This window comes from Nicotiana tabacum, chromosome 3 (assembly GCF_000715075.1).
Source record: "Nicotiana tabacum cultivar K326 chromosome 3, ASM71507v2, whole genome shotgun sequence".
In the NCBI taxonomy this organism is placed as follows: domain Eukaryota; kingdom Viridiplantae; phylum Streptophyta; class Magnoliopsida; order Solanales; family Solanaceae; genus Nicotiana; species Nicotiana tabacum.
Window position 1 is genome coordinate 168,270,386 of NC_134082.1, and position 70,111 is coordinate 168,340,496.

The 70,111-nt window shown below is 35.9% G+C and overlaps 6 protein-coding genes and 11 non-coding genes across 18 annotated transcripts; 15 read left to right on the forward strand and 2 right to left on the reverse strand.

The window, feature by feature from the left end:
* The first annotated feature begins 5,139 nt into the window (after positions 1 to 5,139).
* LOC107774356 (uncharacterized) lies at positions 5,140 to 11,044 on the forward strand. Of its 2 annotated transcripts, none has more exons than XM_016593851.2 (10): positions 5,140 to 5,469; positions 6,341 to 6,477; positions 6,569 to 6,703; positions 7,089 to 7,199; positions 7,312 to 7,593; positions 8,340 to 8,539; positions 8,857 to 9,136; positions 9,458 to 9,568; positions 10,225 to 10,416; positions 10,633 to 11,044. In XM_016593851.2, exons 1-10 carry the CDS (start codon positions 5,283 to 5,285, stop codon positions 10,975 to 10,977), a joined length of 1,980 nt encoding a protein of 659 aa, XP_016449337.1. In that variant the 5' UTR covers positions 5,140 to 5,282; the 3' UTR covers positions 10,978 to 11,044. The 2 variants fall into 2 exon arrangements, with proteins under 2 accessions (XP_016449337.1, XP_016449339.1); XM_016593853.2 differs by having other exon boundaries at positions 5,163 to 5,469; positions 6,573 to 6,703.
* A 7,672-nt stretch (positions 11,045 to 18,716) lies between these two features.
* On the forward strand, positions 18,717 to 23,200 carry LOC107774355 (large ribosomal subunit protein eL32z). The gene is made up of 4 exons (XM_016593849.2): positions 18,717 to 18,851; positions 18,941 to 19,040; positions 22,593 to 22,774; positions 22,858 to 23,200. Exons 2-4 carry the CDS (start codon positions 18,951 to 18,953, stop codon positions 22,985 to 22,987), a joined length of 402 nt encoding a protein of 133 aa, XP_016449335.1. The 5' UTR covers positions 18,717 to 18,851; positions 18,941 to 18,950; the 3' UTR covers positions 22,988 to 23,200.
* Positions 19,280 to 19,372, forward strand: LOC142179703 (small nucleolar RNA U31b). The gene has a single exon (XR_012708246.1). It is a non-coding gene; the product is annotated as a small nucleolar RNA U31b (small nucleolar RNA).
* LOC142179680 (small nucleolar RNA Z195/SNORD33/SNORD32 family) lies at positions 19,470 to 19,549 on the forward strand. The gene has a single exon (XR_012708224.1). It is a non-coding gene; the product is annotated as a small nucleolar RNA Z195/SNORD33/SNORD32 family (small nucleolar RNA).
* LOC142179705 (small nucleolar RNA U31b) lies at positions 19,893 to 19,983 on the forward strand. Its single transcript, XR_012708248.1, has one exon. It is a non-coding gene; the product is annotated as a small nucleolar RNA U31b (small nucleolar RNA).
* On the forward strand, positions 20,071 to 20,151 carry LOC142179681 (small nucleolar RNA Z195/SNORD33/SNORD32 family). Its single transcript, XR_012708225.1, has one exon. It is a non-coding gene; the product is annotated as a small nucleolar RNA Z195/SNORD33/SNORD32 family (small nucleolar RNA).
* Positions 20,250 to 20,334, forward strand: LOC142179685 (small nucleolar RNA Z196/R39/R59 family). Its single transcript, XR_012708229.1, has one exon. It is a non-coding gene; the product is annotated as a small nucleolar RNA Z196/R39/R59 family (small nucleolar RNA).
* On the forward strand, positions 20,775 to 20,865 carry LOC142179704 (small nucleolar RNA U31b). The gene has a single exon (XR_012708247.1). It is a non-coding gene; the product is annotated as a small nucleolar RNA U31b (small nucleolar RNA).
* Positions 20,954 to 21,034, forward strand: LOC142179682 (small nucleolar RNA Z195/SNORD33/SNORD32 family). Its single transcript, XR_012708226.1, has one exon. It is a non-coding gene; the product is annotated as a small nucleolar RNA Z195/SNORD33/SNORD32 family (small nucleolar RNA).
* On the forward strand, positions 21,133 to 21,215 carry LOC142179686 (small nucleolar RNA Z196/R39/R59 family). Its single transcript, XR_012708230.1, has one exon. It is a non-coding gene; the product is annotated as a small nucleolar RNA Z196/R39/R59 family (small nucleolar RNA).
* Positions 21,661 to 21,751, forward strand: LOC142179706 (small nucleolar RNA U31b). The gene has a single exon (XR_012708249.1). It is a non-coding gene; the product is annotated as a small nucleolar RNA U31b (small nucleolar RNA).
* Positions 21,838 to 21,918, forward strand: LOC142179683 (small nucleolar RNA Z195/SNORD33/SNORD32 family). Its single transcript, XR_012708227.1, has one exon. It is a non-coding gene; the product is annotated as a small nucleolar RNA Z195/SNORD33/SNORD32 family (small nucleolar RNA).
* LOC142179684 (small nucleolar RNA Z196/R39/R59 family) lies at positions 22,019 to 22,103 on the forward strand. The gene has a single exon (XR_012708228.1). It is a non-coding gene; the product is annotated as a small nucleolar RNA Z196/R39/R59 family (small nucleolar RNA).
* Positions 23,201 to 27,799: 4,599 nt separating the features above from the next.
* LOC107774354 (pentatricopeptide repeat-containing protein At5g46460, mitochondrial-like) lies at positions 27,800 to 30,951 on the reverse strand. The gene is made up of 2 exons (XM_016593848.2): positions 28,217 to 30,951; positions 27,800 to 28,096 (listed from the first exon to the last, which is right to left on the reverse strand). The coding sequence occupies exon 1, from the start codon at positions 30,803 to 30,805 to the stop codon at positions 28,700 to 28,702; it is 2,106 nt and encodes a 701-aa protein (XP_016449334.1). The 5' UTR covers positions 30,806 to 30,951; the 3' UTR covers positions 27,800 to 28,096; positions 28,217 to 28,699.
* Positions 30,952 to 31,953: 1,002 nt separating this feature from the next.
* LOC107774353 (membrane protein PM19L-like) lies at positions 31,954 to 33,336 on the forward strand. Its single transcript, XM_016593847.2, has 4 exons — positions 31,954 to 32,202; positions 32,532 to 32,751; positions 32,864 to 32,909; positions 33,028 to 33,336. Exons 1-4 carry the CDS (start codon positions 32,076 to 32,078, stop codon positions 33,112 to 33,114), a joined length of 480 nt encoding a protein of 159 aa, XP_016449333.1. The 5' UTR covers positions 31,954 to 32,075; the 3' UTR covers positions 33,115 to 33,336.
* Positions 33,337 to 33,814: 478 nt separating this feature from the next.
* On the reverse strand, positions 33,815 to 38,283 carry LOC107774351 (uncharacterized). Its single transcript, XM_016593846.2, has 4 exons — positions 37,897 to 38,283; positions 36,478 to 37,424; positions 36,302 to 36,400; positions 33,815 to 34,163 (listed from the first exon to the last, which is right to left on the reverse strand). Exons 1-3 carry the CDS (start codon positions 37,997 to 37,999, stop codon positions 36,308 to 36,310), a joined length of 1,143 nt encoding a protein of 380 aa, XP_016449332.1. The 5' UTR covers positions 38,000 to 38,283; the 3' UTR covers positions 33,815 to 34,163; positions 36,302 to 36,307.
* A 9,432-nt stretch (positions 38,284 to 47,715) lies between these two features.
* On the forward strand, positions 47,716 to 55,710 carry LOC107774350 (SH3 domain-containing protein 3). The gene is made up of 10 exons (XM_016593845.2): positions 47,716 to 47,911; positions 48,579 to 48,701; positions 50,422 to 50,491; positions 50,856 to 51,001; positions 53,524 to 53,625; positions 53,745 to 53,942; positions 54,048 to 54,110; positions 54,191 to 54,295; positions 54,539 to 54,613; positions 55,238 to 55,710. The coding sequence occupies exons 1-10, from the start codon at positions 47,852 to 47,854 to the stop codon at positions 55,355 to 55,357; spliced, it is 1,062 nt and encodes a 353-aa protein (XP_016449331.1). The 5' UTR covers positions 47,716 to 47,851; the 3' UTR covers positions 55,358 to 55,710.
* Positions 55,711 to 70,111: the final 14,401 nt, after the last annotated feature.

The following is a 70,111-nucleotide window of genomic DNA, read 5'->3' on the forward strand; positions in this document are numbered from 1 at the left end:
GTAGTGAAGAACACATAGAATATCAAAAGCATGTGAAGGTCACACAATAGCAGGTGAAGAAAATCCCTTTAGAAAAATTACGGTTTCGAGCATATTTGAGTTTTAGAGAAGATAGAAACCCAGCAATCAGAAGAATCACACAAAGGGAGCAAAAGATTTCGAAATAAAGAACTTCAAATCGAGTCATGCACTTAAACGAACAGTCTCAGACCCAAAACCCTGGGATTTTCAACAATAGGAGAGTTTTAAAAGAGAATAAGCAAACAAATCGAACAAAACTCAGGCAAACAAACATTCGTTTAGTAAACAGTTAAAAGAAATTAGGGGTTTTGACATGCAAACTCAGGTAGAAGAATGATATAAGCAAACATAGCCAAACATGTCAAAGAATCAGAGAAACATTTTGAAATAACTTAACAGAAACCCTAATCGAAAAGATAAGGGGTTTTGAAAGCAGAGTTTTAAAAGAAAATTTGAGAAAAATACTTAGAAATTCAGAGCAAACATAGATCTGAACAGATCTAAAAAGAAATCAAAGGAACCTTAAAGGCTAAGGTTTCAGAAGAACCCCAAGTGGTGAGAAAGGCTTTGAAAACCAACGATCTAAGTAGGAGAGTCAAGAGTCTGACTCAAATAGCCATGGCTAGCAGGAGAAAAAATCGGAGACGACCGGAGAACAGTCATGAACTGCAATCGAACAAGCCTAGACCAAGCTTTTTTGAGATCTAGCCTCGAGACCATAATAACCGAGCACGTAGAAGCTTTGGGAGGTGGATATAGGTCTCCGATGACTTTGGGAACCATAGATTTGGGGAGGTATTAGGGTTGTAGTTGATGGCGGTGGCTAGGGTTTGAAAGGATTATAGAGCGAGTTGAGAGAGAATGGGATTCAGAGGTGGCAGAATTTGGAAATGAGGCTAGGGTTAGGATCGTTTGAATTAAAAAAGGCAAGGATGGTTGTTGGCCGTTGATTTGAATGATCAACGGCCTAGATCAAAACAGGCGAGTGGGCGGGTTATGAAGATGGGTTTGGGTCGGATTAAATCAGAATTGGGTCGGGGGTTCAAATGGTTTCAATTGAGTTCAATTGGGGTCAGAATTGGGCTATAATCAAAATGAAATTGGGCTAACATTTAAATAGCTAATTTTCCTTATTTAATTCATAAAAATGATAATTAATTTTTGGAAATACATTAAAGGTACCAAAATGATTTGTAGCACATAATTAACTATTTAAAAATATCAGACCTAATTTTTATGAATATAAACGTAATTAATCTTAAAAGAGGCTAATGTTGTAATTATATACAATTTAACTTTAAAAATACTAAATGACTTTGTAAAAATATGCAAAAATTATATTACATATATTTTAGCATAAATATGAGAATCCAATAAATGAATCACCAAAATGATAATTTTGGGAATAATTATTGGTTTTTTATGGATAAAATAGGGCAATAAATCGATTTAAAAATCTTTAAAAATTAAGGAAAAATAATAAAATATTTGGACATACTTATATATGAATAGTATTTTGCATATTAAAATATACAGGGAAAAATTGGGTATCAACAGGCATAACTGCTCAAACTCGGCGCGCCACGCATTTCTGAGACTTTGGGGAACATACTCCCTCAAGAACATATCCGAGAACTGAGTCCAAGTAAGTGAGGCTTCCTCAGCCGGGCTATCCAACTCATAAGCACGCCATCACTGATAGGTTGTTCCTCTAAGCTGGAACGCAGTGAAAGAAACCCCACTCAACTCTGCTACACCCATCGTACGGAGGATACGGTGGCACTTTTCAAGAAAATCATGGGCATCCTCTGACGCCAGGCCACTGAAAGTAGTAGGGTGGTATTTCTTGTACCTCTCGAGCCTACGCTCATCCTCAGAAATTGTTGCCCTACCCTCGGGCTAAACTGGGGCTACCGGCTATGCTGGTACAACCTCTAGAATCTGATCGATCTGAACTCGCTGCTCTGGAGTGCGGGCGGCGGGAGTCTAAGCTCATCCCCCGACCTGAGATGTGGTAGGAGTAAGGGGAATCAACCCTGCCTGAGCTAGAGTACCGAACATGCTCAGGAACTGTGCAAGGTTCTCCTGAAGAGTTGGTGCAGTAACAGGCGTCTCAGGTGCCTACGCTCCGACTGGAATTACTGGTGGCTCCTCAGTAGTAGCTCTTGCGGGTACTCTAGCTGCACCACGTGGATGTCCTCGGCCTCTCGTGGCTCTATCAAGGTCGCGGTTGCCTGGTCATCTGATTCGGTTGTACGTGTACTCACCATCTGTGAGAGAATAGAAGACAAAAGTTTAAAATTTCGAAGTCAACAATTTCGCACGACAAGGAATCAAAAGAAGTGAAATTTTCCTAACAGTTCCATAGCCTCCCGAAGATAAGTACAGACGTCTCCGTACCGATTCGCGAGACTCTACTAAACCTGCTTGTGACTCATGACACCTATGAACCTAGAGCTTTGATACCAACTTGTCAGGACAACTCACTAAGGGAGGATTGGGTCGTGATAATCGATGTACCCTACCATTATAGGCTACCACCACTTACTACCCACCACTCATTACCACCATCCTCAACCACAACCACCACCGCTACCAAGCATGAATGTCAATTTTCACTACCTCTAGCCATCATTTACAACTATCACCGCCAACCACCATTACCATAACAATCACTAATCACCGCTATCAACTACCACTATATATCACTTGTCACTTCTTATCGGTCATCACCATTATCAAACACCACCGTTAACTACTATTCAATATTTTAAAAGGCGTTTTCATGACGAACCCTGAGGCGAGGCGCACCAAAAATGCCTCGAGGTGATGGTAGAGGGCAAAAATCACAAGAGGCATACGCCCGGGCATTGATGCACATTTTTGTAGTGAGGCGTAAGCCCAAGAGATTCAAATGAAAATAAAATTTGCTGAATAAGTCCTTAATGTAATACTCAAATTCTCAAAAGTTAGGTTGTAATTACTCAAAAGTAGGAACTGAAATATTAAATTTAAAAGTCAAGATTATTTTTATTGCTAGAAGCTTTAATTTATGGTCTTTTCCAATTTTTTATCTTGTCTTCTAGTCTGTTACTATCTCCAAAAAGCAACGAATAATCATTTTTTTTTTTTGCAAATACAAATAAAATTTCATTCTCCTAAGTTCAAAGTTCAAATTGCATGTTAGTCATTCTTTTTGTTACTCCATGTAAAAAACTTATTATTTTCGACTCAAGTTACTTGTGCTTCTAAGTATTGTATAATGGACTTGTTTGACTAATTTTTATAGGGATGTAGCCCATATATAATTTATTTATAATTTTTTCAATTTTTATGCAATTTTACTTTGTTAAAAGTATTTACTGTAATTATATTATTTTATGAAATATTAAAAATTAAATACTTGTGGGGCTTACGTCTCGTTGAGGCATATGTAAAACGTCTTGCCTTAAGCTCATACCTTTTAAAACATTACTACTACTATCATCCACGATCTTACTCACAATCATCATTAGGAACCAACACCAACTACTACCTAGTCGACACCCACAACCATCACTGTTAGCCATCATCACCACGAACCACCATTAGTACTATTTAATTTGAATTTATACTTATTAATTTTTAAATAAAGAAAACATTTACACATTCAGGCGTAGAGAAAACAAATAGTCTTAATTATTCATTTTTCACATATTTAATACAATATCATAATATTCAGATGTCTATTTAAATTAAGATGTTTTAATCTTAATAGTTAATATACATATTGATATTTAAATGTGTATTCACGTATTAATCTTAATAAAAATAATATTTGCATTTGTTCAATTAACATCTAATAAAGGCAAAATACATAGTTTGCCCCCGGAACTTAGGACCAAATCCTTGTGACACACCTTCTGAGCACGGACAACTTTTTACACATCCAACCTTTTCAAAGTGTGCCTAATACACACCTTTTTTGTCGACATGGCTAGTGCGTGTTTTACCAATAAAATAAAGCACGTGAACAGTAAAAAAAATTATTTTCTTTCTTTATTTTATTTTTTCCATTTTCCTAAACTAATTCACTGGCTATCCTCCGCCAAATCCAACATCCACCTTCCACCGTCGTTTTTCCATAATTTCTCCACCATCCTAACCAACACCCACCTGCCAAGAAACACCATACCTTCACCATTGAAGCCCGTCTCTTTTCTCTCTTTTTTTTTCTTCTCAAAACCCAGTTGTTGGTAGCAGCCATGAAAGCCCTTACCTTCTGCATACAAAATAGAGCAGTTTGAGTTAAACCCAGAAGCTAAGATCTTCAAGCCATACCATTTCTGGATTCCATCTTTGAGTTTAAACAAATATTATGCAGTTTGATGTTCTTGAGTTATAATAAAGACTTGTAATTTCTTCATTTAAAAGTGTTTTGGTAGATCTAATTATGTCAGGTTTTATGTTATGTTCCAATCCCTCGGCTTACTTCTTTTATTTTGTGAGTTTGAGTTGAATTCTCATTCTATGTAAAAAAAAAAATACTTCTAATTAAAGTTTTTAGAAGCGCAAAGACATACTTCAATGGTGTGATTTTTTTTCTATTTCTAAGTGTTTTTCTCTTTAAAATAGATTGTATTTGTTGAATTCTTGTTATTAGCTATTGCTCATGTTTTTAAAGTAAACAAGGGGAGGGATTGGAGCCTTATAGGAGTAAGCCGATGGGAAGGGAGCTCGGAGAAGAGGGTAGACGGTGGAGGAGGAGGAAGCTGATGACGGAGGGGAGGCTTGGGGAAGATTTTTTTTTTTTTTTTTGGGAGGGGGAAGGGGGATAAGGTGATATAATATTTAATTTTATTGGAAAAAGTTTAATCAATTAAGGTTTATTTTAAGTATGTATTTATTTATAGTTGAGTTATGACATGTGTCGCATTTTGACTGATACGTGGATGCAGTCTCCAAACAAAAAATTGGTCAATAAAAAAGTAATGTATCTTATACACACTTTGAAAAGGTTAGGCGTGTAAAAAATTATCCGTTCTCAGAAGGTGTGTCACAGGGATTTGGTCCTAAGTTGCGGGGGCAAAATATATTTTGCCTCTAATAAAACCAACTGGGATGCCCATTTGATAACTTCATAGTGAACCGTGTATTTTAGTACATAAATTTGTACTATCTGCAGAAAGTGTTGTACTAAGATTCTATCTTGCAGATTTTTCTTTCCTTCTTTTCAAAATACACTCTTCTTTGTTCAGTATTATCAGTGGAGGCAAGAAAATATGCAGGGGTGCGCAGCTCTTTCTTGTTCTTCAAACGCTATCTCTTCTGCTCCAGTTGGTCTCTTCTTTACTCAAACACTAACACTTCCCTTTCGAAATCAAAGCATTGGATCTTCTTTTCCTGCTCAATCAAGCTTCAAAATTTTCCATGTTCGCCAAAGCACCCTCCCTCTGCTTCACTGCACTGGTAAATTCTCCTTTTTGGTGAATATGTTGATTAGTTTGAGCTTCCACTCATATTTCTTAGATTTTTTTCTGATTTTTTTCCTAACTGGGTTTCTGCACTGAATTTGCCTGCTTTCTCTGAAGAGTTTTTCCTTAATTCAACCTGCTGTTCTAATTTGTGGTAATGCAACAACAACAATGACATACCCGGTATTATCCCACACTGTGGGGTCTGGGAGGCTAGTGTGTACGCGGACCTTACTCGTGCTCTATAGAAATTTGTGGTAATGAAACATGGTTGTTTATTACAATTGTCCTCTATTGAGGATTATTTTTCTGCAATTGAGCAAAACCTGGAATTTTGTGGTATTGTCTGAACTTTTCGCTTGGCTTATTGACACTGGTTAATCTTTAGTTGTATTGTCTGTAAGTATATTTTGTATATTCTTAAGTATGATATGTTGTTACCCTAACCTTAAGCAGGTGCGAGGCAATATTTAAATTTTGTTAATCCATTACAAGTTTCCTGCTTCAAGTCAATCGCGGTAAGGTCTGCGTACACACTACCCTCCCCAGACCCCAGTAGTGGGATTTTACTGGGTGGTTGTTGTTGTTGTTGTTGTTGTTGTTGTTGTTGTTGTTGTTATTCAGTTATCTAGGAAGGATATCAGCTTATGATAGTGTATGCTGTCTAATTAAATTTTCATTTTCATCATGATAATACCAATTCATCTGAATTTGTTATCGTCTGTGGAGTCGGTGCAATGATTGTCAAGCATCTAAATTGGGCTAGAGTATCAAAGTAGTCCTCATTCATGAGAAAGTTTATGAACAGTTTTTATAAAATCACACAGTTCTCAAGTAAACACCTTTTTATGTCTGTCGCATTTCAGCTACTGAGGAGATCTTGGAGGCTAGCGAAACAGAGGGAAACTTTGTTGAAACTGGGTACATATATAGTGTTCATGGGCTTCAAGGAGAGGTTCGAGTAAAGGCTACTACTGATTTTCCTGAATTGCGATTTTCCGAGGTAAAAACTATCAGAAACTTAATAGTGGGGCTGAATTCTTGTTGTTGGCATGCATTTCTATATCCATTGTGTGAACTCACTATTAATTCAGCCAGGAAGGCGATGGTTGAGGCAGCAAGTCTCAGGGAGAGAGATGGTTCAAGAAATTGAACTAGTGGAGGGAAGAGGTCATCCAGGACAGAAGAGTTGGATACTTAGATTCCATGAAGTCAACACAATTGAGCAGGTGATGTCAGTGTAACGATGTAATAACATTGAGTTTTCATGACCCCCACTCTTTTGTTTTACCTCGTGCACCATGTGCCTTATCTTTTCTTTATGATGAACCAATTCTGAATCATGCATGTTCAAATCACACACTGTCATTTAAAACAAGTGGCAATGTCATGTATACTAAAGGTGAAGAACTTTATATGGCACTATCATAAAATGGACGATGTTTGGCTCATCTTTTGTCAACCAAAGACAATTGTTGCTAGCCTAGTATATGGCAGCTTACTACAATCTCATGCCAGTCTTGTGTATTTTCTGAGGCATATTTTGGAAATGGACTTACTCTTTACCCTTGGGCATAAAAGTTTGATATATCTTGTTTTTCCAATTTTCCTCAGGCTCAAAAACTTGTTGGGTCGACTGTACTGGTGAAGGACGAAGATAGACCAGTCCTGGAAGAAGGTGAATTTTACACCCGCGACCTCGTTGGGATGAGAGTTTTTCTAAAGGTTTGTCTTCCAAGGCATCAATCTGAGTTTCGCCAAAAGTAGATGTTTCTTTAGTTTAATTTCTATTGGAGGTGAGTCACACTTAGAAGGAATTTTCTAATATGTGCTCCAGGAAACTAGAGAACCAGTGGGAACTGTTATTAATGTTTTCAACAGTGGAGCTAGTGATCTCCTACATGTTGAGCTTGACTCAAATATTAGTCTGTCAGATCGAAATGGAAAGCAAAGGCTGGAAGGAGGTGCATCTGGTCCGCTTGTATGGGTTCCTTTTGTTGAAGCAATTGTTCCAACTGTTGATTTGAGTAAAAGGGAAATGTTGATTACACCTCCTAAAGGTCTTCTAGAGTTAAATATCCGTGCTGATGAGAGGTCCAAGAAAGAGAGGCGACAGCTTGTGAGTTGCTTCTTTTTCCCCATTTCACCAGAATTTATTATATTGACACTTGTTGTTACAAGGTTCTGTATTTACGTGCAATTATATCTAATCGCACATCCCATATGTCTCATCCATTTTAGTCATCCTATTTCAATTCTGTATTAAGTTTTTGGCCATCTTGTTAGGCACCACAATTCCGTCTAATCTTACTTCACCTTTTTTCTTCTTATGTACCTAAACTTGCAGTGCATATTTCCTGTCTTATCTCTTCTTATCCTAAAAACCTTACTCAATGGAGTGCTTCTCCATACCTTCAGCTTTCGGTTGACTCATTCGCTAGTTTGATATAAATAACACTTTTTGCACAAAGAGAAGTACAGATGATTGGTGCCACTTGTTAGAAGATAGTACTTGCACCATTTGCTCACATCGTGAATAGTTTTTTGTGCCTCATTGGTGTGAATCAATAAGGAATTTGATTATCAAAAAATAACATGCACCATGATAGGTTCTCTAACATCTAAGGGTCGTTTGGTATGAGGTACATTTACTATCATTAATAGAATTCTTAAATCTGTTATCTGAGCTCAATGACACGGCAATTCTTGATGAGAGTTCACACTTAACTGCTCCAGATTAGTGCTGCTCATTTGAAAAGTGCCTCTAAAGTTGCTTTTCTCTCGGTGCTTATCTTTGATTGTCGCAGGTACTTCTATAGCATTGATCTATCACTTTTGACACTGTTCATATTCTGCAATATTCAGGAATGGAAAGAGAGAAAAAAGTTTCAGAAACGCCTTATAGCAGCCAAGAAGAAATTACATGAAATGGAACAAGATCATATATTTCATGGTTTTAGATACGGCGAGAAAAACCAAAGGAGCTTCCTTGCAGACCAGATAGTTGATGTAAATTCAATGCTGCTTCAGCATGCATTGCAGAATATGAAGATGCCATATAAGAGGTGCAGCTTTTAGTTTATTTCCTATAATTTGGAATTAGATACTTGTTGACCTGCTAAAGTGTACGTCATGCAAGCTTTAGGTAGGCTAACTGATCTTTTACACCGACATCTCATATCCTAAATGTTAAGTACAAATGCAGTGAAGAAAGTAGGTTAGGTCCACTTACCTGATATTGATTTTCATACATAATGCATTGGTCTCATCTCATGATCATACTCATTCTTATTCCTTTTATTTTGGGGGTTTGGGGGGGAGGGGGGGAGGAGAATTACTATAATTTGCCTTGACAAATTCAACAATTGCTTTCTTGCTGCAGATGGAGCTTTCCAGACTTTGTTAATGCTTTAGAAGTTTCAAATACATTAAAAATATCAAAAGAATTCCTTTCAAAAGAAAATGTGGAACATTCCAGCATTTGTTCTAAAGTGCAAGAGCAGGGTCGCGGCCTCATATCTTGCGGCAAGGTTGCCATTGTTTTAGCTTTGGGAGAAATGCTTGGATGGTCTATTCCTGAACCTGTTGGCTCTCATAATAATGAGGACATTGCCTATCTGCATATCAAGGCATTGGTAGATGACAGCCTCAGACTGCTCAAGGTGGTCCTTCCTTCAGTAGTAGACTAGAGTCGGCATATTGTTTTGTAAATTTAATTCACCAGAATGCTCTCTCCCATATGGCCATTCAGGATTGAAGTAGTTGCCAGTGACTCACTTCATTCCCTGCAGCCCATTTGGGGCAAGTAATATTATGCCTTTTCTGCTATGTTTACTTTGTATACATGCAGGTGTAATTCACACGTTAGTTGCATGTCCCTTTTGTTTAGTTTTGGATATTCTCATGATGCAGGGAGATTACTTGTCTTGTTGGAGATAGTTATTTTGAACACATGATTTGATTGATTTCTTTGTCAATTGCAGACGGAGGACCAGCTGTCTGTACCTCTTATATTGGTGTGTCCTGCTGAATCTATTGAATATCTCAAACAGTTGTTCATGGATCATGACTACTTCTCTTTCAACTCCGAGAAGGTAGATGCATGCATCTTTGCTATGTAATTAGTTACATGCCAGATAGAAGCTTGTTCAGAATTATCTTATAAGGAGCTTAAATCACGTTCATCCATCATATCTTTTTTGTGTTAGATTAAATGTTACTAATACACACTTTTATCTTGAGAAAATTGCGGTTAGCACTTTGATTGCCTCACTCAAATTCTGAATATAGAGATGACCCAGTGTATTGTTGTTTACTGAAATTTTCACTCATTCAGTCATGCTTTAAAACATATATAGCAACTCTAAACAATATTGGTGCAGCTATACTTCTTCTAAGTCGTATGTATGACCTGCAGTTGTGAAAAGATCATCGTGTTATGGCCTAATCCTGTTGCATCTCCTGATTCTAGATAATCCCTTACCCTGGGCCAAATAAAGCAAAGACCAAATCATTCTCATTTACTTCCGAGGGAAGTTCTATGACATGATTATAGCCAGTGTTTTAGACTGAGATTAGAGTATTTAACAGCTGTGTAGCTACAGTTTTATTCGCTTTGTTTTTCAATTGTTTGATGTAAACTACATTCATTCTCTTTTGCGGGAAGAAAATTTTATCCTCATTATTGACCTGATAACAAGTCTACCAGCATGCAATTTCTTAGTTTTTACTCCTTTTGTGTCATTCACAGGTTTGGTTCTTGGGAGAAGAGAAACTCCCTGTTGTCACTGCATCACAGGAAGAAGAAAGCAAGCATAAAATTTTGATGAAATCACCTTGGGAGATACTCCAGCAACCAGCTGGATCAGCAGGAATTGTTACTTTGCTCTCATCACAGAACCTACTAGAGCATTTACATGTGATGGGCGTGGAGTATATTCAGGTGAGAGTTCAGATATTGGCTAGTTGTTGACTTGTGCATTTTACTTCTGGCTAAGTGCAATTGGCGTCTTGAATAGCATGTATTAGTGCCTCTTTCTTGTACTTCTAGATCTGTCTTAAATAGTATGTCAACTCTTTCTTCTCCTTGTTCTAATTGGTATTATCAGTGGTATCGTATGGGCTGTGAATCTGTGTAACTAATTGGTGCTTAATACAGGTCTGTTCTGGAAATCAAGAATGCATAAATGGGGAGTTGCTACTTGGTTTTACTAGCTCACGTGAAGCCAATGCGGGGATCCAAGTCTTCCGGGATGCTGGCTACTCGGAAGAATGCTTCAACATGGTATTTTCCATTGATTTTGCAAAGAAGTTGACTAAGAAGATCGACAAACTTCAATTTGAAGCCATTTTAAAGCCAAATCAGTACGTGGAGATGGTAGATAAAGACTGGGTTGATGTCATCCCCTCCTCACCAAACTCATATGAGTTTCATTCTTCAATTTATAGCTGCTTGAACGCTTGTCCTCCTAGTAAAGTTTGTTTTATAGACATTACTGCATGATATCGATATTTGTATACATGTATACGACTCCCAACTTACCTGCAAAAGCATAGAAGATGTTTTAGTAGCACGAGTATGTTGGTTCTTAATATTGCACGCGTGCACCATCAATCATTTGGTATTTAGCATAAGTTTTGACCCAATCCGGATAATATTTTTCATTTGATGTTCTTTGTGATGACATTAGTTTTGCTGGTGGGACTTAGAGCAGTCTTGGGAATGTGAAGAACTGGTTTTACAAATGCTAGCAGAAGAAAAGGCAAGATTATAGTAATAAAAAGGTATAAGTATATATAGGGAACGTTTTGATGGAAGACTGTTATTATTAGAACCAAAGTTGCTACGGTGAGAGGGATATCTTGCAGCATCAATCATTTAGAAGTCCAATAATAAAAAACTTTATTACTAATTTCCTTGAATATTGTACTTAAGCTTCATTTAATATAATGGAAAAATATTCAGATGTAATTCTTTCAGTTGGTTAGTAAAATCCTTTATTTACCAAAAAAAAGAAGGGAAAAAAACATAATGGAGAATTTCATCGTTTGAACCCTTGTAAAGTGGACTAAAAATACAATATCCCACTTAATATTGAATAACATTGAGCGTGAGGTATTATTAACTTGTCGATTTGGTAGTGCAATTAACCGGGTGATTGTCTGACCGACCCGACTAGCTTTTAAGACCAAATGAATTCAAAATAAAAAATAAAAAGTGCATCTAGCAAAAACTTACTCTTGCATGCGTTAAATTTCGTTGAACTTTAAGATCGTTAATCACTAAAAGTTTGAAGGTTTATGCCTTATTACAGTATAAAATTTACGTGCAAATTACATATTAATTGACACAGAATTGAATAAATAGGAATTATACCAAACCATACTAATACAAGACATGTTTTCACAAATATAGTTATCACTAAACAATAGTTACTTAATGTATGTTTTTTCCTTAATTTATTACTTAACTATGGTAATTTAATATTGTTTGATATAAACACCTAGTGCAACTAGTTTTACCCTATAAATTGTATAATCCTTCATTTCTAAAGATTAAATAATCGGAAATGGCCAAAAATATTCTTGTACTATTTGAAATAGCTAAAAAAAATATCCTCCATTTGTTTTTAGTACCAAAACTATCCATGTCGTCTATGTTTTGGACCACAAATGCCCTTAAAACGTTAGCCTTACCACTGAAGCTGACATGACAATCCAACTGGATTAAATTTATTAACGTGGCCGTCCATTTAGGCAGCCCAAACTTGGCAGAGATCCCCTCCCTTTATGCTTTGTTCTTCCTTGTTGAACCATAATTACAAAAAAGAAATCAGAAAACTGAAATACACTAAAAATAGATCTTTATTCTTGTTTGAGTTGCTCTGACTTTGAAACTCCAATTTCGAAATGTGTTAAAGTTTGTTTGAAGTTGTACCTTATGTGTCGAAGATCGAGCTTATTGATTGGGTTTTAGAGTCAACAGATCTGCGGCTCAAATTTTAATTCAAATGGTTGATTATGTGTAGCCATTCTTTGTGTGCCAAAATTTGAAAACAACTTATGATTTGAAACCATCTTGGTGAATTTTTTTTTAGCTGTTGTTGGGTTATTGAAAATAATTGCTCTCAAATTTTAAGAGTTTTAATTGTATGTTACTGTAAATTGCTTTGATATTGCGAGTGAAGCTGAAAATTGAACTGTAACAACTGATTTCTTGGTTTGAACATCTGAGCTAAAATCTGTTGAAATTCTAGAGAGAGAATTTCTGCAAATGTTGAAAATTGTATTCTTTAATCTGATGAATAAAATGTACTATACAAGCTATATAATATTCACATGTGTCTTCCACTAACTATCTAACCACTAACTGCTTTTGTGCACGCGTGTTAAAGAAAGAAGAGAAGAAATACATAATTAATGAAATACAGCTGGCAATCAATGTACTAACGGATGAGATGAAAGAACTTAGATGGAGAATGTTGCATTAGATTATGCCACGTGGAGACCTAAAATAAAGAGCCCAACTCTATATCTCACAACTATTTGCATTGCAACCTAGTCGCCTTCAGCCTGTATCCAAATCTGGAGATGTTACGTCTCCAACACCCCCTCAAGTTGGGAGGGGGAGAAAGAACGCCCAACTTGCCGAGTAAATCCCAATGAAGAGACCCAGATAGGGGTTTAGTGAAGATATCGGTCAACTGTGAGTGAGAGGGCACAAATGACAAAGAGCTAAGGCCGACTTGGATCTGTTGCCTCACGAAATGGCAATCAAGCTCAACATGCTTGGTGCGCTCGTGAAAGATAGGGTTTTTGGCGATATGGATGGCTGTCTGACTATCAGAGTGGAGAGCAACTGGCAACTGGGGCGGAATGGAGAGATCGTCGAGTAAATGAACAAGTCAAGTAAGCTCGGCAACGACACGACACATAGAGCGATACTCAGCCTCCGTGAAAGATAAAGAAACAGAGGGTTGTTTCTTTGATTTCCATGAGACTGGGCACCCACCAAAACTGATGAAGAAATCACTAATGGAATGCCGGGAATCAAGGCAAGAACCCCAGTCAGAATCACAAAAAACAATAAGCTCAAAAGAAGGAGAATCAGACATGAAAAGCCCCAAACCAGGGTCACGAAGAAGGTAGCATAGGCAATGTTTGGCAGTAGCAAGATGAGGAACACGAGGGATAATGAACTCACTCAGATGCTAGACAGCAAAGGACAAATCTGGGCGCGTGTGAGTCAAAAAATTCAACTTGCCCAACAAGCGGCGATACAACATAGATCAGACAAAAGATCACCCTGATCAGCAAGAAGTTTGCACGAGGGATCCAAAGGAGAATTAACTGGAGAGAGACCATAGCAATCAAATTCATAAAGCAGCCTCCATGGTGAATTTGTGTTGGCTCAAAATCAGACCAGAATCAAGGCGAAGCACTTCCATTCCTAAAAAATAAGATAAGCATCCCAAATCCTTAATTTTGAATTCTGAGTCAAAAAAATGCTTAAGCTCATTCAATTCTTGCATGTCATTCCTCGTTAGAAGTATGTCATCGACATAAACGGCCACCAAAGAAATAGAAGAACTAACCTTTTATAAAAAATAGAGCAGTCATTTAGAGAGTGAGTGAATCCTTTAAAATTCAAGGCATATGTCAATCTAGCATACCACTGCCTTGAGGCTTGACGAAGCCCATATAGAGACTTCTTAAGGCGAAAAACCATGTTAGGTGCATGAGGTAATAACCCAGTAGGGAACTTCATATAGACTTCCTCGTGCAAATCACCATGTAGAAAAGCGTTATTAACACCCAATTGATACAATCCCTAATTTTTCTTCACTGCCAATGTTAAGATACACTGTATGGTGGTCAGTTTGACCACAGGAGAGAAAGTCTCCGTGAAATCAATCCCTTCTCTTTGTATATCCCCTCTAATAACCAACCGAGTTTTTAACCTTTTCGGGCTACCATCAAACTTGAGTTTCACCTTGTAAACCTATTTACAAGGTAGTGCCTTCCTACCTTGTGGTAAAGGAACCACTTCTCATGTCTCATTGGTGACTAAAGCAGCAATGTCCTTGGCCATAGCTTCTTGTCAGTCTTGCATGGCTGCCTGGCAATATGAGGAAGGCTCTTGAATGAGGGAAAGAGAAGTGAGTGGCTTTTGGTTAGGAGAAGATAATGCACTAAAATAAAACTGCATAGGAGAAATAAGAGAGAGAAACAAGGAGTGGAAACATCAGTTGAATGAACTGCACAACAAATATAGTCACCTAGGTAAGCAGGTGTTTTGTGATCCCTTAAAGACCTGCACAAAACAATCCCAGTAGGAGGTGGTAATTGTGATAAAGAAAGAAAATAGTCAGTAATAAGAGGAGAAGGAGAAGAGGATTGTAAGGAGGAACTAGAAGGAGAAAGAGTATGAGGGGATTGAATAGAAGAAGTATGAGATGAAGGAGTAAGAAGCATAAGAGAAATAGGAAAGGAATAATTAGAGGGAAAAGGAGAAAATGAAACATAAGAAATAGAAGAATATTCTGTAGGATCTGAATGACCAAATTGGAATGAGATAAGCATAGAGTAATCCGAGGATTAGTCTGTAGGAAAGAGAGGATAATGAAACTTAGTCCGTGAATTAGAAAATGGAAAAATGGATTCATGAAAGATAACATTTCTGGAAGTAAAAATATTTCTAGTTTGGAGGTCTAACAATTTATATCCCTTCTTCCCAAAATGGTATCCAATGAACATACAAGCAGTTGCCCTAGGATCTAATTTCCCTCTATGATATGGTAGAGTAGAGGCAAAATATAGGCACCCAAAATATTTGAGTAAACTGTAATTAGGAGATTTCTGAAATAAATCTCATAGGGTATTTTATAGTGAAGTAATTTAGAGGAAAACCTATTTATGAGAAAGGTGGTTGTTAGTAGACATTCTCCCCAAAAGGCAATAGGGACTTTTGAATGAAAAAGAAGGCTCTACAAGTTTTCAATAAATGTTTGTGCTTTCGTTCAACAATTCCATTTTATTGAGGGGTACCAACACATGATGTTTGGTGTAAAATGCCCTTAGAAGTAAAATAAATGATGACCGCAACACTGCTCCCTAGTTCAAATGCATTGTCAGACCTTATGGTCTTGACTTTGGTATCAAATTGCCTCTCAATCATAGAAAGAAAAGATTGAAGTACTATAAAAGTATTACTCTTAGTACTGAGCAAATATGTCGTCATCAACAATTATAAGAAAATACTTAAACCCATCATGTGTATGTGTTATATAAGGCCCACAAATGTTTATGTGAAGAAGTTCAAATATATGATTGGTAGAAGTGGTGCTATTAGGAAAAGGCAATTTGTATTATCTAGACATAGGGCAGATGGTACAAGAAAAAATATCTATGTGGAATTGGATTGTGTACAACCAAGGATATGTCTCATAGCATAAATAGGTAAATGACCAAGCCTTACATGCCATAAGCTATCACAAGAGACTACATAGCTACTCATGGAATATGAAACATTAGATGTAGTAGAAATATTTACAATGGAAGATGGAATAACTTATTTAGTTTTATTTTCTATGTACAAGAATCAGAAAAGCAATGTGTGAAGTAAAGAAGATATAGTCCTGCTTTGACATCACCAAGAACCAGAGGTCTCCTCAAGGAAAGGCATTGCAAGAAACAAAAAGAATCAGAGAAAGTAAGAATGGATTTAAACTATGTGCATAATCTGTGAACAGACATGAGATTGAATTTAAAATCTAAAACTAGCAGAACAGTGTGTAGAGTCAATTTAAGGTGTAATGTAACTTGTCCTGAATGTGTTACTTTTACTCTTTAAGAATTAGGAAGAATGACATTCATAGGAGTAGGAAGGACTTTCATGTTTCTGAGAATACTGGAGTCAAAAGTTATGTGTTCAGAGGCTCTAGAGTCAATGATCCAAAAATGACTCTTTGTGTTCTTAGGAAAAATAATAGGAGCATGCAGAAATGTACCAACACAATTAGCATGACCTTAGAATTTGTTGTTGCATGTTGCCCAGTTTTAACCTATTGAAGTAGTTCCATCTTTGTGTAAGTTGTTCTTGTTTAATACCAATTGTTGCTTCCGTGTCATTGTTGTGAAACTATCATACACCTTCATATGAGAACACAACATGACCTTGAAGAGAATTTTGTGGCCTTCTTTGCCTGTTATTGTTTTTGAAGTTTTGTTGTTGAGGATAGCCATGAATTTAAAATATTTATGAATACTGTGACCTGGCTTCTTACAATAGTTACAGAATAAACATTTCCTATATACTTGATTATTCCTATAGCCATGTACACCAAAAGAATTTTCACCTTTCATTCCCACTAGAGGAGGCCCCCGACTGACTAGCAAAATTATTAAAGTTTCCATGTGATTGGTTAAATTTCTGTGTTGTGGCAGCAGAAGAACTTGAGTCACTATGATAGTGTCATATAGATTGAATTCTCATTTGTCTCTCCTCTTAAAGAAACAAGTAATAAGCTATATCAATTGTTGGTGAATGTTGCATCATCATAATGTTACCTCTTACCCCAATGTATGTCTCATTTAGTCCCATTAGAAAATGCACTAATTTCTGCCAGCCTTGATTTTGTTGAAGTAAGTAGCAATATTGTTTGAACCTTGAACTGTTTCTAAGAGTTGTTTTTGTAATTCAAAAGAGTGAGCTAAATTCGATTGTCCATACCTTTCCTCCAGTTGTGCCCACAGAATTCTAACTGATTTTGAATGAATTACACTAGGTATGATCTCGCTGGTCAAGGAATTTAGGACCCGAGCAAACACCATATCATTACATCAGATCCAATACTTCAAGTTAGGTGAATCATCATTTGGCCTGCCCAAGCTTCCATTGATGAAACAAAGTTTATTTTTGGCTGATAGTGCAATCAAAATGGATTTTCTCCAAGCATCATATCCAGATCCATCAAATGGAGGTGAAACCAAAGCTAGTCCAGGCAAATCAAAGGCATGGAGATAGTAATGAAGATCATGATCAATTTTTGCTGGTACTGCCATTTTCAGTAGTAAATCAACGGAAAATGAAGGAATAAAACCTAAGTGTCTCAAGGGAAATTGTGAAGGAAACAAAATCAAAACTATGTGAGATCAAAATTTTAGTACTGATCTCACTGTTGTATTGAGATCAAAATTCAGACATAAACCAGATGAGATTGGAATCGAAATTGAGCTGGATCATTCCAAAGCTCTGATACCATATTGAAATTTTAGAAAGATAATTTATGCAAATGTTGAAAATTGTATTCTCCAATCTGATGAATAAAATGTACTATACAAGCTATATAATATTCACATGTGTCTTCCACTAACTACCTAACCACTAACTGCTTTTTGTACACGTGTGTTAACGAAAGAAGGAAGAAAAACATAATTAATGAAGTAGAGCTGACAACCAATGTGCTAAAACTAACAGGTGAGATGAGAGAACTTAGATGGAAAATGTTGCACTGGATTACGTCACATGGAGACCTAAAATGAAGAGCCTCAACTTTGTATCTCACATCCATTTACATTGTAACCTAGCTGCCTTCAACCTGTATCCAAATCTGGAGATGCTATGATGGATAAACATATAAAAGTTTAGATCAAACCAATCATAAATTCACACACAAAAAAATAATGGAGTTTTTTTTATCAAATCATAAACCCAAATTGAGAACTCTTTTGGTATTTTTTAATTTTCTAATTTCTTTTTTTGTGATTATGATTCAACAAGGAAAACAAAGAATAAACTTTTCGCCATGTTAGATTGCTTAGGTGGATGGCCATATAAGCCCAATGGGACTAGACAAGCGAGGGTTGCTCCTGGTTCGAATCACGTTGGAAGGGAAGTGTGGAAACACTATAAATCCTCCTAAATTAGGAGGGATTAAAAAAAACAAAAAAAAAACACCCAGGTGGATTGCTATGTCTGCTTCAATGGCAAGACTAATGTTTTAAGGAGCATTTGTGATCCAAAACATAAGCGGCAAGGATAATTATGATACCAAAAACAAACTGAGTATAAATATAAGCTATTTCGAATAGTTCAAGTACAATTTTGGCCCTTTTTCCTTAAATAATCATTGGACTTAACTGTAGTTTTATGACCAGACACGACACCATATAATCCTTGATTTCTTAAGATAAAAAGACCATATTATCCTTGATCAATCATGTCCGTAAATTTCATAAAGGAACTTTATAACCGTAGATTGATTTTTTGTAACTTCACTCCTGTAAACCCTAGCTAATGCCCGACTGCTTCCTATATAAACCTTACATACTCCTCATCCAAAATACCCAGCGGTTCTGAAGAAACCCTAATTCACAGTGAGCCTCTTTTTTCTCAGTATGTCCATTTCAATGTATTTTTGATATGGGTTTTCAATCTAATGCTTGTTCTTTAACTGTGTATATAGCGAGGTAACAATGGCGGTTCCGCTACTGAAGAAGACGATAATCAAGAAAAGAGTGAAGCAATTTAAGAGGCATCAGAGTGATAGGAGAATCACTGTCAAGGTATTATTTTTTTCATTTTCTATGACCCCATTTATGTTTTAAGCTCTATTTGAGTTTATTTGTTCGCTAAAATTGAAATCTGATGAAAAGAGATTGTATTTTGAGGCTTAATTAAATCTCTACAATTAAATAATCCCTTTTTTAGCTCGATCTGAATCTTATTGTTCGGTAATAGTGAAAAAGACATTTTTTATGTTTATCATAAATTTGTTTAACTTTGTTATTTTGTGGTGGAAAGGGAAAGTGATGATAGTTTATTGTCGCCCCAGTCTTAAGTTGCATCCAAAAATATTGGATTTGCAAGGTGGTGATTGACTTGTTATATCTGATTCTTCCTAATGAGTAATGAATAAGATTAATTTTTTTTATTTGTTTGGGTTAGTTACTTTTTTTGTCTGATGCTTAGCTTGTTTGGGGAAGATATGTGTATTAAGGTGTGATGATGCTTATCCACCTAACTGTAGAGTTCAATGATGAATTCAAAAACATGCACTACCATCTGATCTTATAGCATATCTCATCCTTCTTTTAAGGTTTTGGGTTTCTGTTTACTCTTTGTGCTGTTTTATGATTTGGTTCAAGTATTTAAACTAATCTTGAAATCTCAATATAGAAGATTGGTTTTTTGAGGCGTAATAAAATCTCCCTGTAGGTATTAGTTTGTTACTGTAAAGCTATTTATTTGTTATATTGTAAACAACCCCTATTTAGTTTTAGCTTGATCTGACTCTTATTGTTCAGTAATAGCAAAAAAGACTCATTTTTCTTGTGTGTTGACATTAGGATAAAGCTTGTTTACCTTGTTCCTTGTGGTTATTTTGTTGGTATCTTTTTTTTTTGGTGTCGGAAAGGGAAAATGATGATTGTTATTGTCGCCCCAGTCTTAAGTTGCATCCAAAGTATTGGATTTGCAAGGTGGTGATTGACACATCATATCTGATTCTTCCTAAACAACTATGTTAGTGTCTTACATTTGTTTGGTTTTAGCTTTTTCATTTGATTCTAAGCTTGTTTGTGGAAGATATGCATATTAAGGTGTGATGATGCATATCCACCTAATCTGTAGATTTCAATGATGAATTCTAAAACATGCACTACCATCTGATCTTATAATCATATCTCTCCTTTAATGTTTGCACTTTTTCTTTTTTCATTTTTGTATTGTTTTGTGGTTTGATTTAAGTTTTTAAAGTGTTCCTTAGATGCTGATGCAATCTATGATGAATTATTCCTAAATTTGCTGATTGACTAGTGATTAGTATAAAAATATCACCATCTTTCGGCTGAGATTGCATCTAGAACAATTCTTGCAGTATTTTTTCATTCTTTTTTCAAGTTTTCCTTCAATTTTCTTTTGAATGATTTCTTGCCTATGGTATCTAATGTCCATACTTTACTCTGTTGCTGGATGTTTCGTTTTACGGGCAGAAACTAAACTATAGGACAGGTCTTGCGACACAGTTGGCTTCCTTATCAATAAGCTTTCTGTTACTTTAAGCCTGCTTACATCTCTATAAGTATTATTTTGAGGAGTGAGAAAATCTATGTAGTTATTATTTTGTTACTGTAAAGCTATTTGATTTTCTGTATTTCTGAATAACTCTTTTAGTTTTAGTTTGATCTGACTCTTATTATTCAGTAATAATGAAAAAAACTCATTTTTTGTGTTGACATTAGTATAACCTTGTTCGTTAGGGTTATTTTGTTGGTATCTTTTTTTTTGTGTCGGAAAGGGAAAGTGATGATTGTTATTGTCGCCCCAGTCTTAAGTTGCATCCAAAATATTGGATTTGCAAGGTGGTGATTGACACATCATATCTGATTCTTCCTAAACAATGATGTTAGTATCTTATATTTGTTTGGTTTTAGCTTTATTCATTTGATTCTAAGCTTGTTTGTAGAAGATATGCATATTAAGGTGTGATGATGCTTATCCACCTAATCTGTAGAGTTCAGTGATGAATTCTAAAACATGCACTACCATCTGATCTTATAATCATATCTCTCCTTTAAGGTTTGCAGTTTTTCCTTTTTCATCTTTGTATTGTTTTGTGGTTTGGTTTAAGTTCTTAAAGTGTTCCTTAGACGCTGATGCAGTCAAGGATGAATTATTCCAAAATTGCTGATTCACCAGGATTAGTATAAAAATATCACCATCTTTCGGCTGAGATTGCATCTAGAACAATTCATGCAGTATTTTTTCATTCTTTTTTCAAGTTTTTCATCAATTTTCCTTTGAATGATTTCTTGCCTATGGTATCTAATGTCCAGACTTTACTCTGTTGCTGGATGTTTCGTTTTACGGGCAGAAACTAAACTATAGGACAGGTCTTGCGACACAGTTGGCTTCCTTATCAATAAGCTTTCTGTTACTTTAAGCCTGCTTACATCTCTTTAAGTATTATTTTGAGGCGTAATAAAATCTCTGTAGTTATTATTTTGTTACTGTAAAGCTATTTATTTTGCTGTATTGTGAACGACCCTTTTAGTTTTAGCTTGATCCGACTCTTTTTATTCAGTAATAGTGAAAAAGACTAATTTTCTTACGTGTTTACATTAGTATAAAGCTTGTTTACCTTGTTCGTTAGGGTTATTTTGTTGTTTTTTTGTGTCGGAAAGGGAAAATGATGATTGTTATTGTCGCCCCAGTCTTAATTTGCATCCAAAATATTGGATTTGCAAGATGGTGATTGACACATCACATATGATTCTTCCTAAACAATAGTGTTAGTCTTGTATTTTTTCGGTTTTAGCTTTTTTCATTTCATTATAAGCTTGTTTGTGGAAGATATGCATATTAAGGTGTGATGATGCTTATCCACCTTATCTGTAGAGTTCAATGATGAATTCTAAAACATGCACTACCAACTGATCTTATAATCATATCTCTCCTCTAAGGTTTGCAGTTTTTCCTTTTTCATCTTTATAGTGTTTTGTGGTTTGGTTTAAGTTCTTAAAAAAGTGTTTCTAGATGCTGATGCAGTCAATGATGAATTATTTCCAAAATTCCTGATTGACCAGTGATTAGTATAAAAATATCACCATCTTTCGGCTGAGATTGCATCTGGAACAATTTCTTGTAGTGTTTTTTGTTTTGCTTTTCATGTTTTCCTTCAATTTTCTTTTAAATAATCTCTTGCCTATGGTATCTAATGTCCAGACTTTATTCTGTTGATGGATGTTTCGTTTTACGGGCAGAAACTAAACAACAGAACAGGTCTTGCGACACAGATGGCTTCTTTATCAATAAGCTTCCTGTTACTTTAACCCTGCTTACATCTCTTTCATTAAAAAAGGCATACTCATTTAGTGCTCTATTTTATGAACCCCTTTCATCTTGAGTTATAGTTGACCCTGCAAAATGCAAATGCTAGCTGAAAAAGCTTTTAGGTATATTTTGTTGTATTCAGCACTTTGCTTGACTCAACGAATTTGTCCTAATTTGTTACTTTGCTAGACACTTGAAGTATGCACTTTGTTTCACTTGCTTTAGCTCAAGTCACTTCCGCAGGGTTTCTAATTGAAAATGATTCTTCAATGTAATTTTAACAGACAAATTGGCGCAGACCAAAGGGTATTGACTCCAGAGTCAGGAGAAAGTTCAAGGGATGTGTCTTGATGCCCAACATTGGCTATGGTTCAGACAAGAAGACTCGTCATTATCTTCCTAATGGCTTTAAGAAGTTTGTTGTACACAATGCAAGTGAACTTGATATTTTGTTGATGCACAATAGGTAATGAAAAAGGCAAAAATTGTTTTCTTGCACTTAGTTTACAACGGTGGTCTCAATCTCAACTGTTTGCTCTTTCTTTACAGGACTTACTGTGCAGAGATTGCACATAATGTATCCACCAGGAAGAGGAAGGAGATTGTCGAGCGAGCAGCCCAACTAGATGTTGTAGTAACTAACAAGCTTGCTAGGTTGCGCAGCCAGGAAGATGAATGAGTTCCTGGTTTTAGTTAGTATTGTCAACAGATGTTTGTTGTGAAATCAGATGTTTTTGGAAATGTTGCCAAGTTTTGATGGACCATGTAATTTTGTTAGGCGTTTGTCATACCTTGAGATAATATACAGGGAATTATGTGTTTCCATATCCTTTTTCAAAATGATAAAGCTCCATCGATGGTTACTTGAGTAGTGGCCGGGGTTGTTGATACGTACATACTCCTCGGGGCAATGTTGATGCTGTAGTATCTAACAAGCTTACAGAGTAAAGCAATTTCGATGGTCTTGCTTGGGCTGAATTCATTTTAATGCGCAACTATACCTGTGCATTTTTCACTTGAAGTAGTTTCTGTCATTTGCAGCTTGCATGAATCATGTTCAGCTTACTAGTTAAAGTTGTATTCATTCTCCTTCACCTTTCTGTCCACACTAATGCCTTGTTTTGGTCAAACTTTTTGGCTTCCAAGTATCGGGGTTGATATTTTGAGACTTGCTTTTTCATAGGGTTTTAAGACTATAAAGGTTCGAGAGGCATTTTAGATGTGAGTGTATAAATTGAATATTTAGAATTGTGAAATGGTGATAGTATATTAGACTAGATACATGGACTATACTATCTATTTAAGAAAAGGTTTAGTATGGATGTAAATTGCGACCATGGGAACTTGGATAAACAATATTAGAACCTCTGCATAGTCAATCTACTCAAGTTGAGACAAGCGCAAGAATTATACTTCGCTTGTTTTGAGAGAAACTGAACTAGATCCTCCTCCCCAAAATTCTTACATATTTATTTTACTCTGTAAATAAACTCTTTTATGTTAACTAAAAACACTTGTTCAAAACAAGTACTTTGACTTGTAGCTATTATTCGGTTCCCCCTAAAAATACTTCTTGGTTTCCTCTGTATTCAATACAAATCACTATTTGGATAGGATCATATTTGAGACACTTCAACACCTCCACCTTGAACACTTAACCAATGCTCTAGATGAACTGAAAGAGATCTCTTTTGAAGCTGATTGTGATATTTTTTGAAGAATTATTTACACTTGGAATTCGAAATACTACATTTTTCACTTATTGTGATCTTCTTCGGGCTCTTATTGCCCTTTTCTTTGGTCACCGGATGGAAGAGATTCATTGTTCACTGGACATTCAAGGGATAGTACATAATTACCCCTTGAAAGATTGAAAAATATGACCCCCTTATATTTGTTAGAAGTGTGATAAATAGCACCTTCTGTTACTAGCACTTTCAAATCTCAACTAAAACAGTGAATGTCAAGCGCCAATTATAATTTGACACATGTATTGCCTTTTTAAAACTATATAATTTCCTTTTTATTGCTATTTATTTATTTATTTATTTATTTTATCTTTTCTTTTTCTCTTTTCTTTTTATTATTCTTCTCATCACACCTCCTTCTCCAATTGTTAATTCCTTTCCAGTTTCTTTTTTCACTTTTACATTTCTTTCTTTCTTTTTTTTTCTTCTTCTTCTTCTTTTTTCACTTTCAGTTTTCTTCCATTTCAACACTTTTGTTTCACATTCTTAAAATTTTAGCACGAAGGAGTTGGAAATAATACGTTTTGATCATTTTACGCATAAAATCGACCAGCCCAAAGTTGTCAATTTGTGGACGACTCTGTGTTCCGAATATAAAAACCCAATTTGCACGCTCGAGAAGATGAGTCACTGGAGAAAAGTTTTGCGGCCAAATTCTTTATAATTTTCGATGAAACGTATGAAAAGAATTTGACATGGTAAGATTTAAATGAAAAAAGAAGAAGCTGAAAGCGGTATTCTCCAAATTCAAAGCTTGAAAGCTTCGGCTACGCAACATGCGGAAATAGAAGATCCCAATCGATTGAAGAATGGTGTGGAGATGGTGAAATGGGTATAGAGTTATGGGGGGGGGGGGGGACAAAAAAGAGAGAAAAAGAAAGAAAAGGAAAAAAAATGATATTGTGGGTTCAAATATGATGGATTACAATTAAAAGTTAATTGATGTTGAAGGTTTGGCTATGGGGAAATTGAGGTGAGGCGCTAATAGAAGAAAGAAGAACATCAAAAAAGGAGAAGAAAACAAAAAAGAAAAAGAAAAGAAGGAGAGAATAAAAGAATAAAAAAAAGAAGAAAGAGAAAAATGACAAAATGAAAAATATAATGATATTTTGGCGCTTTCACGCGCAGTCATTCCAGAAATGTGCCACGTCACGGTTACAGCATTCCTTTCTATTGCGCCTAAAATCTCTATTTCCCCTATATTTCAGGTGTTTCTATTTATGGTTCTTAAGAAGGTACATTACAATAAATCTTCTTTTTCTGCAGCATTGCTTCTATGATCTTAGAAGCACTGGCCGCCGTGGCCCAGCTAAAAAGGTGGTATTAGTTATAGTTTGAACAAAGTCACGGGGCATAGGACCTTCGCAAAATATAAGGGTGCATTCGGTAAAAGGAGACAATCCTAGGTGGGTAATTACGTATTATCCCGACATTCAATATGGAGAACTCGGAAGGTGCGGTCATGGATAAATACTTGAGATTGATGGGAAACTGTCACGTCCCAAACTACCCCCTAGACGTGACTGTCACCCAGCTAACACCACCTGCCAGGCGAACCTCTTTCTCTAACGTTTAACCATTTACAAAACCACTGAGAGACAAAAAAAATGCAGGCCTAATAGTATTATTAATAATAAATAGGAAATGATCATCCAAATACCTTAGTCAATTGATAGGAAAACCAACAATCACTCAAATAATAAAACTCTAGCCCAAATCCCACACTAAGACCATGGAGCATCTAACGGAGTAATATGATTTTTTTATTGACGGGTATGCAAACCCCAAAGGAAAAGGAAATAACTAACACGAACTAGGTAAGTCAGAATCGAAAGCCTCCACGAACAATGCGGTGGCTCACCTCAGCAATAGGATCCACTCGAACAAACTCGTCAGTCACTAGCTCTATCTCCCGCAACGGTATCTGCATAAAGATGCAGGTAAGGAGTGAGTTATACGTAAATATAACCTAGTAAGATCCTCGACCCGCCACTTTAAATACCTCTGGAACAAATGTTAAAAAATACAACAACACGAATGATATAGCAAATATAATAATTATACAATAACTCAATATATGTGTATCAAAAGAGTTATTAAGAATTAACCAACAAGAATATCCACTAAGGACTTATCATTATTGCAGTGAAAGAAATTTACCAACAAGCCTACGAGTCCACAACGACACCACAATGCCTCAAATATGTAACAGAGCATACACAATGCTCGGGTGATGTACAAAGGCATACACAATGCCCCAACATCATGGCGCACAGCCGTATCACACTCAACATCATGGCGCGCAGCCGTATCACACTCAACATCATGGCGCACAACCATATCAAACTCAACATCATGGCGCACACAACCGTATCAAACTCAATATCATGGCGCACAGCCAAATCAAACTATAAGACTCAACCTCATGGCGCACAACCGTATCACACTATCAAACAACTTATAAAATAATATTTTTTTCATAAAATAATATATTTGCGGCTAGTCTAAGACCACCGACTCCGCCAAGCGCACGCTTGTCCCAACACATGGACGAGGCAGAGAAAATACTCTTTCAAAACGGGTTTTAGAAAAGCAAGTATCAAAGCTTAAAGTTTCACTTAGCTCACCAACGGGAAGTTCTCCAACTTTGCAACGCCTAGAACACCAACCAAACGGCCTCCAACGGCCTCAATCTATCCAAAACATTGAATAACACGTCCTAATTAATCTAGGTGAATAATTTCCAAAATCTTAGGACGAATCAAAATCAAAGTCAACCCTCAGTCCAATTAATTAAAAGAATTTGTATACAATTAAGTGTCTAAGAAAGCACTTTCACTGTGCACAAATTGCTGAACAGTGGCTCTCAAAAGTCATCACGTTAGCTATACCATAGATATCCTCAACCTTATCATTACAGTAAGGATATTTTATTGATAATTACTTCCTAGTTAAGAGCAATAACACCGAACTTCATATATTTTTCTGTAACAGTGTCTTCCAAATTTAATATCCTATGTTTAATTGTACTAATAACTCATAATTGCCTAGTTATTTTACCTCACAATCATTACCTGATAATTGTAACATAAATAACAATCATGACTCCAATGTCACATACTAGTCACGTCCATCCACTGGAAAGTTAAAACTATGCACTTTAAATTTTTTCCAATTTCCAAATATTTTAATCATTACCCTCTAATTGTTATATAACGATTGTCTTCTAATTAAGGAAGAAGTAACAAGTCTGCAACGTTACTAATTTTTCCTTAACAATATTTCAATTTCAATTCTTAGTTTATTATTACTTGCAATCATGATATCCTGATTGATTTTCTATCCAAATTCTTAAGCACATCATTGCTATAATGTTTGTCCCTCTATCAATCTACCACTGTATGAAAGAATTAAGAATACACATACCTGGTATCTTTTCTACAACGGTACCAACCCAGTGAGGGGAAATAACCACACCGACACCGTAAGTGCTTTACCCTAATATTCTTTATTGAATGGATCAGCTGTAAAATATATACTCCAATCCCTAAATCCTAATTTTAGTTGTATAAGGTTCAGGTCCGCATTATTATTATTACTATTCCATCTCTATTATTTTCTAAAATTATAAATATTGCTCACTGGTGTACCTAATTATAAATTAGATCCACCAACTATTTATATAGTATGTTATCTTATGTATAATAAATCTTCTTTACTAGCTTAATATTTGAACCAACAGGTACCAACGAAAGTTACTTCTTAAATCTCACGATTAATTAGTACATGACTATATTTCGGGTTATTACAGAAACCGGGAGCATTTCAAGCTTCAGCAGTAGCAGCATGAAAGACATGAAGACAACATCAGCTATGCAAATAACAGCTCCAAGTCCCTTGTTTCAATGCTAAGGGAGAGTATCCATGTGTAATAGCCATGCATGTATAATTCTAGTATCTTAAGGCTGAGGCAGGAAACGAACAGCTATCTTCTCCAAAGCTTGTAATTAAACCTCTCATGAGCGTACATAAAGTATTTCCTGTTCGCAAAGCAGGGACATTATTAGCATATTCTATATTTAACAACTAACTAGTTATCTCCCAAAAAAGAAACAAGATTTTTAAGACTAAAGCTCCAATGACAAGATGTATCTCTCTACCTGATCGCTGTTGGAAGATTTGTCGGTGGCATCCTACTATGCAAATAGGGCACCAGGTACCTCAAGCTTGGCATGATAGGGCACCAGGTACCTAAAGCTATATTTGTGTGCAGCAGCTGCCTTGACTTTAGGTACAACGGGTCAATCATAGGACAGTTTTTAGACATGGCTCCCAGATCAGCATCTAGACATTTGAAGCAGTGCATGCTAATGTCTGATCTCTATATTGGTAACGTTAGCCGAAAGAATGTTACCTATTGTGCATGCTAATTCTGATCTCTACTTTGGTAACGTTACCCTAAAGATCGTTACCTATTCTTGCTCCAAGGAAGGACCCTATATTGGTGTAGAGCATTTCCCTGAATGTTGGTGAGGGCCGTCGAAACTCTTGCAGTTCCCTTAAATTTAAATGTATTCCTGCTTCTGGTGAACAGATTACAAGGCTCCACTAACCTTCTCACAATGATAATCAAAAGGATAATGCTACCAGTAATCTGAACAAGAACAGAAGCCATCCCTAAAGTGATGAAAGCGGCTAGAATCTCTTACAATGATTTCACGTTCAACAATTTTTGCTATGAGCTTGATGGCAGAATGGCAGTCCCCACAGACACGCAGGTTCTTCATTACTGTTATAGTACAACCATGTACAGTCGTAATTAATGCAAAGCAAATAGCAAGCCTCTCACTGTGATACGACAGCAGAACTTCCTTCTGTTCATCCTCTACGTCATGCAATGCATATCTCTGATCAGGGACATAACCATATTCTTTCAACTTTTCCGTCAACCGTTCCAGCTTTTCGTATATCTTATCACTTAGAGGATGCAAAGTATCACCAGAAAGAAATGTATGCCGGATTCCCTTTTGATTAACCCAACTGCATCCCGGTTGTTTTATATTTCCTCTTCTTTTCATATTTCCTCTAATTCTGGCAACATCATTCCATCTACCAGAAAAAGCATAAATATTAGATAATAAAACATAAGCAGCGCTACAATTTGGGTCAAGATGAAAAACTTTTTCTGCAGCTCTTTCGGCCAGTTCTAAGTTTAAATGCTTCTTGCAACCACTAAGCAAAGCTAGCCATATTGACAAATTTGGTCCCATGGGCATACTTTTCACCAAATCCTCTGCCTCTTTTAACTTCCCACTTCTGCAAAGGATATCTACCATACAACTATAATGCTCAAGTGTCACTTCAACAGGTGAGATTTGGGAGATATACTGAAATAAGCGTCTTCCTTTCTCTAGCATGCCAGAATGGCTACAGGCAGCAAGTAGCCCAGTAAATGTGATATCATCCATATCAACCCTTGAACGTACCATCTGGGCAAACAATGTGAGTGCCCAATTTCCACATCCATGTTGTGCAAATCCAACAATGATCGAGTTCCATGAAACAATGTTCTTTTCAGGAATCTCCTTGAATACAATGAGTCCATCGTTTACATTTCCACATTTTGAATACAATACAACTAGCGAATTACCAACAAAGGCATCAGTGTTTAATCCGAGTTTGACTGCTACACCATGAATCTCTCTGCCAAGATCAATAGACTCCATTTCACAGGAGGAATTTAGGGCACTAGTGAAGGAAGACTGATTGGGAAGTAGACCAATTCTAATCATATCCCCGAACACTTTCAATGCTTCTTTGTGCTTACAATTCAAGCCATACCCTGTCAAAAGAGATGTCCATACAACAACGTTATTGTGCAACCTCTCACTGAATACCTTAGAAGAATCATCCACGTGCATGCAATTAGCATATAATGTTATTAGTGAAGCAGTGACATAAGTATCATACAGATAACCAACCTTTACAACACAGGCATGAATTTCACTACCTAGACCTAAATCCCTTACACTAGCACAAGCTGTGATAACGGAAGCAAAGGTACTAGAAGTGGGCTCAACGCCAAAATCTAGCATCTTCTTAAAAATCAATAGAGCGTCATCACTCCTCCCATGCTGATCAAGCCCGCTAATAACTGACGTCCAAGAAATCACATTCTTATAGGTCATCCGCTCAAACAATTTAACAGCATCCTCCACTCTTCCATTCTCAAAATACCCATAAATCATAGCATTCCAAGCAGCCATATCCCTTTCTGGCATCTCCCTAAACAAACTCTCAGCCTCTTCAACCTTTCCAAACTTCAAAAACCCATTTATCATCGTCGTGTAAGAAATGACATTTCTTTGAGTCATTTCCTTAAAAAGCTTCAATCCCATCTCCATATCCCCACAATTTACACACCCTTTGATCATCAAGTTCCACATAACCGTATCTTTTACAGGCATTTTATCAAACAGCTTCAGTGCCTCACTCAACCTTAGATTCTCAGCATACCCAGCTATCATTTTGGTGCATAAATAGATATTTGGAGATGGAATTCTTTCGAAAAGCTCTCTAGCTTCATCAATTCGTCGGTTCTTTAAGTGCTCAGATAGAATAGAATAGCAAGTGGGGCTAGCTACTCTGAAGAATCTTGCTAAACCAATTAGAGATCTTGATGGAACTGAGATGGTGTATGATTTGGGTGATTGAGATATAGCAACACGAAGAAGGACATGGTTAGGCATGAGAAGAAGCCTGCAGCGGGAAAAGTTCACTACATGTGGATTCAACGGTATTTTAACGACTTCAACGATCGCCTAAGGGAAGATTTAAAAAAAAAAATTAGGCTAAATTACACTAAACACATCTATACCAAAATAACCCCTAAATTATAGTCCTAGGCAGTTTTGATCCTTTAAGTAGAGATATGAGGTAAGAATAAGGCGGTTCAGTTAAATATCCTCATGGAAAAGTTATATTATGCAAATAGAGAAAAAGTAATTTATTTTAGATATATATAAACTGTTGAATTCTCTTATATAAGAAAAAATTCTAGTATAGCAATAGAGGAGTTCAAAATTTAACCAAAATTTAAATCTAAAGATAAGAGTTTGTTAAATATTTGATGCAGATACAAGTTCTAATTTTTGACAAGCTTAAAGGACCAAAATTGTTTAAAAATATATTTAATGGACTATTTTAGACTCATTCCCAAATATAAGGGACTATTTGTGTCATTTTCTCATCAAATATGCACATCTAAAGTTAAATTAACAAAACAAATGGTAAAAATTATTTCCCACTAGTCCATTCCTTTGGCATCAGCAGTTTTCCTCTAGTTTGCAATGTTACAGGCACTTCCACTTTTTCTTGCTAGCTAAAACCATCTCTGGCAAAATTTTGTGACTACAAATTTCATACCCTGTTTAAGGAAATATGTCAAGGTTTTAGAAATTTTACATAGCTCATTTTGTGGTTCAAGCATAATTATATAAGATTTTTATGTTCTTTTTTGTTGAATATATGTAAACCAGTAGTCTACACTACAACAAGAACTACTCATGCATGCTAAAATGGTACATCCATTCTATACTTCTGATACAAGTTCTATTGGGATAGGAATATCACTTTAAGTTCTTCTCTGAAAGAACTAGATAACCAAATATGAAATCCTAAATCAAAGAAGGTTCATTTTTGAAATCAAAGAATGTACCACCTCAAAAGTAATACTTAAAAAAGTTAAGGTGAGAAAGAATCTTGGTTTTTGCTTCCTTGCCTTGATTATGAAGCATTGCCTTTACAACCCGACAAAGCCCTTTACAACAAACAGCCTTAGAAGAAAAGAACCAAAACCTTCTGAGATTATAGCATTTATAAGACCCCCAAGTACTTACAGAAATCACATGCATTTGTACAAAATTATCTTCTTAGCCTAAAATTCTTACAAAGCCTTTATTTCTGATATCATTAAAAAGAGGTGTCAGCTCTTTATAATACCATTTTCAAGAACCAAGAATGGCTGGTGGGCAATTGAAACCTGTTGCTTCTTTGCTTTTGGTCCTTAATTTCTGCATGTATGCTGTTGTTTTAGGGATTGCTGGCTGGGCCATGAACTTTGCCATTGATCATGGTTTCATCATTGGTAAGCACCTTGTCAAAATTCATAGGTTCACTTAATTTGTTGTTCTTTTTAATGATGATGTCCGAGACAGCGCACCCGAACCTCGACTATTTCACAGGATGCATGTTGTACATACCTCTCACCAGCATAAGTTTCGAGTAACTTTATCCACCAAGATATAGACAGATGAAAAGGAATCACTTGGCGTTTTTTTTTTGTCTTTGTTGGGATTCGACCTGATCCCCATAATTTTCACTCATTTCATTGACCATTAGGACATACACTAATTATGCATCTTTTTACTAAGTCTCTGGATTAAGACTGATCATGGTGTGTGTGACTTATTACAGGTGCAGATTTTGATCTTCCAGCACATTTCTCTCCAATTTACTTCCCAATGGGGAATTCTGCCACTGGATTCTTTGTTGTATTTGCTTTGATTGCAGGTGTGGTTGGAGTTGCATCTCTTCTCTCTGGGCTCAACCATATTCGCCAGTGGAACATCGACAGCTTACCAGCTGCTACTTCTGCTGCAGCTATTGCCTGGAGTCTTACACTCCTTGCCATGGGGTAAGTGCATAGTCTTTCACATTCTTGCTCACTAGCATAGTTTTCTTCTCAATGTTTGTGTTCTTTGTATTTACTGTTCTGAATGCCACTAATGAAATTGTCACCCATGCAGCTTTGCATGGAAAGAAGTTCAACTCAACTACAGGAATGCCAAATTGGTGAGGAACTCAATTGATTTCCTAACAGAACCTATAACTCTATACAAAGTCAATCTCTGCAAGTTAAGAAAAATAGTGTAATTAACTTCTTTCATGTTTTCTTTATATCAATTTGCAGAGAACAATGGAAGCATTCTTAATAATTCTATCGTTTACTCAATTGGTATACATCATGGCCATTCATGGTGCTTCAACAAGGAGATAAATAAACTTGGAGAAAATGAGTCATATCGCGTGGAATGTGTTGAACTGTTGATTGAGATTGCTGCTGCTTCTTTTTTCTGTTTTTGTAAGGGTTCTTTGTTTGTTTTGCCAATTTCTTTGTTTCATTTATTCTTGTGTACAAAGTTGGCCAGAGCATGGCTGTTTGTATCTAAAATACCTTTAGTATTGGAATTGTAAGAAGCAAATAAGTGATGCACAAATACTACTCTCCATTGGCTTTTTCCAGAAAATTTGACATTCCCAAGAAAAAGCAATATATATATTTACATATCTCCTGAATTATGAAGGCTCGACAAGGATTTCCTACAGCTATCAAAGTAATATTAGAAAGGATATCAAATCAGCTAGGACTTGCTCATACAACAACAAACTCAATGTAATCCCATAAATGGGATCTGGTACTTGCTCATATGCTAAAGTATTATAAACTACAAAACAGATGTCCAAACTGAACTTTAAAATCTGAACTAACAGATACCTTTCAAAGCATAGTTATTAGTGGCACCTAAACTCCATGGAATAACTCAAATCTAATCAAAAGCTTAGTATTCAGGACAGCGAACAACTGGCTAAGATATCCACAATCCGAATAACCAGTCTAACAGAAAATAACTGTCATTGATGTCAAACTTAGTGAATAAAAGTAAAAGGAGCGACTACTAATAACAAATCGGAGCCTATGTCCAAAAGCCAAGGAATTATATAAGTATATGCTGGTGAAAATTTGATGAACAAAATTCCAAGTGTCCTATGCAACAGGAAAACATAAAACGGCTCTTCCAACTATCCAGGAGCAGATACATCAAACCAATAGACCATACAAGAAATAAGCTACCATTGCAAAATAACAGGACAGCAACTAAGAGACGAGGAGTTCTAAGCTGCTTTCGAACTAAACTAGGACTACTGAACATGTAAGTTTCTATAACAAGACCATAGCGAAACATTGTTCAAGAACATGAAGGCAAGTCATTAACTTCTATAAATCCAAATGCTGCTACTCCATTCCATTCAATCAGCTTCATGCTTCTGCATTGTAAAAAAAAAAGGCATTTAATCAAAACAAGAGGATCACGAATACATCTTAAGATATATATATATATATATATATATATATATATATATATATATATATATATATATATATCAATTGCCAGATATATTAAAGGACGTAAACTCGATGGTACGTACATTTATCAGATCTTACAATAAGAGTGGAAAAAGACATGCACGCAAATAGAAACATAAAAAAAATTAAACTTATGTTAGGAGTCTAGTATGTTACAGCACTTTGAATGTCCAGGAAGCTTCCCAGAAAATACAAACGCAGGTACTCCACTTAACTGCCAAATCATTGACAACAGCCACATACACGCAAATCATTTCAGCATGAGATGTGGAGATGAAATTTCTTCTTGTATCTAAATCATATTCATTATCTTGCTCAAACAACAAAAGACTTTCACAAAGGATATCATTAGCACATGTGTATTTCTGAATCCAATTCTCATGATCTTCTAATTCATTTTCCATACAACTCTGCAGATTAATAGCTTTCTGTCTCCCCGCGCAAAAGGGAAACTGGATATCCTACTACTTCACATTATTTCCTTGTCTCAGCTAATAGTAGCAGTTCATAACCTTCTTCCACAGAGACGGTAGTTGATGCATAAAGGCCTCAATATATGCTGCTTTTTCCACTCATACATCTCTAGCTTCCCATGACATCTAAACCCCTATTGAATTACAACAGGAGTATATGTTTGATCTTTTGCACCATGGCTACCCTTGTTCGTGAGCTTTATAACTATCACTATTTGCTAAACCAACTTCTAGAAGGTATTCCATCTCACAAACTATATGACTTCATAAGTCACCATAGTACTCCTTCAAGCAATCTCTTTGACAACACTTCATGTCAACCGTGAATTTCACCCCATTTGTGCCCAGATTTCAAACACTTGAACTAAGCAAGATGTGCAACGTCTAAGATTTCACTGAGAGAGACATTAGTCAACTGTTCTACTGAATCACAGGGTATCTTAACCTACTCCTATTCAGCGAAGCCCATAACAAATCAAACCCTACTATGATATACAACGACAACACCTTCTCAATGCCAAACTAGCTAGAATCAGCTATATGAATCATCACTATCCATTTTGCTCTGTGTCGAACCATTTCATTCCAATACATAATAACTTGGGGTTCTTTAACACTGGATATTCTCTAAAAAATTTAGCAAGTCATGTATGTCTGGTTGATCAACCCATGAAGAGAACATGACAATCTCCCACGACATGGCCTATTCTAGAACTGACATTCTAGAAGGATACATGACAAAATATAGTAGGAGATCCCAAATACCTTATTTGTTGATCAAAACTAGTAACCAGATTTAGTGTGAATATAGAAGTCACACCATTTGCAATCTAACATATCCTATGATAAAACAAATCAAACCCAAGAGTTCAACATTTAGTTCGAGTCCTATAAAGGGTATTTTTGACAGAGGAGAAAAGATTCAAGAATATTAATAAAACTGAAATAAAGGAACAACAACCAACACTCTTGAAGAAAGACCGAAAAAGATGTGTTTGCTGCACCAGAGCTTGAAGAAAACAATCCAAAATGACAACACAGCAGATCAACTTTGCCTTTCTGTTTAGCATGATATAATTTGGACGCAAATACTAATGGAAAATAGCTTTTATTTGATGGTCACTTAAAAGACAAGATTGCATAATAGGATACCATCAATGAGGTGGAATTCAAGTTGACATAATGTGTTTGGAGCAGTTGCAGAAAAGTTAAATCTTTGAGTTTAGGAAGTACAGAGGGTTGCACTTAATTTTTTAGAAAAAGTGATTGCAAAGTAACTGTGGATCAATCGCTGATCTGCACAGTCTCTTCTTTTTAATCATGCTTTCTTCTTGTAGTCAAATTCAGAATAGTCAATCAAAGCCACAAAGCAAAGAACCAATTTTCAGACCCAAAAAGCACTTAAAAACGGTATCAATAGCATAAAGGACATCAAATAAACCAAAAAGACCAAAAGATATACCCAATTAATGAAAGTTAAAACATGTTATTCTTATTGCAAATGTATGACGGGTAAATCATTAAGTGGTTGCAAAAAATAATTTTAAAAAAGGCTGACACCTCACCTTAATTTATCTATTTGATCCTGCAAACAACTCAAACAAGCCACAGCAGCCCTTCCAGGAAGTTGTTTGCACTGGTCGTGAAGGCAACGCCACCTTTAACTGTAAACAGAAATAAATAAAGGTTTTAGAGCACTTTCCACCAAATGATTCGTGCAACTAAGAGAAGTATAGATAACCTGATGGTCATGGAATTCATTAGCTGGAGATTCTTTCACATTATCTGCACAAACACCAACATCAATTGTAGGAGCGTTGTGGGGTGGCTCTACTTTGTCTTCATTTTCTATGTTCACAGAAGCCTTTATATCTGTATTTGCTACAGCATTACCAGTCGATATTGCACTAGCTTCACATGACGCTGCACTAGCTGCTTCATCTCTTTTCTCCAATCTTGTCTCCACCAGCACTTCTGAAACAGTGGCTTTGTCAACTACAACATCCAAATTTTCCATAACAGTATCTAAAGCTGTATCTTTCTCATCCACAACATACAGTTTCTCTGCCCCTTTTTCCTTCACCACCGGTTCAACAGTAGATCCGGTCACATTATCAGCATCTGACGCACTTGTTGTCACTTGAACTACGTCTTCTGATATTGCAGCCTTATCCAAGTCAGAAGCAGAAGTTGTTCCCTCAATGCTATCAGTAACTTGTGTATCATGCAAACAATCACTTTCTTTCACCAATTCAACAGCTGGAGCATTATCAACCACAATATTATTCTTATCACCAACAGCATATTTTTCAACTGAGCTGCCACTACTACTGCTGCTGCTGCTACTAGAACTCCTTCGCAACCCTTCTCTGTTGGACTCAATCATGGGTTCAACATACTCAACATTTATCTTCTGGCCGTCAAATTCGCCCTCAATCTTCAATTCCCTTTCAACCTGCACAACACCTCCGTCCTCATTTCCAACTATCTCCACTTCCTTGCCTTCATCTTTCACTCCATTGGATTTGTTCTCGTCAATTGACTGATCATGTGAAACATCCAATTGCTTCTCCCCATTTTCTACCTCCTCTTCAGTGAACTGGTTTTGGTGATTCTGGTGATCTTGTGAAGCAGGGGAACCACCCTCACTATCACTCTCTTTATCCTCATGTTTCAAATCCTCCTCTCCTGCCATAGATCCACCCATCGGGATTCAATACCAAATGAAAAAGAATGTCACAAGTTAACAATTCCCCATCAGCTTTTATTATTCACAAATCGAAATTAACAACTAAAAGGTAAGCAATAATGAAAGTAACATGGGTTGGTGGGTCATGAATGCTCCCACCAAAACACTTTATGAAACAAACAGACACACACTATACAATCATCATCTATATACACACAACAAGAAAACACCAATAACCAACTAGAATTCCACCAAGAAACATATGGATATGGATAAAATAAAGCAGACCCACAAAGCCAAATTGAGAGACAGATCACAAGCTATAAATTTGTTGAAGATTGAAAAAAAACCACATGGGTATGTCCAAGATTACTTAACAAATCATAAAAAATATTTCTTTTTAGAAAATCAAACAAACAAGAAAAACCAAAACATAGCACAAAGCCTAGTACTCATTAGAGTGTGAAGTACCAGCAAGAACAGAGCCAGTGGTGTTGTGGGAAGTAGGGGTCTCTTTTGATTGCAATTCCTTCTTTTTCTTGGCAGCTTTTCGCTTCTTAGCACCTGATGGCATGTTGTTGGTATAAGGCTAGTAGTAGAGTTGCAAAAGAAAAATGGGATCTTTGTTTCTCTCTGAAAATCTCCAAAATTGAGGAATCTTTTTTAAGAGCTCTCTTTCTCTTTTTGTTTTGTGGTTGTATTGGGGAAATGGGGGGATTTTGAAATGGTACTTTACCACTACTGGAGAAGACTGGCAGATTGTGGGAGATGGCGATTGGGTCCCCTCTGTTTCTTGGAAATCAAACGAAGCGTCACCTTTGTGTGAGGCTGTATTATATTTCTATTTTTTTCCTAGACAGATCAGCATTTTAATTTTATGACACAAATATTCAAGTTTTTCTTTTCCCCCCCCCCCCCCCCATATTCTGAATCTCTTTTTGTCCTTTTTCGTCTGATTATTTGAAATGTTTACAAAATTGTTTTATTTATTTGAATTTTCTTTTTGTGTGTGTTACTAGAAATTTCGAGACTATCATTCTATTATTGTCCTATTTTTGCATATTATTAAATTGGCACTCTATAAGTGGATTTTCCGAAAATCCTATGACAAATTAGGAAAGTTACAATAAAAATTAAAATTCTTACTTTTTTCGAACATGATGAGGTATATGATTCGATAGATTGATAAACCTCATATTTACTACAACTATGTAATATATGTGATGCTAAATTTTTAATAGAAGATTAACTAGATTTTACTGTGACACGGTAAGGTTTCTTCATTTGTATTAAATTATTTGCATCAAATCCTTATATTCTTTTTTATTCTCAATTTGTTTTAACAACTCATTATTCAGTCACAACCTTATTATTTTATGCGTAGGGACATGCAAAGAAAGTTCAAAACTATGAGTGTAGCTTACTTAGAGATAATACACAATCTCATTAAAATTACACTAAAGAAGACTTCTAGTCTAAATTTTAAATCTAACCATTTCCTTTTTTTAAGGATAAATATAACCAATTCCTTATTAATTGGCTTTATAAGCAAATCACATTATTGTTGCCTTATTGGATCTATTATTCTTTTTCTTTTTCTTTTTCAACTTGTATCAATTCTTATTCTCGCCTTTTTTTTTCTTTTTTCTTTTTTCTTTTTTTTGTAAGTAATGTTACTGCTCATTCTATATACATGAGAATATCTTTTTTAATATCCATTCTTTCAAAATTGGCGCCAATTATATCCGTGATTTGTATTTAAAATCAAGTGTTTTCAATTTGTTATGTACTAAAGTATGACCTATTTTTCTAAAAATCAGTCAATTTGGATAAGTTTGCATGAGCACATGTCCTCTCACCCATCAAGACAATTTCTTAATTCCCCTTTTTTAGTTATCATCGAAAAAAGGTTTTAAAAAATATTGTCTATAATTCTATTTTCTTTGTGACGACGACTACTTATTAATAACACTGAAATTTAAGGGGCGAATTTGGTTAGACTTTAGAAAATTTTCCTTTTTCTTTTTACTGTTATACATGGTGTCGTACTTTTTATAAATGACATATATGACAAAAATTGGATCCAATCATACGCTTTTCAGTTCCAACATGCCTGCCATGTGATCTACCCAAAGTTGTTGATTTTTTTTTTTATGGATTAATTAGTTTTATAATTCAAAAGTTTCCCGTCTTATAACCAAATTGTGATTTGTGACACCATGTGAATTTGCCTTAACTTGTCAATGTAAAAGTATTATTAACACAAATATCGATCAAAACTTACAGTTATAAAAAAAAAACGACATGATTGTGGTATTAATATTTTTTATTCGATCCAAAGCAAAAACGAAAAGAAGACTTTTTAATAGTCTAAAAAACGAAAATATTTAATTAGAAATAGAAGGAAAACAAAGAAGAACTAAAAAAAAAGAAGGGAAGTATTCGTCATCTCTCAAGGGATAACGTGGCCCCTTCAAGAATATTAAGATGACATTTGGATGAAATAATAAAAAGGAAGATATGGTGACAATTAAGTGAAAATGATTCTTTGTGATTCCAAAAAACAAAAAGAAGAAGAGATTGCTAGAAAGAAAATCAAGAGGCAAAAATCAAGAGAATTGATGAGACTTTGGTGTTGGCAAAAAGAGATAAATGTAGAGACAAATGAATGGTGGCCAATTTGACAACTCATTTTGTGGGTTCTCAAACACTTATTACACTTTCGTTTTCATTTAATATACTATAGTTAACAGAGTTTATTACTCAAATGAACACTCAATTATCCAAAATTATCCACTAAAGTCATTTTTCTTTCGTTTGTAATAACAAAGTCACTTAACTAGGCTTATCTCAGAAGATCACTCAACTAGAATTCTCAAATTTTTAATTGTCAAATACTTATTTTGCCCTCTAAATTATTAATTTTTGTATTTTTTTTACTTTTAAATTATATGAATTTTTTTCTTTTTAATTTAAATTATGGACTTTCCTATAGAATAAATAAATTTTATTTATAAAATAGAAAATAAAATAGTATCTAAGCATATGTAATGTTGGAATAATAACATATCGAGCATAGTAAATAATTTAATTAGAACAAGTTGTTCGTAATAACAATTTTGATGTTAACAACAAAAATTTATTTACACAGTTGAGAATGAAAGAAATAAAAGTTTTTAAAATATACATTCTATGTATGTAATATAAAAATAATAAATTGAAAAATAAAAATATTTTTATAATATTCATTATATATTCTTGAAATTTATGCTCAATTATTTTATTATTGTGATATTATATATGCTATAATATTAATTTTTGATTGTTTAAATAAAATTTATTTTCTCTATAGCTAAGTTCATATATAAAGTAGATTAAAAAGAGAGAAAAATTATAATATTACAAAAGTTAAAAAAAGAAAAAGAAGACAAAAGTTGATAATTTAGAGGGCATAATAGGTATTTGACAATTAAAAATTTAAGAAATCTAATCGAGTGACCATTTGAGTAATGGGTTCATAATTGTTGTATGTCAATATCTATCTGGATTCATCTACGAGCATACTAAAAAGTTTTCACGTGAAATGGAATCCTTAAGAGTTAATTTTTTTTTTTTGTTAGCATAGCACAGAAACATGTCTAACTGTATATACGCCAGGGAGTTTAAATCTTTTTTACACAGTTAATATAATTAATTTTGTAATTATAGATAAATTGTTATTAACTAATACTTGTTATTATGGATTACATTTAATTGTTTTATAAGTTTAATGATTATATAAATATATTTTATACAAAAGATGCACAAAACTTAAATCTATCCTTGGTACACTATCGTATGTCTCCACTGAAACACCAAAGGTTGACTCTCTCTATCTAATACTGGAATGCAAACATGACAATTGTAATAGGTGTCTAGATCTAATTGCTATACATTTCAAACATAAAATAAGTGTCGGTAAAACACGAACCACAATCTAAATCCTTTGAATCAAATCAAATTTTGATTCAAATCAAATTTTGATTCAAACTTCAACCTAGTAAAATTCAAAACAACTTTTAGTTAGTTAGTGGCGGAGTCAGAAAATTTAATAAAAATATTGAAATTTACTAGTGGGCTATGCAAAAATATTCAAATACTATTTTTTGATCAATAATAAATAGTAATATTTTATTTTATACACAATATAATTTTTCGACAAACAATATTCAATAAACAACCCTTAAACTACACATAACTTGTGCTCACACCCCTTATCTGTTCTTTTTTTTTAGTGCACTAGGCAAAAATCTTACTTTTCACAAAGAGCACAATGACCAAAATACAAAATTCAATACAACCTAACCCCCGTTAGTTTCCTTTTCTCTTTTTTCGATAAATTTGACAAATTTGGCTTTCCATGAAGACCATAATGAGACTAGACTAGTTACTCCAAGTTTGCTGAGTGCATGTGGTGGTTTTAGGGAGGGTGAGAATAAGGTGGACCTAGAGGCAGATTTTGAATTTAATTTTATGGGTTCTGTAACAATCTTGAATAAATTTCAATAGTAACTAATTTTATATTCAAATATTATAAATATTTAGTGAATTTTTTAAATATATTTATACTGTTTAAATAAAAATTACTGGACTCACGTAAACCCGTAGATCACAAGGTGAATCAGTGCCTTGATAGAGACACTGATTAGAAATAAGGAAATTCAATAAAATAAATGTCAAACTGTTAGTTGAATGCATGACCTGGAATCCCTTCTGTTATTATGCATGAAGATTTTATAGTGCTAATCAATTCAAAATAAATACATAATAAATTACTAACTTTTTAAATTACATACATTCAGAATAATTTGAATATTCTGATCAATTGATCATCGTTGGATCAATGTGAAGTCGCTAAAAAAAGTGAGGGGTTAGGTGGGTTATGTGGTAATGGAAGAGTCCCTATCGGAGTGCGTAGGTAAATGACTAAACAGAAATGGTGAACATTTCACAAAAAGGTAGCATTAATACCAATAATTATTCTGCATGTCAATGGTACAGGTGGATAAAAGATGTGGGCAACAGAAGTTCGAATTAAATAAGCAAGTTAGGACTTCGGCATATGACATTGATTACTTTCTTTATTATATTTGACCAAAAAACAAATAGAGTGATTCAACAACCTCAATTTATCTCTCCAAAAGAAAAGACCCCATTCTCTCTCCCATATTTAAATTTGAAGTGTTTATTGTTTTTGATGGATTCGCATCCAAGAAAAAGTACCAATATAGCGTCTGACGCCAAACAAAATGAAAGTACTTGTTTAACCTTTTTTTCAAAAAATAAAAACTACTATAGTCAAAACTCTCTACAATAAATTTATTTGTTCCCAATATTTTTAGATGTTATAGCAAAGTGCTGTTATAGAGAATATATATTATAACATAATATAAACATTGATTCCAAGAAAGCTTGACTTTTATAGAAAGTAGTTTCATGTTTGCCATTGATGTTGAACTTATATAGGATGAATACATTTGTGCATAAAGTATTTCGTGTTCACACAGAGTTTGGGAAAAAGTCGCACCTCAAGGAATGTGATATTTACATCTTACTCTAATACAAGATAGCATTAGTAATTGTTTTCCATGACTCAAACTCATGCCCTATAGGTTAAACGAAGATAACTTTATCGTTGCTCCAAGACTCCCTTTTGAGCACCACCATTTTAGCACGGTAAATAGTGTGAAGTGTGAAACAGAACATTATAAGTGCAAGCATTGGCGGAACCACATATTGCGTCGGAAAATTACACTGTGTAGCTTGGTAATTTTTCTAAAATTATGTATATATACCAATGTATCGACATCCTTTAACTTCTTGGTAAGTTTATTTTTTTATATTTTAACCCCATTAATAAAATTTCTGGCTCCGTCACTAAATACAAGTTAGGTATTATCTTGGCAAGGCTTCCATACCAGGAGTAGTAATGATGAAGTGCAGTGTCCTTTGAGTCACGCCAATAGTATAGTAATGCCATATGACGCCTTCGGATGAGTGGAAACTGGAAAGCATGGGGAAGATAGCTGGATCTAACGTAAGTCAATGAGATAATACCGTTAGGGGTCGTTTGATATGAGATATAAGAAGATATAAGGGTGATATAAAAATTTAATATTATTTTAATACTATGTTTAGTTAGTAAATCAGGTATAAGTTATCCCGGTGTTAATTTAAACATCGGGATAACTTATACTTTATAGAGGGTAGGGTAATTAGCACAAGTATAACTTATTCCTTCTTATATATTATACAATTGTCATTCTTAATACAACATACTAAACAATGAATTAATAAGCAACAATCTCAGCATAAATAATCTCAGCATAATTTATCCCAACATAACTTATACTGATATAACTTATACCAGTATAGGCCCTATTCCAACCAAACGACTCAGGGCAACTACGTTTTAATAATTAATATGTTGGAATTTGAGTTCTTAATTGAATCCCACCAACTAAACAACCTACATAGCCGAAAAGGTTAAACAGGGGCGAAGCTATGTGGTCAACTGACCACCATTCGCCAAAAAATTATTATATATAAGGTAAAATATTATTTATTATTGATTAAAAATAGACTTTAAATATTCATGCATAACCCCCTGGCAAAGAATTCGAACACCCTAATTGAATTTCCTTGCTTCGCCACTTAAACTCGTCTGAACTATTAACCACTGCACTATCACAATTCACAAATGGGGCCGAAGCTTAAAAAGTTAAAGGATTGATAAAACTTAATATGAACCCGTCGCATTCAAATTTCTCATTTTGTGTGTTGAGAGCACCACAAGACGAGAAGAAAGACTCTCCAATCTCTCCTATTCTTCTCATTGTTCTCAATAACTATGAGCAATTAAAACAATAAATTAAAGTGTTATTTTTGTTATTCATTTTATTTGAGTCCGGAGTCAAATTCAGGACGATCAAATGCAGTAGAGCTCTTTAAAGTTTAAAGAGTGGGCTTGGGCCATCAGCTCATTATGAGGAACCAAATTATAATACAAGGTTTGGGTAATTTTTGAGATATATTGACACAAAGAGCCTTCCACGTTCGTTGTTTACTTTTTTTAACCATATACATAATTTATACACAATTATATACATATAATTCATAAATTATGCATGTGTTATATCTCTACCGGCTACTTTTAGTTTAAGAGGTTGGGTGGATGATTGAGTTAATTCTTAAATTTTTTTTGATTCATCGTTGGCTTTTGGATCTGAGCACACCTACAATTATAATGGGTAAAAATTGCACGGGGTACCCTATTTGGTCGCCCTCATTTAACCTATACTCATATTTTTAAAATTATTTAACATATACCTTAATTTTAATAACTTCAGATCCTGCGATCTATGCACTCCTTTCTTTCTCCTCCTCCTCTTCTTCTTTTCTCTCTCAAACGCGTTATCCTGTAAGTTACACATGTTATCCTCTCAAACATTAATACATCCCATCACAAAGTACGTAAAAAATAAAATAAGAGTTTATATTCAAAACTCGAAGAAGCATCAATTGAAGTTTGCGACTGCAGGGCCAAACTTCAGACATTACCAGGTTAAATTTCGTCTGAAGTTTGCAACTATCATGCCAGGAAAAATTATCTGAAGTTCAAATATAACAAGCTGATTTTGTATGAAGTTTGCACTACAAATTAGTCTGAAGTTTGCACTACAAATTGAAGAACTTCAGACTAATTTGTCTGAAGTTTGTACTACGAACTGAAGAACTTTAGACTAATTTGTTTGAAGTTTGCACTATGAACTGACGTTTTTTTGATTGTTTTTCCAAGTTAGGCCAAACTTCAGATGAAAGTATCTGAAGTTTACTTTGATAAGGTCACACTTCAAGCAAGAAAATCTGAAGTTTAAACTTCGGACATAAATCCATGCTACTTCAGGCCCCGTCTGTCTGAAGATACCCGAAAAGTGGGTACGTTTGCAATATTTTTTGCAAAACAGGTATAAGTTAAATTGTGACCAAAAAACTGGGTATAGATGCAAATTAGAAAAATTCATTTATAGCCCATCGAGCCAAACATATATCATCCGATAGCCACAAATTGACCTATACAATTCATAGCCTAAAAATAATAACAACTGGTAGTAGTCGCCTCCCATCCCTATCTTCCTTACTATCTTTCTTTTTCTCTCTCATGCCAGCACCCCATGGCTGTGAGGCCATGTACGCTTTTCTTTTTCTCTCTCTCTCTCTCTCTAAAAAGTTTCTTCCGTTTCTCTCGTCTCCCTTTTCTTGTATTTCGGGGTTTGGATCCTTTATTCGGTTCTGAAAAATCTGAAAGCCCATTGTAATTTTCATCTTATATTTTAATTCTTGTTTGCAATTCATGATTTTGGGCTATATCTGGGTTTTGAATGCAAATATGCTATGATCCCAATTTATTGCCATCACAAACTTATGATCCCGGATCTATTATGGATAAGAAAGCATGCATCGTATTGTGGACCACACACTTGAATTGTTGATGAGCTATGAGAATGTTGTGTTTTGCAGAATACTATGGTGGATCTGATGATCTGTGTTTGTTTTTCAATTTCAATTTTGTGCTGGTTTTTCTAAATCTCCATTAGTTTCTGTTCTATGACATAATTAATTGATTGATTCACAATTTTACTATTTTTTATAATATTGTGGTTACCATTTTCGACGACTGTGAGGCCATGAACGCCGATGTCCTCGTAGTTGAAGAAGCAACTCCGTCAACCACGACTCTCATGACCTTGTCTTCTTTCTATGATTTTCTCTTATAGTTTATGTGAATATGAAGTTAATATTTTGAAGATCTTTGCCTGAAACTTTAAAACTCAGGTGATCTTGTTACCATTTTCGGCGACTGTGAGGCCATGGACGCTGGTGGCTGGTCTCTTAATGAGAGGAAGATGAGAGGAGATAACTCTGCATAAAGTTGAAATATATACAAAATAAACTATCACTATACAAAAATTATACAAAACAGACTATCATTATACAATTTATATATAAATTGTACACAAAAATAGACTGTCACTATACAATCTATATACAATAGATTGTTACTATACAAATTATATACAAAATAGGCTGTCACTATACACAACAACAACAACAACAACAACAACAACAACCCAGTATAATCCCACTTAGTGGTGTTTGGGAAGGGTAGTGTGTACGCAGACCTTACCCCTACCCTGGGGTAGAGAGACTGTTTCCAAATAGACCCCCGACATCCTTCCCTCCAAGAACTTCCCACCTTGCTATTGGAGAGACTCAAACTCACAATTTCTTGGTTGGACGTGGAGGTTGCTTACCATCAGAGCAACCCCTTTTGTCTCTATCACTATACAAAATATATACTAAATAGACTGTCACTATACAAAAATATATATAAAATATACTGTCACTATACAAAATAGACTGTCACTATACAACAAATATATAAAATAGACTGCAACTATACAAAAAATATACAAAATAGACTGTTACTATACAAAAATATACAAATTTGACATTTCGTATATGACCTGCATTACATGTTTCATTCAATTCTTAGCTAATACTTATCAAATCCAGAAGTACAAAATACAATTTAAAAAGGCAAAAAAAGGTTGCTCTATCGTGTCAAGTAGGGGTCGAACCTACTACTTTTTGCTTAGGAAACAAACACTCTATCCATTGAACTACAGACGCTTGTGTTGTCATGCTCATTTCTTTCGGGCTACTAGATGCAATATGTTTGGGCTGAAAGACCATTTTCTGTGAGTGAAACAAAACATGGTAGTTTTTTCTATGCAAATCCCCCTCATAATGGCCTCTTCTACTCTTGAGCCGAGCCCTAAAGCGAATAATACTTTTGAAATGATAACATATCATGAAGTTGTATGGTTATAGAGTAGAAAGAAAAATTAAAAATTTAAATACAAAAAAGATAGACATTTTTTTTCTATGAATTAAAAATAAATAGTACTATCATACAAAGTGAATCAGAAGATATACATATATTTTAGGAATTGAAATTGCATGTTGGACATTGCAATAAAGCTTTAATTTAACATGTTATAACATATTACTGTTTTAGATAACTCACTAATTCTATTATAAAAAAGTTATGTGTAATTATTTTCTTGGATGAATTTATTAAGTAAATTTTTTTACACCATTCTAATAAAACTTAAATCAGTGTTTTTTTTTTCCTCTTCTGGACTTGGTTAAAAAAAAGAGAGAGTTAAATAAATGCTCTGCAATTAAGCTCCTTTCAAGAATGAAAGCTAAAAACAGCTTTCTTTCCTTGAAGCAGTAGCAGCAGTAGAAGACCTTTATCAGATCCGATATACGAACGAATCAAACCCAAAAATAGCAAAACCCTGCCGCCAAGATTACAGCCATGGATGCTTTGAGGAAGCAAGCTTTCAAGCTAAGAGAACAAGTCGCCAAACAGCAACAGGTCCCGTCATTTTTTGTTTCTTAATCTAATTTTCTTGTTTTTTGAGCTGCGAGAAAATGTTTAATATCCTTGGAATTCCGGGTACCCTTTATGTGTATCTTCTTGTAGGTAATCTTAATTTATAGCGATCATCTACTAGAACTATAAAATGGGAAAATTTCGGTTTTGGGCTGTGAGAGATATGAGCTAATTTTTACTGATTCATTTAGCGAAGTTCAATTTTGATCCAATCATCTTTCTTCTTCATTCTCCAAATTGGTCTACTTTGAGCATAAGTTCTATGCACTGATGTAGAAAATATTTACACAATCAGGTAATTTATTAGCCAATTACAAGTAAATCTCTCATTAAACGTTAATTGGTAATCTGGTAAAAATGGTAACTAACCTGGTATCAGAGGTTGAAATTCACTGTAAAAAGAAATTAAACTTTCAGTGCATATAACTTAAATCCATAATGTGTGAATGGATACTTGAATTCTGAGAATCCCCACATTTGCATTAGAACAGAAAAGGAAAAAAACAACTATAATGAAGCCCCCTACCTTTTAGAATTCAACTAAGTAATTGACTTGATGGTACAAGTTGTTTGTTTTAACAGTGAGTGTTATTTTTGTAGTGTCAATATTGATTCTTACTTGCTAGTTGTTTTGTTGCTTAAACTTCAGGCAGTCATCAAGCAGTTTAGTACAACTGGTTATGAAAGTTCAGATGTTATGGTCGTTGATGAGGTAGAGATGCGAGTACATCACCAACTGGACAAGTTGTATAAGTCAACTCGTGAAAAAAGGGTAAGGATCTAATCACTGCAATGTAAATAAAGCCCGTTTGCTGTCTACAACTTTTTTTTCCATGGCGTGTTGGAACATTTGATGTTCAGTCATTTACTAAACTGTGAAATTAGCTACAATATATTCCAGAATGCAACTTACTTATGCAGAAAAGAACTGGCAGATATACTGTTTTAGTCATATCAAAGCCTTCACTTTGCTCTTTCTGCATCTTGCTAATAGTTGACAATGCTAAACAGTGAGTGATTTAGCTCTTTTAGTTGGAGGAAGAGATTTATTTGTGCTTTAATTACACGTGACTTACAAGGGTGTGACCTAGTCGTCAATAAAGTGGGTTGAGAACTATGAGGTCTAAGGTTCAAATCCAGACAAAAATACTAGGTGATTTCTTCCCATTTGTTCAAGCCTTGGTAGGCAGAGTTACCTGGTACCTGAAGCTAGTAGGAGGTAGCGGGTACCCATGGAATTAGTCGAGGTGTGCGCAAGCTAGCCCGGACACCACAGTTATCAAAATAAAAGTTACATCTGACTTACAAAAGGAAGGTGCCAAAATTTGAAGTGAGATCAATATTTATGTACATTTGAATTGGTAATATTTGGTGATATGTAACGCTGCAATATAAATTCAAAAAAAAAAAAAACTTAGTTGTTTCTTTATTTTCTGTTATTTAATAAGTAGTTCAGGGGAGGAAGCTTCCTTTTATTTTGGATTTTGGAAGGGATGTAAAATGGGACGTGAAGATTCTTGAGTTCGATTATAGATAGTTTTAGAGATATTTTTCATGCAGTACATGCTTTTTTTTTTATGTTGAAAGTTTAGAGAAGAATTATTGTAGTCAGATTCACAACACATCGAGATTTATAAATTTACTTGGGAGGACATTGGAGAATATTCATATTGTTCTCTTGTACACGGTAAAATATTTTGTATTTAATGGTAGAAATACAGAATAACTACTTATCAAAAAAAGAAATACAGAATAACTACTTACCATGCTCTACGTGTGGTTGGGATCCATGAATTTGTTTATTTGATATCCGCGCCAATGTTCCATGGTCTAAAGACGCTGAACTAAATGGTCGCTTCTGTTGTGATTCTTAGCTTGCCTACATGTTTGCCCACGAAGGCTGATTTGACCTAGCTGAGCTTATCATAATGTGCTTGGCTCATTGACATGCATTCACTTTTCTAAATCAGCATGAGCTTGACCTCGTTCGAGATGTTTTTAGCAGGCTTGCTAGTCATTTTTGCTACTTCTTCTCCGGCTACTGTAATTTATTCTTGGCTTGTTAAGATGCATTCAATCTTCTTCTTAGACGAGTTGAGCATAATGATGGCAAGCTTAGCTTGTTGTATCAGCTCGAGCTGTTCAGCTTGGCTTGTTCACATGTACTCATTTTTCTATTTCCTCTTGGCCTTGACCATTTTAACATACTTTTATCCACACTTGGCTTGCCATTTGTGTCTTGCTTTTGTTATTATTGTCGTTGGTGAACAATGTATTATTTACCTTTCGAAGTGCTTTGTTATATGCACAAGACAATGTATATTGTTGACAGGATAAATGCCATGCTAGTGGAGAGCATTACATTCCTATTTCTTGTCTTTTGTAGTTGTGGATCTAGGACTTGGCAAATTCATTTCTTAATTCTGATCTGAATTCATTGTGTTTCCCTTTCTGTCTGAAGTTACGATATCTCTGTTTGTATAACTTTGCAGGATTTTCAGAAAGAGATTGTTAAGGCAGCTGAAGCATTTACAGCTATAGGATACAAGCATATAGAAGCAGGTAAAACTTTTGAAGTCTATTTTGTATAAATAGATCTACCTGCAAATGGAACTTTCTTGTAGTCATATTCTCTGGCCATATTTGGGACGTTGGGTAAAAATAATGACTTTGTTTTCTGCTACTTCCAAAAGATTCTGGTACTCCTCTATGCCTTCGTTAGGATAAGGCAAGATTATCCTTAACCTTGATGTTATCTTTCTTGTTTTCTGGATACTGCTGGATAGGCTAGAAATTGTGAAGTTCTTAAGCATGCCCCCACCAACCCCATCCTTCTCTCTCCCATTTTCGTTGGAGGGGACATGCATTTTTTATTTTTTATTTTGGTTGTTTTTCAACTTATTCTATGGAAGTTTATGGTAGCCAGGAACTAAATTATCAGAAGATTGCTGCAAATATGGAGTTGAAAATCCCAATGACGAGGTGTTAGCTAAGGCTGCTTCTATTTACGGTGATGCTCGTAAACATGCAGAGAAGGAGGTTGAAGATCTAAACAAACTGTTCTTTAGTCAGGTTGGTAAAATATTTTTCCTCTAATATGCATGTAATGTTGAAGTATGTCATAGAAAACTAATTACAAGCAAGATATATATGTAATGTCTCTGTTTCCCTTACCAAGCAAGGTAAGGAAAAGAATTGATGCACTAAGAAGGAACTTTATATGGCAAGGAAACAGAGAGAAGGAAACTATTCATTTGGTTAATTGGAATTCCCTTATCACAAGCAAAGACAAAGGGGGCTTGGGTGTTAGGAATCTTAAAGCCCACAATCAGAGTTTACTATTGAAGTGGCTTTGGAGGTACAATCTGGAGGTTAATGCTTTGTGGAGAAAGGTCATCCGTGCCAAGTATGGACAAAATGGACTATGGTGCTCTAACATTGTTAATAGTTCACATGGGGTTGGGGTGTGGAAGTCGATCAGACTTCACTGGAACACTCTGGCTGATAATACTTCCATAAAGGTGGGTAATGGAAGGAAAACACTTTTCTGGAATGATAACTGGTTAGGACATGGTCCTCTCAAAGAACTTTTTCCTAATTTTTTCAGCATTGCAACATCGCCTACATCAACTTTAGACAATGCCTGGGGTCAGCAAGGATGGAATGTTACTTTTAGAAGGGCATTGAATGATTGGGAATTAGAGAGGGTTGTGGATCTATTTAATATCCTGGAACGTTTCCAGGTCTTGGAGAAACTGAAGATAAACTCTGTTGGAACCTAGGCAGGAGTGGGAATTTTACGGTCAAATCCGCATACTCTATAATTGCTGGTTCAAACCAACAGTTAGAACAATGACCCTGGAGGTATATATGGAAAGTAAAGGCACCTTTCAAGGTGGTATGCTTTTCATGGTTAGTTGCAAGAAAGGCTTGTCTAACCCAAGAGAACTTGAGAAGAAGAGGTTTTCAGCTATGCTCTAGATGCCTATTATGTGGTTCAGCTATAGAAACTACTAGCCACTTGTTTCTTCATTGTCCTTTTACTGACAAACTGTGGCAGCTATTTCTTAATATCGAGGGCCTTAAATGGGGCATGCCAGCTAACACCTGTGAACTGTTGAAGTGTTGGAATTATAATGGGGATATAGTGAAACAGAAGAAATGGTGGCGATTGGTTCCTGCGTGCATATGGTGGACAGTCTGGAAGGAGAGAAATTTAAGAACTTTTGAAGACAGAAGCAATTCTTTACAGGAAATCAAGATGAAGTGTTTACTATTGTTTCATTTCTGGTGTAAAGAAAGTTATGTTGAGGAGGCAGAATCTTTAGTAGACCTGATAGGTGCACTGTAATCCTAGGTTGTCATAGCTGGTTTTTGTTCCTTGTAAATATGGCTTGGCACTGCCCTAGTGCTGTTTATTTTTAATATACATGTTACCATTATTAAAAAAAAAATAGGGTTATTATTTTGTTAGAGTTACATGAGCTAGATAAAAGTTTTTCCTCTAGACCTAAAAGTCAATGTATTGCTGGATATCAATGCAGCAGTTTAGACTCATCCTAGCCTAAGACCATTATATCCTTACTCGAATAGGCTTATAGAAAGACTGCTATGAAACTGTGAAGACAAAGAAATCAATGATTACAGTCTTAAGTTCTGGTGCTGGTAGCAAGTGACAAATGCATAAAGAAAATTGCTGAAACAGTTCCCTTGAAAAACCAAAAGATATTCTCATTTTCCTTTCCAGTTTTCTCCATAACGTGGCCAGAAAGATGTGACTTCTGTGTGCCCTTCTTGTGCTTGGAGCTTTTCTCTTTATTACTGGTTTCTGGATGGTTTTCTGTAAGCAAATGCTTATAACCACCCCATTCCCCAACCAAAAAGAAGGATAAATAACTTATGTAAAGAATCATGGCTTGGTGCTGTGTATGCGGAGCAATCCACTATCACAGGGATGGGAAAGTTGATGCATGAAGGTGCAAATACTTACTCGTATATGAACATATTGTAAAAAGAAACTGGATAAAATGAACTCATTAGTCCCTGCCTCCTGTGATTAACAATGGTGTGATGGCCTTTGATTCTAGTGCAGTAAATGAATTCAATCTTTTCATTCTTCCAAATTGATTAATTGTGTTATGCCTTGGTTGGTTTTGCTTCAGTAAAGAAATTTTTTCTCTTCAGTTCTTACAAAGTTGCAACTATTTTGTGGAAAGATCAACCAGTGTTCTCACCAACTTCTGTAATTTGTCATTTGTGGCATCATTAATCAGGACTATGTAACAAACTGGGTCCTGATTCTACTGCAAGATTTATTTAATAGGAGGATGCTAGTGACCTTTTTGTCATATGAAACATAATTCTCGAAGATATTTCACTACCTTCTTTTTCACTTTCGTTTTTGTGGTGAATTTAGCTTTCATATGGCTTTAAATCGGGTTGTGTCCGGAACCTACGTTTAGGGTTACTGCCTTATTCCTTGTTAAGATACTGCACATTTCTTGATACATGAAACTTGATACAGTAAGCCTTGCATTCAGTACTTCATAGTTCAGCCATACGTAGCAGACTGAAATGAGCTTTTGGATTTTCAGGTACTAGAACCATTGAGAGCTATGGTAGCTGGTTCTCCCTTAGAGGACGCTCGTCATCTTGCGCAGCGTTACAGTAAAATGAGACAAGAGGCAGAGATACAGGTTATTGTAACGATTATTCCTGTTCTTTAAGGCTGTTATGATAACTGTCTGTTGATACTTGTCATATCATACTATTTGCACCGTCATCACATCCTTAGTATTGAACACAAAGTAAGCAGGCAGCCGAAGTTTCTAGAAGACAAGCTCGGGTGAGGGAAGCTCCCATCCCAGAGAATGTGGCAAAGCTGCACGCAGCAGAAACTAAAATGCAGGAACTCAAATCCAACATGGCAGTACTTGGTAAAGAAGCAGCGGCAGCATTAGCTGCTGTAGAATCACAGCAGGAGAGGCTTACATATCAGAGGCTTGTTGCAATGGTATGTGTGCTGGTGCATATTTGCTTCTCATGGAGTTGATACTTAATTTTTCCCCATAAACAACCATTTTCAAACTGTGGTTAATGTGAGCATTATCATCTGCAGGTTGAAGCAGAAAGGCTTTATCATGAGAGAGTTGCTGTTATTCTGGGTAATATTGAAGCTGAGGTGAGTGTTAATTATTTCTCCGGAGGTATGCTTTACACCTAGGTAATTTTTTCTAACACGAGAATTTGCAATTTGTACAGATAGTTTCTGAAAAACAGCGAAAAGAGGCTGCTCCTCCTGTAGCCACACTTCCTGTAAACCCTCCAGCTCACATACCTGAGAAAAATAAATACTTTTTGGCTGAGGTAACCTCTGCTTTAGCAACTGTTGTTGAAGTTGTCATAATCTTAGACTGATTTTTTTTAATTATACAATTTGAAAGAGATTTCTGAGGAAAAGCTGATTGAGAATCAGGATGTATTGCTGGTCTGAGCTCTATTAAACTGTGGTGCTCTAAAGACACTCTTATCAGAGTGGTTTTTACTGTTTTATTAATGAGTTAAGTATTTAATGAAGCATGGTCATAATTTTGTGCCTCTCTCAAACAGGCGGTTCATTCTTTTGAAGCTGAATCAGAAAAGGAGCTTAGCTTGGCAGTGGGTGATTATGTTGTTGTTCGTAAGGTAGTTTATTTCATTCTAAAAATGCACAGTTTGACAACATATTCATGAATCAGAATGGACAACGTATTCATTCTGTCCATTCTTCGTTTGACCCCTCTTTCTTAAGATATAAACATATTGATTCTAAAGTTTAGACATAAACCCACTTATACATATACCTGGAGCATCACCCTTTATAGTATCTTTAAAACCCTTTTAAATTCCTAAGCTTTTCCCGTTTACCAGTAAAGATGATTGCTGTCACTAGTCTTCTGAAGTTCTGTCTTCCAATTTATCAAAACCCAACTTCCCGCTTTAACCCACCCCCTCTCTACCCCCCCCCCCCCTAAAAAAAGAAAAAAAAGAAAAAAAAGAAAAAAAAGAGGAAGTAGAAAGACAAAAAGCAAACAAATGTAGAATACTTTATAAATGAAATAGGGAAATCACAAGCCCTTACACTCTCCTGTGCATTTTTATTCGACTTCTCAAAACTTGTAGAGTTCAATCAATCAAACTGTTATTATTCCGAGATGTAATGAGACAATGTAGACTCCAAAAATAGAAACCATAGTTAATTCTTCTATCCCTTCACATCCATCTTGCATTGAAGAGTGTCTTACTTTTCCAGTTTCACACTATGTTCAGGTAACTCAATCAGGGTGGTCGGAAGGAGAATGCAAAGGCAAGGCAGGTTGGTTTCCATCTGAGTATGTGGAGAAACGGCAAAGAGTACCTACTTATAATGGAGCGGCTGAAGTTTACTGAGGCTTAGCGTCTTGGCTGATAGTACTTCTTGACCTGTTGCCAGTTAAAACCATTTTGTTAATGCAGAGCATAGAGTTGAGTGTGTCACATATTGCTTTCAATTCCTTCAGGCTTATACTGTGGATAGAAAAGATTACAGAAAATGCTTTTGGTTCTTTTTCATTTTTTCCCTTTGTTTTACTCGTTGGTATAGAGGTGTCATTACTGGTTGGATGAAAGTGAGATACAGCGAGTTAAGCGTCTTCCTCCTCTCCCTGGGGATGAGAAAAGGGCTCGTGCAATATTTTTTACCTTTGAAGAAGACAGTTGTGACTTGTGAAAATTGCTGAGAGAATTGTGAATTATGAACAAAATCAGTGCTTGCTTATTACTGAGGTCTGTAGAACACTAACAATGATAAAGGTTGCATATGCATTGTTTAGAAGAAATCATGTTTTCAAACATAGAACATGAAATAGGAGGGCCAGCACATACAGAATTTTACGGTTCATTGGATTGTTTTTGCTTCTATTTGTTCAGATGCACATAGTTATTACTTCACGAGTTACCTTTTAGAAAGAAAATCATATTGAATTCAGTATCGAAATGTCTTTGTTAAGTTAGTAAGATAAAGGGGCGAAGACATAATTATTTTCATAGTACTCATCTTATATAGTCCAGAACATAATGTAAGCAACTGGGAGCCCGCATGCTAATATGGGATTCTGTATTTATACTCGTCAAAGTATGAGTGTGAAACTTAAAAGGTTTGATATGCCATTATATGGTTCCTATGGCTATGATTAGGGGTGTACATGGAACGAGTTGGTTTGGGTTTTATCAAAACCAAACCAATTATATTGGTTTGGATCGGTTTGATTTTGTCAGATTTTTTGTTACTTAAATATTATTTCAATTTACTTTGTTAAATTTTTTATAAGCAAATATATATTTAGTAAATTTTTTAAAAATTACAAATATATTATCTGTTAAAATATTTTTGTGGGAGAATTTTCTTAGTAAGACATGATAGTTAATTTTTTAGTCGTCTGACAATAATTTTTTGTTGATACACTTTCAGGGTTAACCCAATTTAATAATTAAACATAAAAATCAATATGATACCTAAATAATAATAACCACTTCAAATTTCGAAAAAGAGATAAGAATTTAATAGATCTTGACATATGAATATGGAAGAACATAGAGATTGACGCATTTCAGTAACACTTGATAAGAAAGTGATCATACAACTATTATTTACGGAAAATAAATATGGAGTACTTCATATTTTATTAATAAAATATTTTTCTAGATGTTTTTAAAGAAAATTTTATATAAAATCTTAAAAGTATATATAAAAAATATATATTTATATGCCACGACCCAAAACTCATTATAGGCTGTGATGGCACCCAATGTCGCCGTTAGGCAAGCCAGTGGTGAACTATCACGTTAATTGTTCATTTTATTAATTTTGAAATCATAAATTTTATCAAGTAGGGAAAATTTACACCTTTAAAATCACGAGTACATACATAATGAGTAATGCATAAAAATAAAGGTTATAATAATGTGCAAATCCCTGAGCATTACCAAAAATATACCAAAACCCAATGTCACAAGTGCATGAGCATTTACTAAGGAGTACAATAATAATACAACATTTGTCTGAGATATAAATAAGACAGGATAAAGTAAATAATACGACAGAGACTATGTGCTGCGATACGTAGCCTGACATACAACTCACCATAAAATCTTCTCAGCAGCTGTGCCTATGCGCCAAGAGGACCACCAAATGAACCTGTCAGGTCCTGCACATTTAGTACAAAAGTGTAGCATGAGTACATAAATCAACGGGTACCCAGTAAGTATCTAGCCTAACTCTGGAGAAGTAGTGACGAGGGGTCGACATCGATACTTACTAGAGGTCCAATAAAGTAGTATGACAAATCATAAACAAATATGAAACACACTAGTAGCAACGAGGTAAAAACTGTAACTAACATAATCTTTCAAAAATTTCTTTTAACGATATAAATTTTTTAATCTCGTATCTTATCTCAACAGCTCGAAAAAATATCAAGTGCCAATCTCAAATGGATAAGGAATACCATATAAAATTTCAGACAATAGTGGAAGGATAATCTCGTGAATATTCGGACTACTAGCGATATACACACGATTATGCCGAGGCCGTACGACCCGATCCAAAGTGGTGTGTACACTGCCGAGGGGTCGACCGACACGAACTAGAGATGCATCTCAACATACTGCCGAGGCATTCGGTCCCGCTCCACAAGAAAGGAAGGAACTTATCGAATTACAAGTCATGTGCTTACAATACAAATACATGAGCATAAAGTGAATATAACCTTTACCGTTTCTCAAATAGCTGGCCAACAACTCAAGGTGATAAAGCTCGGCCTAATATAGATATGTATTTCTAAATCAATTCCAATTATAATTTCAATTATTTAAGGTAGCAAATGGAGTTCAAATAATTCAAATATTACATGATAGAATCCTGAGTCTACTCGGACATAAACATGCTTTAGCTACGTACGGACTCTCGTCACCTCGTGTGTACGTAACACCCACAACCAGTAGCACATAACAATTACATCACCTAGGGGTAGTTTTCCCCTTACAAGGTTATACAGGAGACTTACCTCGCCTCGAAGTTCTACAACCAGCTCCAATGCCTCTCTAACTCTTCAATTCAAAGCCAAACAATCCGAAACCAATTAAACAATGTGCAAATCAATCAAAATATACTCTAATGCATATAATTAACAATTTATAAAAATTCTCAACTCCGCTCGAAAAGTCAACAAAGTCAACCCTCGGGCCCACATGCCCGAATCCCAAAACTTTTCGAAGATAAATATTATCCATAGCACCACGAATTTAAATATATAATTTATTTCCAATTTCATGTCCAATTTCGTAGTCAAAACCCAAAAAATACCAAATTTTAGGTCTTCAACAAAAAATCCCACATTTTTCACTTAAATTCTTGAATTTACAAGCCTAAATTCGTATATTTAACCCACAACATGTAGAAATCACATACCACGTGATTGATGGTGAAAGTGGTACTCCAAAATCGCTCCAAAGTTGGCTCTCATGGAAGAAAAATTAGATGAAAATGAGCCAAAACTCGTTTTAAAACAATTATGCCCACCAATATGTCGCATATGCGTTCAAATAGCTGCTTCTGCGGCTCCGCACCTGCGGAAAAATCAATCGTAGGTGCGGTTCCCTCTAAGCCCATGCAAACCCCTTTTGCGGACCAATTTCCTCTCCTGCGTGACCACTTCTGCGATCAAATGCTCGCTCCTGTGCACTCGCACATGCGGAGCCCTTCCGCTTCTGCGACTCCAGCTTGCCCAGCTCCTTCCACTTCTGTGATTTCTTCTTCGTATCTGTGACCTCGTAGGTGCGGAATTTTCCTCGCACCTGCGCTCCCAGGTCTCCTCCACGAAATTCGCACCATTGATGGCTGCTACGCACATGCGGCCACTCCTTTCGCACGTGCGAGACATTAGTCTTCAGTAGCAACAACATCTCCTCAAATCCAACTTTCAATCCGTTTCAAACCCGAGGACTCCAGGAACCTATCCAAATATACCAACACATCCCAACATACGATACAGACTAAGTTAAAGCCTCAAAACACATCAAATAATATCAAAATTATGAATCGACGATCGAAACCTTTCTTTAAACTTTCAAACATTCAAACTTCGACCAACACGTCCTATTCATACTTAAACATTCCATAATGATGCCAAACTTTACGTACAGGTCATAAAACACGATACAAACCTATTCCAAGGCTCAAAATCCCAAACGGACATCGATAACACCAAAGTCCACTTCAAACCAAACTTAGGAAAGCCAAAAAAATCTACAAATGCCAATTTTCCATAATAAGAGCCGAAATGATCCCAGACCACCCGATGTAAGCACGTGATTTTTGCCCTATATGAGAATTACTCCCAAAAAATTCAAAAATAAAATAATTTTTCTTGGTGTGCAATTTTGTGATATTTTTGTGATATTTTGAATAATTATTTGTATTTGTCTGTGCATGTTTATTTGCTAAATTAATAAAAAATACAAAAATATGTCGCATTTTGCATGTAGGATTTAATTACACAATTGTTAGTAATTAAGTTTGTTTTACAAAAATTAAAAAATTACAAAAATAGGCATCTTTTGCATTTTTAGCATTTAATGTCCAAATATACAATTTTATGCTTAATTACTACTTAATTATGCGTTAATTGTTATTGGGAATTAATTTGCGCTTTTATAACTTAATTTAGTTCTTAATAATAATTTAAGTATTTTATAATTTAGTTCTAGAAAAATAAAAAGAAGGAAAAGAGCAAAAATACAAAGAAAAATCGGATTGGGCCATTTCTTCAAAATTTCAACCCCAAGCCCAAACGATTGTCCAATCTTCCCCACGACCCGGTCCATTTCAAACCGGGTCGACCCGGTCCATAACCCAACACCCTTATTATCTTGCATTTCAAAAATAAAACAAAAACAAAAAAGAAAAACAAAATTAAAAACCCTCAAAAAACTAAAAAAAGCCATCCGCCCCCCCACTGTTGCTTCTTCTTCCTCCAAAACTCCAACCCAACGTCCATGGCTGCCCTTCACCAGCCCCATCGACAACCAACTCCTCACCTCACGTCTCCATCTTCTTCCTCGTCTCCAAATGACCCCTCCAATCGCCGGAAAACTTGACGATTGGAGCAACCATGGCTGGTTTCCGAAGAAAACCCCACTGTTGCGTCTTCGTCGAGCTCCAACTGAACATGGTTGGTTCTTCTTCTTCACCTCATGCTGTCATGAGCGTTCTTCTGCCCGCTACGTTCAGCTTAGAACAACCAACGTCACCACCATCCACGTCGACCTCCCCGTCTGCTTCGCCGCTGCCTTTGCTGTGTTTTTGCTCGTCGAGTACTACTCCTGCTGCGTCATTGCTGCTTGAGCTCACCATGGCCAGCTGCTCCTGCTTGCAAGCTTCTTCGCACAAGCACCAAACACACCCCCCAGCTGTTTCTTCTTCGTTACATCCAGTGCGTCGACCTTCTCCATCATTTGCCGCTACTGCTGAAGCAGAAGCTTCGTCCAAACAAACCAAATCCAGCTGCTACTGCTTCAGCTTCTGCTTCCGACTGTGTATCGCTATATTTCGTGTTCGAGCTTTGGTCCAGGTTTGGTCGTCGTCGTTTGGTCGAGTTTTGGTCGAGGCTCGTCAAAACAGTCCGTACCTATGTCGTGTCGATCCGGTTAGTAGTTTTTGAATTTTATTTTGTCCGTATTTTGTTTTGATATTTTTGAATCTAAAATTGGCAAATGTTTGTTTTGTTCATGTCCATCGTTTGAATTAATTTTTTTTTTAGTTTGTTCATGTGCTTTGTTAAAATTAATTTTTCAGATTTCAAATGAAAGATTAATTAATTGTTTTTCATGTTATTTCATGTTTGTATTATTGTTTAGATAAATATTTGTTAGTTTAATGTTTCATAGATTCAAATTGAAATTTAATTAATTATTTCTCAATTTGTTTCATGTTGTTATATATTTTCCAGAAATTATTAATGTTGTTTGAGTCATTTAATCCGTCATGTTTGTTGTTTTAAAAAATGGATTCATTCATGTTCATACTTTGTTTGGTTGATCTTGAATCCGAAATTTGTATAGTTTGATTTCTTGTTTATCACTTATGATTATTTCTTGAATTTGTCTCATAATCTTGTTTAAGTTTAATATAAGAATTGTTTGTTGTGATGTTGTTAGAGTTGATTTTAAGTTCAATATTATTGAATTTAGAAATCTAAATATACTTGTTTGATTGTTGTTGTTGAATCTGAAAATAGGATTGTTTGTTGCTAAAAAATATTGTTCAATCAAATTTTAGTTGTTCTTTGTTGTTTAATTTGTGTTCATGTGATTTGTTGTTGAAGTGTTGAAGAAATCATGTTCATGTGATTTGTTGTTTAAATTTGTGTAGAAATTGGTCATATTGGCTATATTTTGGTTGAGTGTGATTAATTGATTTGTTATAGCTGATGGGGTAGTTTGGTAATTTGCAGTACGTTCAGGGGTAGTTTGGCAATTTCAGTAAGGTCGGAGGGGTAGTTTAGGAATTGTATATTTTGTAATTGTTTATATGAAGCATGGGGGACAAAATGTAATGGGGTGGGTTGTGATATAGTTGTTTAATATAAAGGGGGGACAAGACAAAATTTAGTGGGGAAGAATCTTGTATTTATTTATGTTAGGCATGGAGGACAAAAAATAATGGGGTGGTGTGATATATTTATTTAATGTAATGGGGATAAGTGAGAAGATAATGAGTTTGGTAGAGAAAATGGATTGATTTTAATTGATTAAAGGATTGAGATTATATATAGGAAGTCTTGAACACAAGACACGGGGGGACAAAACAGAATACAGATAGAGAAAAAAAGAGAGGAACGAATCTGGAACAAAAAGAAAATAAGAGAGAAAAAAAAAGGCTGAACATTTAAGAGAGAGAAAAATTCCGAAAAATATTCAAAACTTCAAATAAAAAAAAACAAAAAAAAAAATATTCTGCTTTCTTTCATTGTTTAAAATCAACATTAATTATTGTTGTTTCATAAAAGTTGGAAGCATTTGTTTTGGGATTACTACTCCACCGGTCTGTTACTGGGTTGTTACTGTTGCTGGGCTATTGTTGCTGTGTTGTACTGTTATTACTACTGCTGATTCTCATCTTCATTTTCTTTTGCTTCCAATATCAGGTACACAACTGAAAAGCTGGTTATTGTAATCTGAAATATGAAGCATGAATACGAAAAAATGAAGAGTTGAAATTCTGAATTATATTCAATTATATTCTGAATTTTGTTTGTATAAATTATTTAGCTTGCAAAAAATCAGAATCATGTAGATATTTAATACATATAGTGGAACATTCGACGATAGCTTAACAAATGAACTATCTACATCTATTGCCTAAAAATAAATAAATGGTGTAGTAATTCCGTCGAGTCAAAAATCAAACGAATAGGCCATCTAGTAGGAAGTTGGTAGAAATATTGTTTAGTTAAATAATATTGGTTAATTTCAGCATGTAAATGGTCTAGGATTAAAATTAGAATTGCTATGTTTTTTTTAATTTGACAAACTGAGAACATGCCTAGTATAATGTAACTAGGTAATAACATGTAAATAAATTAAGATATTTCTCCTTTATTTTGTAGAGACAAATTTCAATAAAAAATGTAGGCATTTTAGGACTGTCCTTTTAAAAATAAAATGAGATGAGCCTCGCCCAATAAAATGCACTAATTGCGGGGCCCTCAATAAATGTTTAATTGAGTATTTAGAATTCGGGATGGACTGTTTAGTGAATTCCACAGTCTTACCCATAAATAATAATACGCTAATCGCTTTAGGCACGATTTTAATAATAATACATTCTTAACCACGGGTGCGCATTTATGCGACCCAAATCCAAATCCCAAAACATTGAATAAAAAATACGTTCCGGATCGCGGGTGCATTTTATGTGACGCAATCCAAAGACATGCTTTTAAACAATGTTCACATTCTTGTAAAAATAATTAGAAAATAATAAAAGCGGTAAAAAGATAAAATTTGCACATAAGTTCATATTTTGTATAAAATCAGATAATCAAGCCGAATATAACAGTTGAGCGACCGTGCTAGAACCACGGAATTCGGGAATGCCTAATACCTTCTCCCGGGTTAACAGAATTCCTTATCCGGATTTCTGGTTCGCAGACTGTAATACAGAGTCATTCTTTTCCTCGATTCAGGATTAAATTGGTGACTTGGGACACCCTAAATCTCCCAAGTGGCGACTCTGAAATAAATAAATAAATCCCCTTTCGATTGTCCTTTAATTGAAAAAAACTCCCTTGCACCCCCCGCGGGGGCGGAAAAAGGAGGTGTGACACCCGATACTCAACCCAGACATATGTCCAAGTCCAAAATCATTATACGAACCTATTAGAACCTTCAAATCTCGATTTCGAGGTTATTTACTCAAAAGTCAAACCTTAGTCAACTCTTTCAACATATAACTTCCGAATTGAGAATTTTTTTTTCCGGAACAACTCCGAACTTTCGGAAATTCAATTCCGACCACACATACATGTCATAATACATGAAGTGAAGCTATTGAAGACATTAAACCGCCGAACGATGCGCTAGATCTCAAAACAACCGGTTGGGTTGTTACATTCTCTCCCACTTAAACATACGTTCGTCCTTGAACGTGCCAAGAACTGCTCCGGAGTTGCCTCAAAATCACTACTCAACACCTCGTGCACCTACCCGTGCCACCACAACCTAGGTGAGCACATTTGCTCGATCCATACTGAAGATCCTCCCTTTTTCCTTGGCCAACAAGCCTTAGAACCAGCTTCAACATCCAGAATTCTCCACGAGACCCAATTCACCGCATCCATCACTACATGCTATACCAAAACATGATCCTGAACCTATGCTGCAATCACACCATGCACCACATAAGTCCTTTGCCTATAGTAACATCCTCCAACCACAATAGATGAAATTTCATGAATCTGATGCTCGCAATACACCTTATAACACATGTAAGCCCTGTTCCAACTCTCTCAATACTTCCACGACGAAAGAGATGCATAGAAACTCATAACCACCTTCCAAATCAATAAATCATGGGGTCTCTCCACCTGACAAGAACCATTACCTCATTCTGAACTGAATAACGATATTTTCTCTTTAATATACCCTACATAAATCTGATTGCACTGATCTCAAGCCCAATAACCTCGTCTCACCAGTATAAGCTGCTCAGGTAGTAAGACACCTCAAACACCGTCTAAAATCTTATACAGTGCCATCAAAGTGCCAACAAACCGCAACTCGAATATGACCCATAGGGAAGAACGCACTCTAGCAAAGATCCATCCAGCCCGCGTAATGAATAAAATGGCCGAACTTATGTTATGAGCCTACCTCAGAGATGAGAAACAGGGCACACAAAATAAGTATAAGGAAGCCATACTCAACATCTCATTGTTGCGGCATGCAACCCGATCCAAATATGACACTGTTGTGGTGTGCAACCCAATCCAAACATGACATCGTTGCGGTGCACAACCCGATCCACACAACATATCCGTAGCGGTGTGCCACCTGGTCCAAACAATATACCCACGATGGCGCGCCACCCGATTTACACATAACAATCAATAAGGAAGTACCCATCAAGCCATAATGCTTAAACTTACGAAATACCCAAATATCAACTACAAACACGCCAAATGCATAATACAACCTTGGGGAGACGGATAGCGCTATACGCTACGAAACCCCAAGTACGACCAAGGTGCAATAAATGACCTACATCTCGAGAGCCATCTTGCTCATATAACACCACAAGCTACTTCATAACTCACATGGCACAATATAGTATTATATGAAATAGCTAACAACGGGAATAACATCCAATGCCCGAAGACTCCTCCTTAAGTAATGCTTTGCCGAATGAATACCGTCCTACCATAGAGCACACATTCACATTTGTCCCCACCAACGGACCTCAAGCCGATTATGATCATACCATACTGGGCCAACAACCTTTCAAGGATCCACAATGTCCCTATTCATGACACACACGAGCAACCATCCAATCCGGAACAAACTCCCACAGTCCACAACCACTGAATAGAGCGCCTTTCAGGCATAAACTCTCACATTAGCGCTAGTACCAAAATCTACATACTTGGTTTCAATCTACAACAAACAAGTGACAAATATGACACACTTATAAAATTTTCTCGTGGGATACGCTCCCATGACCTTCCGCACCAGGTAGCAAAGTCTGCACCTCCATACTACCAATTGTACTAATTCTGTAAAGCAAATCAAGAATCCACAAATCAATACACAATGCCTCTTACACAGGACACCGTCCTTAGGCAACACTAAGATAATGCCAGCTTACCCTAAACATCTGAATTCTTCCCTACTCATTCGAGTTTGTGACATTCTTATCAATATCGAGCCGCAACCTTGATCCTCAACTTCCAATTCCCATGCCTCTCCCTACACCTATAATGCCGCTACGCGGGAGTAAAAGAATTCATCATAACCCCTGAACTACTAGTAGAATAACACTTCATCGGCTAGAAACCTTTTACTTAACTCATTTCAGAAGAACCATTGCAACACATAACTGAATTCCCATAACCGCAGAAAATACAAACCTCAAGTCGTGGTCTAAACCACCATAACTCTTCCAGGATCCATTTACACAATACAAGGCCATTTGAATGTACCTTCCAAATCAATCAAACTGTAGTGGCTGTCAAGCCCGCATGTACAACTACAAACCACCTGTATAACTTAACACACCGAAGGAACTGATCATTGCCACAATCATGCTGCTTCAAACCATTACTAACCGACACAACTTCTTCCAACTTACTCTTGACTTGTCCTAGAAATAATAATAGCTCCATTTAAAACATAACGACCCCAACAACACTCTTCCCGAGTAACCCAATTCACGAGACCACATCGTCTCAATACCCATGAACTATCTCATACCCTTCTCATGCACACAATGACATCTCCAACTGTTACACCCATTTTGAAAGATCCTCAATGAATCCAAAGCCGTTTCCTTCCATTTTTCTAACATCGCATCGCAGACCCCTGGTGTTATCATAGTAACACTCCAAGTCCCCTTTCATAATCCACTGCAAAAACTCAATCTTTAACCACACAACAAATCCAAAATCCTTAGACACCGTACTAACTTTTTGAACTCACTAGAACCACTATGGAGAGTCACCCACTCTAACCTGGTCCCGAATATAGCCGAACTCCATAGCACATGAACATTCTCGAAGAAGCAATCAAATGAATTCTTTTCCTTGTACATCACATCCACAAGAAGTATAAACTCCGAGTCTTCCAAAACCTCATATGAATCGGTAAGGCAAAATATAACATGCATTTCTCAAGTTCTTTACCCAATTTGCCCTTGATATTTTTTTCTTAGTCATAAATAATCCACCAATGCATCGATAACCAGAAACCACACAAGTAGACAACCACGCGATCCAATCGTGGACGGTTGGCTCCCCCACTTAGCTTTAAGCTACCATCACATAAATGTAGATCCCACAAAGATTACTCCTTCTCAATTACCATGATATCACACCATCAACCCACCAAATACCTCATAGTCTCTTGTTAAACTTTTCATGAACATTTTGAATTATCAGCCACAATCGCATATTCGACCTTCTGCCGGGTAGTAAGTAGAACTCTTCGTAGAAACTTTATCCAAAATCACTTAACAGCTAACCTAATTACATGAGATAGCCCACATGTAGAATTCCATTTCGATATCTTCCAATGACATTGCCCTGGTTACGACTACCACAAAATTAGCAAACCTTCCTGAGCTCATGCTCATCTACCAGTTGTAAAAGTCTGTTCATTCCCCATTGACATCAGCTGAAAGTCCGACAATATATTCCAAGCTCGAAGTCACGTCGCATCCTATAACGATAATCAAGCTTTTACACCCGTCTTCATTCCAAGAAAACTCCTTTCTGTCATATTAAACCTTCCTTAGTACAGTAGCCATCATCTCAAATGAAATTTATAGACTTAGTCATTGTCCACCATGATCCCCAAATTGCTCTAAATTTTCTCAATGTATGTGGCTATTATACTGTGAAACCATACGCTACTTTGCCACTCCCACTTTGATAGCCCTTTTTCGTCCTTGTCAAGACTTGTTAACGGGCTCATTGATGTACCAATTTCTTTAGCATTGCTCATGCCAAACTTTTGAATTAATTCCTTTGTATATTTTGTCTGGAACAAAAAGATTCCTTCCTCAGATTGTTGAATTTGAAGTCAAAGGAAAAATATAAGCTGTCCCATCATGCTCATTTCAAACTCACTTTGCATAAGACTCGCAAATTCCTTGTACAAAAAAGGGTTAAACCTTTACCCAACCTTTTCAGAGTTGTTAGTGGACAAATGTTGAGACTGGACCCTCCGTCTATCAAAACCCTGGTAATGAATTTATCCTCGCATCACACCGTGATATGCAGTGCCATACTATGGCTTAATCCCTCTAGTGGCAATTCGTCTTAATGAAAAGTGATCTTGTGGCTCTCCAGTACTTGTCCTACCATCTTAGCCATCTCCCCACTGGTGATATTGTTAGGCATATAAGCTTCATTTAATACCTTCATCAAGGCATTCCTATGTGCCTCAGAATTCTACAGCAATGATAGGATGGATATCTGAGCAGGAGTTTTGTTCAGATGGTCTACCACATAATATTCCCTCGCTTGAACCTTTCTCCAAAGATCATCTGGGCTAGTTTCAATGATGGGTTGTTTGGCAGCAGCTTCTCTACTCGTCCCTCCCAAATTCTAAAGTGTATAAATTCTGCCAATCTATTCCTTGTGCCGCACCAGATTCCTCTATTTTTGCTTTTCCTTTCCTCCTAGATTTTGCAGCATAATCCCAGGGTACGACATTGGACTTAAATGGTGGTGTGGATGCTACCATCACAGTGAAGGGTGTGGTTACTTCTACTTCAAATGGAGTAGGTACAACTGTGGGTGTTGTTACTCCAACTTCGAACAGAGTTCATGCGGCTACCTAAACTTCGACTGGTAGCTGTATCTATACCACGATAGGAGTGAGAGTGACTACAGGTTTCTTAGGATCATCCCCTTCTCGAATAAGTCCAATTGACCCTTCCAGGTTCCATTCTTCATCAGTTTCTATCACATTAACTCCTTCGCCCCTACGATCTGGGAGAGGATTGTTGCAGACGTTATGTGCAACCTCCTTTGCTTGTATGACCTTGGTATCAATCGACATCTCGATCTTATATTTCAAAGTTTGACATTCATCGATGGTATGAACTTTCATGTTGGAGTGGTAGGCACATGTTTTGTTTGGATTGATCTATTGAGACGAGTTTTCCACGGCAACAGCGGGAATATAGGTAACATATCTGGCAGCTTTCAGTCTTTCGTATAATTGATCGATGGGTTCAGAAATATGGGTGTATTGTCTTGGTGGGGCTGCGGTCAAAGTTTGGTCTGGGTTTTTGATAGTTTTAGCGAGCTGGCAGTGAGTGATAATATACTGGCTAGGTGTTATAAGTGTGGTAGGCGGTGGCGGGTTGTGGATATCTAGGAGGTGAAGGTTGATATGTAGGTGGAGGTGTTTGGTACGTAAGAAAAGATTTTGGTCCTTGGGCTACCATCACGACCCTTACTTTTTTCTTCTTTGATATGCCCCCTAAATGCAATGCTTTGTTTGTAGCATACAATGCCTCAAAATTAGTCACCTTCCCACTCTTGATCCCTTCTTCAATCCTCTCCCCTAGCTTGATGATGTCGGAGAATTTGTGATTCTCGATAACCATTAACCTTTCATAGTATTGTGGATCCTGGGCCCGGACGAAGAATTTGTTCATCTGCTCTTCTTACAATGTCGGCCTTACTTTTTCAGCTTCTGATCTCTATCGAGTAGCATAATCACGGAAAGTATCTGTTGGTTTCTTCTTAAGGTTATGTATGTAGAAGACATCTGGTGCATTTTTTGTATTAGATCTGAATCGATCCATGAAGTCTGATGCCATGCTTACGCAGCTAACCCACTTCTTGGGATTTTGACTGATGTACCAAGATAAGGTGTCTTTAATGAGACTTCTCATGAATAGTTTCATGCAGATCCTATCATTTTTTCTGACTTCTATGAGCTTGTCATAGTATGTTCTTAGATGTACCTTTGGGTCACCTGTTCTGTCAAACATCTCGAACTTAGGAGGTTCATATCCCTCCGACAGTTCTGCATCCGGCTAAATACATAGATCTTCATAATTCAAACCCTCAATGCTTTATCCTCCTTTGACACCCTGGACTCGACTTGTGAGCTTCTTTTTCCTCTGCCATATTCTTGATGAGCAGGTCCTTCTCGGCGGATTCTAGTGTGTTTGATGTTTGTTAAGTGGGGTGAGATAAGGTTTCTACCTATAGGGGTTGTTTTGGTAGATACTGAGGGTTTGAGTGTAGTGGTGATCATTGGTTGAATTATGTGGATCGGGAGTAGGTTGTGGTGTATTTTGAGAAGTATGGTAGGCATTAGTTTGTGGATACTGAATTGGGTGATGTTGGTACTGAGGAAGAGTTGGTATTGGTGGAGGATTATGATTTTGGGGATGCGTGGTGTATTGGTGAGGTGCGAGAGGATTTTGTGGATGTTGGTTTGGGGTGTTTTAAGGGGGTGCTGGGTTTTGGGCATTTTGCTGGTTAATATCCAGGACGTTTAAAGCGAGGGGGAGGTTTGCCAAGTTGCGGACCTGCTCAAGTTCCCCTTGCAATTCCAGTATTTTTTGCTCCAGCCGTAGAACCAAATCGTTCTGCACCGGAGTACTTCGACCATCTAAAGTTTCAACATTCTCCACTTACGCGACGTTATCCTTCCTGATGCCACTTATATCATCCATCATAGCCTTTTTCTTACTTTTAGGATCACTTGGAGGAGGAGAAGGTGGAGGATCTCTAGATCTGGTATGATATGCTGATGATGCCAGTATGCACGAACCAACGTTAGGGGATGGGAATAATCAAAACAAAGAAAAAAAAGGTAAACAAGTCAGTAGGGAATTTTAGAAAGGATATTTGCAGTATTTAAACA

Bases quoted from the DNA above. Each gene is read 5' to 3' on its own strand.
- LOC107774355 (XM_016593849.2), top strand. From the start codon at position 18,951: ATGGCGGTTCCGCTACTGAAGAAGACGATAATCAAGAAAAGAGTGAAG. The intron at 19,041-22,592 runs GTATTATTTTTT...TAATTTTAACAG, and splicing joins ATAGGAGAATCACTGTCAAG to ACAAATTGGCGCAGACCAAA. The intron at 22,775-22,857 runs GTAATGAAAAAG...CTTTCTTTACAG, and splicing joins ATTTTGTTGATGCACAATAG to GACTTACTGTGCAGAGATTG.
- LOC107774351 (XM_016593846.2), bottom strand. From the start codon at position 37,999: ATGCCATCAGGTGCTAAGAAGCGAAAAGCTGCCAAGAAAAAGAAGGAA. The intron at 37,425-37,896 runs GTACTTCACACT...GATCTATGGCAG, and splicing joins CACTGGCTCTGTTCTTGCTG to GAGAGGAGGATTTGAAACAT. The intron at 36,401-36,477 runs GTTATCTATACT...TTCTGTTTACAG, and splicing joins ATGAATTCCATGACCATCAG to TTAAAGGTGGCGTTGCCTTC.
- LOC107774354 (XM_016593848.2), bottom strand. From the start codon at position 30,805: ATGCCTAACCATGTCCTTCTTCGTGTTGCTATATCTCAATCACCCAAA.
- LOC107774353 (XM_016593847.2), top strand. From the start codon at position 32,076: ATGGCTGGTGGGCAATTGAAACCTGTTGCTTCTTTGCTTTTGGTCCTT. The intron at 32,203-32,531 runs GTAAGCACCTTG...GACTTATTACAG, and splicing joins TGATCATGGTTTCATCATTG to GTGCAGATTTTGATCTTCCA. The intron at 32,910-33,027 runs GTGAGGAACTCA...ATCAATTTGCAG, and splicing joins ACTACAGGAATGCCAAATTG to AGAACAATGGAAGCATTCTT.
- LOC107774350 (XM_016593845.2), top strand. From the start codon at position 47,852: ATGGATGCTTTGAGGAAGCAAGCTTTCAAGCTAAGAGAACAAGTCGCC. The intron at 51,002-53,523 runs GTTGGTAAAATA...TTGGATTTTCAG, and splicing joins ACAAACTGTTCTTTAGTCAG to GTACTAGAACCATTGAGAGC. The intron at 53,626-53,744 runs GTTATTGTAACG...CAAAGTAAGCAG, and splicing joins GACAAGAGGCAGAGATACAG to GCAGCCGAAGTTTCTAGAAG.
- LOC107774356 (XM_016593851.2), top strand. From the start codon at position 5,283: ATGCAGGGGTGCGCAGCTCTTTCTTGTTCTTCAAACGCTATCTCTTCT. The intron at 7,200-7,311 runs GTTTGTCTTCCA...TATGTGCTCCAG, and splicing joins GGATGAGAGTTTTTCTAAAG to GAAACTAGAGAACCAGTGGG. The intron at 10,417-10,632 runs GTGAGAGTTCAG...TGCTTAATACAG, and splicing joins TGGGCGTGGAGTATATTCAG to GTCTGTTCTGGAAATCAAGA.